The 72089-nt window shown below is 37.5% G+C and overlaps 1 pseudogene; it reads right to left on the reverse strand.

Annotated features, from left to right (window-relative positions):
- Nucleotides 1-10770: 10770 nt before the first annotated feature.
- LOC114649356 (uncharacterized) lies at nt 10771-40027 on the reverse strand (annotated as a pseudogene).
- Nucleotides 40028-72089: the final 32062 nt, after the last annotated feature.

Genomic DNA, 72089 nt, shown 5'->3' on the forward strand with positions numbered 1-72089 from the left:
CTTGTAATAGCATAAAATCCTGAAAAATGCTTAGTCTAAGATTCCCTTTAAGGTCCTTGTGAACACTGAAGTCATGGTTACTGCAAAATAACAAGACATCTTTAAAAAAATAAAACAAAAAACTATCCACCCATAAAATATTTTAATAGACTTTTCAGTGAAATTGGACTAGAGCATTCATGTAGGGGAACACCATAAATTAGAGAAGCACCATAAGCTATGTAACGAGATTCAAAGACTCTGAAAAACAGATTCTGAAATAACACCTATCATCATACAATATATACTGAATTTATCATTTCATTAATTCAGCAATGCATTGAAAGATGCTGCCTATCATTGTTATCAGCTACGCTATGTGTACAGCATACATTGTCAGTAAAGTCCTCTGCTATGTTAGTAGTAATTAATACAAGGTATATTATTTTGAGCTGGCCTTAACCAGCCATCCTTAAATGGAATTAGACCAAATTCCTTTGCCATCTCTCAAGCGGTTTCTTGAGCAGGTACTGTTACAGTATTAGCTGAAAAACTATGAAAATTAAAGGAGTGGAAAAAATAATATTCATAATAATGTACAAAGTATTTATTATAAACAAATAACAAACCAAACTACTAAAATCATTCATTATTCTTTGTCAGAATATCTGCATTAGTCATCTCCTACCATCTGTCATTTTGGGCTATGGCTGTCATTTGAATAGATTTAATGCTGCCGCTTGCATAAAGAATTTCATAATAATTATGTTTAGTGAAATTCTTTACTTCTTATTTATAATTAGTTATATAAACAAGTACAAAGTGCATTGTATTTTTGTATTTATTGCATAGTGTTTGATATTTTATTTTAACTGTAGCATAGTTGTTAATCTGTGTTTTGAGTTTTTTTCAGTTAAAGGAAGACATCCTGTCCTGGCAGCATCAGCTACAAATTAGGAATCAGTCATGGAAAAGGTGCCAATGCATCACATGGCAATTAATGTATATAACCACCCAGGCTCAGACAGTGCCATTTTAGAGGTGCCAGTCAACATAACATGCAACTTTTCCAGAAAGGTAAGTGAAGTACACTATCTGGAGAAGACTGAGAAGAAATATGCACACATACTATTCTGTCAGTGACTGGAATTACAGATTTGAGTGCAGTTTTATTTGAAATGTGAGGAAGTAACCCTAGCACTGTTCCACCATGCCTTATCTGCAGTGGAATGTGCAGTATATAAAGCAAATTGAATATAACGCATACATATAAATTAAATGTCAATTTTATTTTGGTGTAAAATAGCTTCCCTTAGTCATAAATGAATCACACACACAATTTCTACCAAACAGTAGCAGATTTTCACAGAGATGACTACACATTTTAGTTAATTCTACCACCAGAGGCTGTACATCTAAGCTAAAGAGTAACAACATGTTGCATGTTACTCGGGCATGCAAGTAAGCAAATTCCACAGTATGTTCCACTCATAATAATAAAGCTGAGCTTAGTTCTTTGCTCTTCACCCTTGCTTTCTAGAGGGGCCCTTCCAGTATTAACTGTTAAAAAAGGAACTACCATGTTAAATGCCCTATATTGTCTCTGAGTACAACTGATTTTTGAATCTCCAGTGTCATTTACTGTATCCTTAATATTAGGTCCTTCCCAGGCTTCTCATGATGTTTGCCAGCACTATATAGTTATTTTTTACTTGTGCTACTGCTTTTTTTATCTGTAAAATTTGTTCTATAAAGTACCTTATAATGGCGCATAATCTGAATGGTGCTTTTTAAATTAAGGGCTCATTGATTGTAATTAAAGGTTTATTATATGTGTTGCATTCACAACCACAACTTTATCATATATTTAGTTTATTTTCCAAGTGATCTCTGTTTAAATTCACAAGAGATATTGCTTTTACCTATTCATTTTAGAAGCTTAAGATGTTCTACACTGCAATAAAAAAGGAACAATATGAAACCTAAACAGTAATAATTTAACACTTGAATCTATAAGCTTTATTTAGATGATATAATCCATAAGTTGTTCACGATGAATGTTTCACATGTTCCATTCACTTTGAATAATCAGCCATGACGCAGTTTTAGTGATTAATGTTGCTATTAAATATGAGAACATAATGAGCCAGTAATTGTATATTTTTTGCTTCTTTCTTATAACAGTACAGAATGTCTTGATTCATAAATGGCCATCACTGGTATTAATGAATAAAACTTAAACTTAGATCCAAGTTTGCATTAAGCCATACTTGAGATTCAAGATGAAGGTACTGCATTTACACTCCTTAATATTCACTCACCTTCTCAATTGCCTTATATCTCGTATATCTCGAAGCTTTTCTTGCTCCTTTTGGAGCTTTCCAGGAAGCCAATCCTGACTTCAAGTTAAAAATCATTAAAATGCCAATAACATCCTTGGCATTAACCCTGAGCCTGTCTCAAGCTTAGAATTCCATGCAATTGGGGTTAATCGTGAGTCAGACTTGGGATGATGTGTAATAGTCAGCAGCCATACCATCTGCTCTTCAAAACAGGTCATCCACCTGAAGCTAAGCATGTTCAGGCCCAGCCAGTACTTGGATGGGAGACCATTTAGGAAAACCTTGGGTTAATGTTGGTGAGGCCAGCAGGGAGTATTTACTTGTAGTCCTTATGTGGATCCCAATACTCTTGTGCAGTGATGGGGACACTGTGCTGTAAATATGGCGCCATCCTTCAGATAAGACATAAAACCAAGGTCCTGACACTTTGTGGCCATTAAAGATCCCTGGGCAAAAAAGTACAGTTTATCCGAATGTTTTAGGTAAATTGCCCATCATGGCTCCATCTATTCCAGCTCTCTAATCATTCTGTCTTTAATTGGTTATCTCTCTCACCACTTCAACACCTAATAGCTATTATGTGGTGAGCGTACTGGCGCAATAATGGCTGCCATCATATCATCCAGGTGGGTGCTACACATTGGTGTTTGTTGAAGCGGTTCCTTTCTGTGAAAGTGCTTTGAGTAGCAAGAAAAGTTTTATAAAAATGTTATTATTATTATTTTATATTTTTAAGCCTAATTAACACCCGGAGCAGTATTCTGTTGCCATCTAATGTATAATATAACATTATGCTGCAAAAAACATGGATACCTTTATGTATTTTGTCAATTTAAGGTAACTCATCAAAAATCATGAGTAAGGTGAGCATCCAACTAAAAACACAATGACAAATGAACTGCTGCAAAGGCAGTTTTAGAACAAACTAAACACTACAATAGCCAAGCGGATTACCACATTTTAAGACAACAAAAAAGGAAAGGCAGTACTCCTTCCTTTCTCCTAGTAAGAAAATCAGGTAGAAGGAAACATTACACCTGTACAACTAAAATAAACAAATACTACTTAGAAAAAAAAAGAAAATTCTTCTTCCTTTTGTCCCACCCAAAGCAAAAACTATTCATGGGGAAGAAACATATATCAAAAGACTATTTACAATACTAAATAGAAAGAAAAAGAACACTGTCAAAGGCCCCTCTTCTCGGTTCTACGGCTTTGCTTCTTTGCTCACCTATCCTCTTCACTATAACTGCTGTTCTGAAGTTTGCCAGACACTGAACCCGGTGAAGAAGATGACCTCTAGTAACCACTCCCTGGTTTCATTTGTCAAGAAAGATTGTGGCACCCAATCCACTTCGATGACTCGTCATTCCTCCAGTCAGGGACCACGCAGCAACGCTGCTGACACCACACCTCCCCTTCTCCCAGCACTTCCTTCCTTTCTTAGTGCAACATCAGCCGGTGCACATCCTCTAAAGTGACTATGCTGTCTTGTGTGCACACTCTCTGGTAAGCACTTTAAACTTTTACAACTTTTTGCCTGGGACTTCATTAAACCATTATGGCCTCTTTTCTAAACTGGCAACTCATTGCATTCCCCTGCCTGTTCTCCTTTCGTACAGTAGAAAGGTGCAACAGTCAACTGGATTTGCCTGCCCAGGCAGTTAATTCAACTTTCCTAGTGCTTCTAAAATCAGACGTGTGTACCACAAGGTGCACCCACGCTGTAAATACAAGTCCATCCAAGTTAGTGAGCCACTTTGTTAAAAGCTATTTAAAAATAATAATCTGGCTACAAATAGCTTCAACTGAGACAGACTTCTATTTTCCTTGTAATGTGATGCACCTCATCCCATTACACTGCCCACATGCTTAAAAATTTTTAGGGCATTTTTTCCCAGTTTCAAAACTTTCTGATTAAGGAGCTTATTACTGACCTGACCTCTTGACAGTCCCTAGCATACTCAACTCCTCAACCAGAAGGTGGACTGAGAAGAGGTGCTCTATTGTTTGTCAACTTTTCATGGGAAAATGGTGCATTTTCAATATTGTGTGGTTTAACATCCTTTACCTAGTCATTGGGAGCTTTTGTACAAAGTGACACAACATTCCAGTCACTGCAACAACACTATTACTTGGAAAGTGTTACATTTCAAACTTTTAGATAGATAGATAGATAGATAGATAGATAGATAGATAGATAGATAGATAGATAGATAGATAGATAGATAGATAGATAGATAGATAGATAGATAGATAGATAGATAGATAGATAGATACTTTACTAATCCCAATATTAGAGTTTGCAAAGTCTAATTCATATGACTTTCATGTGTGTCAAATTCACTTGTATATTATGCATTGAAATATGGGCCACAGTATAAAACCACCAAAGAGTCCAGAGTACATCATGGTTCTTGCAATCTGAGACTGTCTAGATTTTTTGGAAAATGTATAGGTTTCTCTTAATCTTTTCATTTTTATGTGATCAATTTTTTATTTAACAAAGTCAGAAACAAATCAGCATGCCAGAATGAAAAGCATTTGTTATCTATATATATAAAGGAGAGTTGGGATCCGTGTGACTGTGTTTGTGTGTTTGTGGAGGGACGGAGAGTTAAGGCGAGTGTTGGAGTCACGTGATCATCTCCCCTCCCATTCACTTCATTTCATTCACTTCATTTCTCTCCGAGCTGAGCTCTGCAGCTGACGCGGTCTTGCCATCCTTTCTCCTTTACTGATTTACTGTTTAGTAGACGCAGTACGTACTGAATAGTATTTTTTCCTTTAGTGTTTCTACTTAGTGTTTTTTACTGTTTAGTAGACGCGGTGTGTGTTGCAGTTTAGTGTTACTTTCTACTTCATTTTTGTACTTTAAAGTTTAATAATAAATAATAATAACTCATTACATTTATATAGCGCTTTTCTCAGTACTCAAAGCGCTAAAATAGTGAGTTGTTGGAGCAAGTTACTATTCATCTTTCCACATTTTCTTATACTCATAGAACTTTCAGGCCTTGCTCTGTCAGTGCATCCACATAAATTCTTATGTCTGGGCACAGTAGCTGCCAAACTTCTCTTTAGCTCAAGAGTTAAGATCCCTGGTCTAATGACCCTGAAGAACTGGCTGTCTAACTTTTACAATATGATTCTGCATCACAAATTATTGGAGCATTCAGTGACTACATTCACAACTGGGATTCTGCTGCTTACAAAGTACACTTTTTTATGAGCAGGGACTTGTGAGGCAGTCGCTTCCTTGGTAAAGTGTAGTGGTGTGGTTGTTTAGCACTTATGTGGTTCCTGATCATATCACATAGGACATGGGACAGAGACAGGGAGGGTGGTTGAACGGAGCCATATTGTTTTATTTCACACTAGCAAAATACCCGCGCTTTGCAGCGGCGAAGTACTGCTTTAAAATTTTAAATAATAAACTGAGACAAAATGTACCAATAATTATTTGTTAAGGATCTCTTTGTATACCACGTTGTCAGTTCACCTCTCCGGTTGTAATATGACCAAGCTGTGCGCTGAGCTTCCTCTTGAGCATGCAACGTATAGTTGGCCATGTGAAAAGCAATCTTGCCTCAGATCAATGCCAACCTTTTGTAGGGTCTGTCCCTGAGACTTATTAATTGTCATTGTGAAGCAGAGCCTTACTGGAAATTGGAGGTGTTTGAATTGAAATGGGAGATCAGAGGGTATAACGGGGATGCGAGGAATAAAAACTCTCTCCCCTGAGCCACCGCCAGTAAAAATAGTTGCCTCAATTAGGTTCTTTTGCAAGCATGTTGTAACAATTCGTCTCGAGCACTAGCCTGAGAGTATTGCTACCACTATTCTGACCTAGCTAAAGGCAGATGTTACAAGGATAGGCCAATATCACACCTTAGTAAATTTCCCGTATAGCCTTTATTCTCATAAAAACAATCCCTTAATATCAATGCAGTCCATCAAATAAACAACAAATAGAAAAACAATCCCTTACACATGGATCGCCCCGCCCGAACCTAAGTAACCCTTAATTTGCAGCGCCACACACATATACATGTATCTACACATCAATAGTATTCAATCCCTCCAATTCCCGTTCCAGCGATAATAGATAGATCCGCAGAATAGTCCACTGTAATACTCCCATAACGGCCGTCAAGCTGATGCGGAGTCTTGAAAATAGCGGACTATATATCCAATCTCCTCTTCGTCTTAAAAGACGTACAGTCAGACTTGCGCCATGATTAAAGTAAAGTAAGTCCGTTTAGATAGCTCACCCAAGTCCGTAGGTAATAGCAGAATGATCGATTCCCAGGTACTAAAGAGATGACCATCCACCTTCCGACAGGACTGATAGGAGCTCCTAGGCTTTTCCCATGGCCAGAGCAGAAGCTGATCTGCCTTTTCTGTTATCCGATGCTCTTCTTCCTTCTCTCTTCTCTCTCCTCCCTTCTCTTTTTAAAACGGCGCACTTTGTGCAAATTACTCCTCGAACAAACCGGAAGTTCCACCTCTGGGGCACCGCTGTCAATCTCTGTTGGAAGACTGTCCCCCCCCCAACAACCGATCGACAGCAGAAAACATTATTCTTTATGTGGCAGCGCTACAATGTGACCTGAAGTCTCGTGCCATTACAAAGTTTCGCTGGCTGTAAGTTTCTCGGTAACATTATTGGTGCCCCAACCTTCAAAATTAGATTATGCTCAGGAGTGCCTGGAGGATTCAGAGTGTGGACCGAGCTGCAGGCTATGGACGTATATATGTACGTAAGTAGGATTCAGTTAGCGTTGAGAACCCGCGTACCAAATTTCTTGAAGATGGGCCCATTAAGTAACAAAGACCGTTGGAAAGTTCAATATGGCAGCCGACAGTGGTATCATACCACCGAAATAAGTGCGTACGTCGGTTTCGGTTAGCGCAGGGAAGCCGCCTACCAAATTTTGTGAAGATGGGGCCATAAATAAGAAAGTTTAACATGGCGGACATTGTCAACCGTTAAGTGTAGAATTTCGAAATGAAACCTGCGTAACTTTTGTAAGTAAGCTGTAAGGAATGAGCCTGACAAATTTCAGCCTTCTACCTACACAGGAAGTTGGAGAGTTAGTGATGAGTGAGTCAGTGAGGGTTTTGCCTTTTATTAGTATAGATGTATATGTGTATGTATATCCATCCATCCATTTTCCAACCTGCTGAATCCGAACACAGGGTCACGGGGGTCTGCTGGAACCAATCCCAGCCAACACAGGGCACAAGGCAGGAACCAATCCCGGGCAGGGTGCCAACCCACCGCAGATATATATATATATGTGTGTGTGTATATATATATATGTTTATCTATAATAATAAAAGGCAAAGCCCTCACTGACTGACTCACTCACTGACTGACTGACTGACTCATCACTAATTCTCCAACTTCCCGTGTAGGTGGAAGGCTGAAATTTGGCAGGCTCATTCCTTACAGCTTACTTACAAAAGTTAGGCAGGTTTCATTTCGAAATTCAAAGCGTAATGGTCATAACTGGAACATATTTTTTGTCCATACACTGTAATGGAGGAGGCGGAGTCACGTATCGCGTCATCACGCCTCCTACGTAATCACGTGAACTAAAAACAAGGAAGAGATTTACAGCACGAGTCACACGCGGGAACGAAGGTAAATGACGTTAATTTTTGACTGTCTTTTAATACTGTGTAAACATACATATTAACACATGTGCAATTAAACGTGTGCATTTACGGGGTGATTTCTCAGGCTTAAAAGCTCACCTTTTATCAAACGCGGGAACAAAGGTAACTGACGTTGTTCACTGTCTTTTAATACTGTGTAACCATACATATTAACACATGTGCAATTAAACGTGTGCATTTACGGGGTGATTTCTCAGGCTTAAAAGCTCGCCTTTTACTAAAAAGGTAAATGCAAAACTATTTTCAATCAGTTTATTGAAACGCTCCCGTTAAGGATTGCAATAACATATTCGCGAGATAAAAGAACGAAGTAGGGGGAAATGGAGGAACAGCCGGAAACAGCGAAGAGCAAAAAATTAATTAAACAATTGAGAACGGAGCGAGTGAAGCATACAAGCATGTTCATAAGGGAAACAAAGCACGGTGTAAAACGTAAGTTTAAATTAAGTTTATAGAAACGCTCCCGCTGCGGATTGCAATAACATATTCGCGAGATAAAAGTTGAATGAGAAGACACGAGGTATAAACGAATCACACGCCGTGGCGCAACGTTAAGGGCAACAGTTTCAACCATTCTATGATCTGCTTCTCGCAACTGAAAGACGGCACATGGCGGATGTTAGCCGACTTGCTGACCGCAACGTTAGGGGCTTCAACTGTGGCGCTGACGCCACATCTCAGTGCCAACACTTTGCAGACTGTACTTAAAAGACACGCCCTCCTCACTGGACAGTTAAAAAGACCAATCAAACTAACGATGACATCAAGTATTACCCAATCAAAAGTAGGAAAGGAGGCATCTTCATAAAATGCGTGTGGGATGATTTGCATGACACGCTGCTTTAAAAAATAAATTATAAAAAAAAATACGGGATAAATCCCGTCCAGTATTGATTCAAAACGGGACGCGCAATTTCATTCTCAAACGCGGCACGATTCCGTATTTTAAAGGACGGGTGGCAACCCTACAGTGCCAGGTAACCACCCATACAATCAGATTGTGATTCAGACTAGGAATGCAATGAATGTAATTACCCCGATCTACATACAAGGCGAAAGTCTTGCAACATTCAAAGATGATGGTTTGGGATAATTAGTACTTATTAAGTACACCATGGCACATAAAAGAGCTTATGAAGCCTTGAACCGAAAAAAGCAAGATCTGAGAGATCGTAAAAAAAAAAAAAGGAGGTAATGTCGTTTTACTCGCTGTACATTTTAGTCAAACATTACCAGTTATTCCACGAGGGAGACCAGCAGATGAACTCAACGCGTGTTTAAAATCCATGCTTCTCCCACGCTCGGTTATATGTCGCGTGTTCTCGGGTAGGTACACCAAAAAATGTATACATTTAAGCATGTAATGGGCAAACAAAAAATGAGGTATACCCGAAGGCACTGCAGTAGTACTCAATGTAACTTTACTTCTTAAATGTTAATGTTTTACTGTTTAATAATTTATACGCTTCTTATATATTGTTCAAATTCTTTTATCAAAATACCAGTGACAGCGCAATGCACGATAACATGGAGTGAATACACCATACGCATCTGCCCACGGCCGCCCTATTGTGCGCAGATAGGAGTTGATTCTAAAATAAAATAAACATAAAAAGAGTAATACAATCATCACCCATAAAGCGCATAGCAGACGTGACGTATTATATGTGTACCACATTTCAAGTCAATAGGTGAAACGGTTTGCAAGCTACAGGTCATTTAAAATCCTGGACAGACCAACGAAAAGCCACGGTAGCAAATTATAGAAGAAGATTTTACTGTTTAATAATTTATATTTATATGAAATGTGCTTCTTATATATTACTTCATATTCTCATATGATAATGATGTTTATGTTGTTTATATTGATTTCTATGTTATTGTAAATGCATCTATGTGTGTATATGTATGTATGTATGTATGTATGTATGTATGTGTATATATATATATATATATATATATATATATATATATATATACATATATATATATATAAAAATATATATATAAAAAATATATGTGTATATGTATATATAATATATCTGTATATGTGTATATGTGTGTGTATATGTGTATATGTATATATATATGACAGCAACACTCATAACAATAACACAATTACATTGACAATCATGTTACGTTATTTTTAAAATGTTTCCTTTCCTTTTTCATAACCTCTTTAACACACTACTTCTCCGCTGCGAAGCGCGGGTATTTTGCTAGTATATATATATATATATATGTGTGTATATATATATATATATATGTGTATATATATATGTGTATATGTATGTGTATATGTATATATATGTATATATGTGTATATGTATATACGAGGTAGTCGTGCCCGTCAAGGACGGGCTGCAGGCGACTTTTATCAGTGTTGCAGGGTAAAAGTCATTAAGTGCAAAATTATTTGTACCATGATTAAATTTAGTAATAAAATGTTTTTTGTTATTTGTGCCACACGATGAATCGGGATTCGAACCCAGGTGGACAGTAGGTGGTGTTAGGTCCTAACTTTGTTCCGGCATCCGGGATCGAACCACCGACCAAGGGTAGTGTGCACTCTACCACCTGAGCTGTATGGATCTTAGTTCCAAGGCAATAATAAACATAATGAAATTTGTTTCTAGTTTAAGTCATGTATGAAAGTGTTACATGCCATAAAATGAACGACTTATCTTTATCAAAATAAAATTATGAATCATTAACACAATCAATGCATACTTAACGAATACGTAAACTATGTTTATTCAAGTATTTAAGTGGATATCCCTGGGTACACTACATTATTGATGCAAAGACCATCTTGATCCTCGTGGCAATCTTTTCCAACTAAGAGCTTGATCTTCTTTCTTGAAGTTGCTCGAGATAAGACAACATACAATTGACCATGAGCAAATACTGGTTGGGGTAAGTAAACACCAAGCTCTTGAACTGTTTGACCTTGAGCCTTGTTAATGGTCATTGAAAAGGCCAATTGTACTGGAAATTGGCGTCGTCGAAGTTCAAATGGCAGTCCACAATCTTTCGTAACCAAAGGAATACGTGGAATGGCAATAAGTTTGCCTTTGTGGGCTCCAGTGAGGATCGAAGCCAGCAAGCAATTTCGCTTGAGTTGTCGGACTTGAAGTCGTGTGCCATTGCAAAGTCCTTCATGTCCATTGATATTAATCAGCAGAATAATTGGAGAGCCAACTTTGAGACGCAATTTATGAGGTGGCATCCCAGAAATAGCAAGTGTGTTGAGAAATTCAACAGGATATAGAGATGCATCCAAGCCTTCAGAATCTTCAACAGAATCAATCGATAAGTATTCTTGCTCTTCGCCAGGCAGGATATCCACAATCTTGTTGTTGATGTCATGGACATCAGCGTTGAGTGGAGTCAGGATGACTTTGTCCGAAAAGTAGCCATCATTAAGATAATGTTCTTCGGCATTATCGTACACTTCATGGATCAAAGTTTGAAGTGTATTTGTTCTTGGTTGCCACGGAACGACCATATCTTTGGGGATTTTGACAAATCCTTGACCACAATCTTCACAGTCATTTGATTTTCCTTCACCAACATGCAACAGAAAATTAGCAAAGTCTTCAATTTCAGTGGCACTTGCCGAGTCCACAGCATTTCGGACGCGCATATTAGTTTTATGTCGAAATGTAATAAAGTGTTTCCAAAGATATGAACGTTTGACGCACGAATCGACAATTTGGGCTGCAGTTGCCTTGGGAACCACTGGAAGAATTTGTCGGAAATCGCCAGCCAACACAACTGTCTTGCCACCAAAGACTTTGTCGTTGCCCATGATATCTTTGAGTGACTTGTCAAGAGCTTCAAAACCGTACTTGATCATCATAGGTGCTTCATCCCACACAATCAAGTCTGTGTTGCGTAACAATTCAGCTCGTTGTGATTGAGCTGGAATGTTGCATGTGGAAGTTGCATTGAGATCCAAACTGAGCTTGAATGTAGAGTGCGCAGTTCGACCTCCCATAAGCTGCAAAGCTGCAATGCCACTGGTTGCCACAGCTAATGCGATCTTCCCTTGTGATCGTACAGAAGTCAAAATGGTGTCGAGTAAAAAAGACTTTCCTGTTCCTCCAGGACCATCCACAAAGAAGAATTTTTGGTCGCTGTCTTGGTTGTTTACTGCTCCCAAAATTGCATTGAAGACTTGACTCTGGTCTTCATTTAACTTGTCCAATTGATTGACCATATTAGACAGGTCAGCGTGGTTATAGGATTTCTCAGCTTCGATCAATGGGTTGTTTCTTGTCGATTTGTCTGCCCATAAATCTTGGAATTGGTCCAGCTGAGGGAGTCCTGGAAAATCCTTCAGCGTCATTTGATGAGGTAAAAGGTGTTTGTTCAGTGCTTCCAGAGTGCGGAAAACAACTCTTCGATCTTCACACGTTGTCTTGAGTTGATGTTGGAAATCTTCAGACATCGCAGAGCTGAATGCTTCCCACAATTTTTCAGGCTGATGTGGATTGCACAGTGCCAATGTGATTGCAAACAATTGTCTAAGTTGTGCAGGCATTTGAAAGTCACAGGCTTCTTCCATGCACCGATACCATTCGTTGTCGTTTTCCAATAAGCCCAATGCCACTGCAGCTTCTTGAAAAGTGTCGTAGCAAACACCATTGACAGTGCGAAGGTCTTCAAATGATGTTGGACCTTTGACGTAGCACAAAAGCAATCGCAGGTAGTATCGATTGCTGTCTTTAATGGAGACTGAAACCATGCGGCCAATTGTCTTTTCTCCACCACGCTGGCGTTTCTTCCACTTCTTGGTATTTTTTTGCCATGTGTAATGCTTCGGAAAATCATAGTAGACCAAGTTCCTTGCTTCTTCGTCTTCAGCGCACTTCTCAAAGAATCTTGTTAGCATGGTGTTTTTCATGCTGTCGGTTGACTCTGCATTGGTCGTGTCTGGGTTATAAGTAACCATGTTTTGTTGAGGCAAATGTACAGGCAACTGAACAACAGTGTGTGAGTTTTCTTGGAGAGCAAAGGAGAAGATTCTCCAGCAAGCTTCAGACGCTGAAATGTACCTTGCACTTAAATACTGGACAATCTCGTTGATGTCAATTGTTGCAAGATCACCAACGGTTTCAATGTTTCCATCCACAGGCTGTCTTTCACATTGGTATGGCATTCGTACTTCTGGCTGAGGTATGGATTGTAAGGAACAACCCATCGGTTATCCAATTCGAAGCCACGTCGTTCTGTAGTTGTGCCATTGTCACGTCTTCTATACACAGGGTATCCACTGTGGTCGCAATGTGTGGTGTTAGAAAATGCCTTGGGGTACTGCTTGCTGCATTTTCCATCCTTCATGCATGGTGCTTTTGGATTTAGGCTTCCACATGGTTCGTGCATCATGGCTTTCGTCACAACTTCGTACAACTTTGGCTGCAGGTGTCAGTCGGGCAGTTCAGCACACACAAACTTGTCGTAGGCATCAGGAGTAGATGGACTGAACTCAGACTCCAACTTGATGAGCATGTGTGCATGTGGAAGGCCACGCTTTTGGAACTCAATGACATAAATGTCTGCCATCATCTTGCCAAAGATGTTTTTCTTGAAAATGTCTTCTCGAATAGCTTTAAGCTTTAGGCAAAAGGCTCTTGCAACAATGTCAGGTCGATCCTCTGGTTTTTGGCCTTCAAGCAGTGCTTCCTTGATTTCAGGCCACTCAGGGTTGCAAGTAACAGTAATAAATAAATCAGGCTTGCCAAATTCGCGCACAATAGCCATCAAGTCGTAGTACTGCTTTCTCATGTACCGTTCGCCTCCAGTGAATGACGCAGGTAGAACAACGAACTTCCCAATGGTTCCAAGGTCAGCGTCTCTTGCAATTGCATCCGCCACACCACGATATAACTCAGCACGCAGATTGCTTTGATTCTTCTTGATATAGCGTAATCGTTGGAGCTCGAATTTTACATATTGTTCAACGCACCATTGTTGAAACAATCTTGAGGATCAATGGAGCATTGACTCATCATTGATTCGAGTAAAAAGTCGGTAGGCATAGAATTCACGAATGTTCAAGCGAGTGTTATTGTAGCTTCGTTTCCCATCGACATATTCCACATTAGGCGACCATCCATCTTCACCAAATGCATACAAAAGTGGGAAATGTAAAGGATCGTACGCTGGGTGCAAATCGGATATTTTTCGAAAGCCACCGGACTTGCAATGCAGTACAACATCCATAGAGTTGATGGGCCTTCCATTGGGCTCACTTCCATCAATAATAATGGCAGCAACTTCATCTGCTGTCGGTCGATTGTGAGTTCGAAGATCGGTGTTTCTTGATTCTCGAATGACCAAACGATAATCCCGGCCTTCTCTTGCAAATTCACCAGCCGACATGAATTGAGTAACAAAAGGATTAATTTGTGCCAGTTGCTCTTGAATTGTAGTGACGATATTTTCATCCAAGTCGTCCATGATGCTCATGCGCATGGCAACTTGTTTATCCATGTCACTGTCGTGCACATAAATCTGTGCAAACTTTGGAGTGTTTCCTTCATTTGGCAGCAATCCCCCAATTCTGTGGCAAATGCTTCCTTGTACACGAAACGTGTAAACACCATCTCTTGCATTTGCATAACGTTCATCAATGGCAATGCTTTCGTGGACACTTGCACCCATGGATGTGAAGGCAAAGATGGTATTGTACGCACGAATTTTCTTCATAAAAGCCGGATTTGACCACAACAAAACCAATTGATCGGGCAAAGGGGTAATTGGAGCAAGTCGAATTTTTCCACCACCACAGCACATAGAAGATGTTTCGCCATTCCACTGAAGAGCACCACAATGTACACATTCATTGACCATAGGACCAATTGAATGCGCTGAAAAGTTGGTATCAAAGTCTTCAATTGTAGCCAGAGCACGACAAAGTTGATTGCTGGAAGCAGCTCTTGCAGAGGCTCTTCGACATGCGTCAGTGTTTCTTCGAAGTTGAGCTTGAATTTCAGACGCATTTGCTCGACTTTCTCGAGTTCGAATGCGATCTTGTTGACGCCTTGAATTTGCATCTTCCTCGTTTTCATGGAGTCTATTTTCTCGTAGTCTTTGTCGCTCTTGCTCTCTTCTTTCGACAATTTCACCTTCAGTTGCATTTAAACGATTCTCTCGTTGTCGTAAACGTTCTTGTTCTCTTCTCTCAACAATTTCAACTTGAGTTGCGTTTGACCGACTTTCTTGTTGTCATTGCCGTTCATGTTCACGTCTTTCAGCAACTTCAATTTCAGCGGCAGTAGAACGTTTTTGTTGCAATCGCAGACGCTCAATTTTGTGAACCAATTGTGTTTGTTCTTCCGTGCGGTTGCTTCTGTAAGCTGCAACTCGTTGGCGTTCATTTTGTTTCTGCTGCGAGATTTGAACACTCTTTGCTGCTTGTCGTACTGCACGACGCTGTTTATTCCACAGTTTTTGTTCTTCAGTAAAAATTCTTTTTGGTTTCTTCATTTTTGGCAATTCTTGAGGTGTAGTTTGAGCACTTGAAATATCCAAAATCTTATTTCTTTTTGCATTTTCGTCTTTTTCAGTCGAGTGACTTCCTTCAGCTTTTCTTTTAATCTGATTGGTCACTCGCTTCCCAGTGCTTCGTTTTTTATTTTGTTGTTGAGGCAAATGTGCAATATTCAAATTGTTTATGGTCTTTTCTTGGGCTTCTTCGTCATTAAAATGCAAGCTTGTTTCTTGTCAATCTCCAAAATTGATATTTTCCATTGTATCAAAATTGGGAGCCCTTGGATCTCTAGACTTGATATTTGGTTGCATCAGTTCGACAGAGGTTTGGTTTTCAAAATCGATATTCAATGGCATCGAATTCGCAGAGGTTTGGTTTTGAGACATTATATTTGGCAATATATGTTGTTCAGAGGTTTTGTCAATGATTACCTAATCATAAAGTGAATGAGACATTTGTCCACCAAAAACATTATTATTGGAAATAGTGTAAGCCCAAACAATAGCGTGTGACACGCAGGTCTCTTGGACAGCTGTTTAGGCTATCCAGCTTTTAGTTTGCCGCCACCAGTGCTCATAAGACTTCGCGACGGCAGCCAAAGCATGCCAACATAAAGTTAATACACTTAAAAGAGAAAAATCTTAAAGCATAATATGGGCTATTTCCAAATGTCAAAAGTACGCATCGTACCTTTTGTAAGGATAAGCTGCTTCTTTGACGGGGTAGTGGCATATGTAGCTACTCCCCAATTTGTCCATTAGGTAGAAATGCAGCATTTCTCATACACTATTTTGTAAGTAGAGTTGCTTGTTTTCTTTGCATAAATATACGACTGCTTTGGCGCAATGGTTAAGCCGGCACCTTGGCACTCAGGAGGTCGTGGGTTCGATTCCCACTTGGGCATTTTTAGTTGGTTGGTCCAAATTTTCAAAATTCGTAGAATATCAGCCAATCAAAACACTGATGTAAACGTACCAACCAACCAACCAACAGACAGACATGCTGAAATATATATATAGATATGTGTATATATGGTTTTGGCAGCCAAGCGCTTTTTTTCCAACCTAGAAGACCTCTCTTGAGATCCGTTTAATCGCCTCGTCGATTGCATGTCTTCCAAGGTAGGTTCAATACCCATTTCCTGCACCGAGTCATCTCCCCTTTTATGAGTGACTGTGTTAGTGGCCGTACTTCGTACAGGTCTTTGAACGCACTGAATACTTGTAACTGGTGTCGCCCGTCGGCTACTTTCGACAGGGAATGGAAGCAATTGTCGAGTAACACAAAATTATTTGTAAGTGATTTCGCATTGAAGAAATAGTAAAAACTTGATCACTTGGGTCAATACCTAAACAAATACACACAGCAAATGCAATTGAGAATACACCAGAATCTGTATGATTTAATTGTTGCTGTGCGTCTTCATAAACTATGGGAGGTTTGTAAGGAAACAAAGCATGAAGGAAACGAAGCTGCTCTTCGGTGAGGTTGAATTTTTTATCAGCGTTTAAACTGTCATAGACATGAATTACAGCACCATCATAATAGGTACACACCCAGTGAGTCACTCGTTCAGTAGCTGTAGAAGGTAGTACTTGAATATGTTTTGCATTTTGTGGAATGGGCATTATAGGTATGTCAGGAGTCCACATTAGCAAAACCTCTTCAGGTTGGAAAATTGTATGTGCAGCTAAAATTTCGTTGAATTTGCTCATGTGATCTGTTGATAAATAATCATTATTTACCAACTCATTCATTGCAAAATCTGACAGTGGTAAGATCACTCCTTCCTTAACACTAAACACAAACACTAAGTAGACACTAACACTAAAAACGGCAACACCGCCGGGAAGAACACTAAATGAGATAAAGTAAAAGTCTATTATACCTGCTTTATTATAGCAGGTGAGGGGACGCTGGCGCACACTTGTTGTTGCCGCTCCTCCCTGTTAACAACACTTTTCGCAAAATTCGCTTTAATTCTGCACTTTCTTACGCTTGTTTTATTTCGTTTATTGTACGTATAGTTCGTGGATACAGCTGACTTGAATTGCATGGATTTGGCTTAATATTTACAGATTTTATGGACTCCACTTTACTGGGAACAGCTGAGTCTGTGGATCACGGGACGAGACCTACGAACATTTCTTTGTACATGGCGATCTAGCACCTTGGGATGATCTGTCTCCGTGATTATATTCGCTATGCTGATCTGCTCCCGTTTCATCTTACAGTACTCTACGACCGGGAACTGATCTGATGTTCATACTAACCTGGTTTATGGCTTATGGCTCTGGGGCGATCACGCCTGAAATTACCAAGCATTACTGTTTATGGTTGTGTATTGGAACAGCATTGAAGAGAGGGAGCAAGAGATTACAGACTAGAAAGATAGAGCAGGAGGACAAAACCAATACATGTGCATAAATGTGGACAAAAGTGATTGAGCTGACTAAGCAGAACAAATTAAGAATAGCTTACAAAGGGTAAGATTCAACCTATGCAAAAATGTAAGTGTGTAAATTGGTGGTTAGGGTTTTTGATGAAAATCTGATACATTTGAACATGAGTTGTCATCTGAACATGTTTTTTTCGATCTTGCCTGACAGCGTTTTCAAATAGTGATGTTTTCATGTATGAATGTATGTGTGTGCGTGCACAAGAGAGGTGGAGACAGATATGATCTCATTCAAGTGGTTACTGGAATATAAAATAAACACTTTCGCAAAGGTACAACAAAACAAGTGTGCTTTTATTCAAGAATAAAACTGAAAAACAATAAATTCAAGTGACAACAGGATACCCAGAAGACATGATTCACCAGCGTTTGTGTATCTACTTATATTCCTTCAACGATGTCTTTTACAGGTAGCAAAACTTTCACCAGCTATTACAGACTGAAATCAAAGGCTTCTTCGTTTTGGGCGTGTACAGTGTCAGCATGACACTGCCAGATCTAAACACTACCGTGGTGAATTGCTTGCATACTAAAGTGACTATAGCTGCAGGTCCCATTTAACTTTATGGTGCCAAGCAGAGTTGCGTTGCGGTGCAGCAAGTCTATTAGCCAGAGAAAGCGCTGTGAAGAAGCTTTCTGTTATTACATGCCTGCCTTTTTCCAGTCTGATAGCGGTCATGGCACATCGTAGCTTTGATTGCCAGTACAACAAAAAGTTCTGAGCAGGTATCTATCACAGCACTCACTGTGGTCATTGCTGCTCTTGTAAAAGGAATGGAAATAAATGCCATCAACTCAGAGAGGGAGAGGCAAGTTCGTTGTACCACATGAATGTCACTGAGAGAATAAAACTGAATAATAAAAAAAGAAGCGTTAACTTTAACAAGTAGCCAAAATTTACACTGGGTGTTACAGACTCAAATCCAATGTATGTTTTTATTATATTATAGTAATAATAATAATAATAGCAGCGCAATATTCAAAACATGGAGTGCCCCTTCTTGACCCGGGGATCTTTGGGTTAAAAGGCAGCAGTTCTTACCTCTGCACCATTAAAGAACACGTATAAACTCCCTGTCGATTGACATTTGAGCTTGGGTTTTTAACTCATCAGCAACATGTAAATCAAATGCTTTTTTTTTTCTTTGGTTAAATTCTTGAATAAAAGTGCACATATTTATTTGATATTTGGACTAAAGTCTTCACACATTATACATTTCATGTCATTATTAGTATAACATGGAAAAAGCTTCTGCTTTAGGTATGTGTTCAGCAATTCTTGCCTTGCATTTCCTTTCATCCTACACTTACCCAGACCTTTGTAAACACAGAACACACATGAAGTATATGTATTCCAAATAACGATATACTGTATTACAGTATTTACCCTATACAACTCCAGGAACCTCACACACAGATAAGGGGCATTGGCTTGAACTGGGAGAACTTTTTGCCCGAGTTAAGCTCCGTCAAAGCGGGAGATGGGACAGCAGGCTGCTTGTGCTGATCAATACATTTACAAAAAATTTTTTCATAGGCTTCAGGGATTCTATTGTTAAAAGAGTGGCACGACCATCACGAAGTCCTGGTCATGGCTATAGTGGTCCCCCAGACTGAGGTCGCTATTGGAGATGATTTAACTGACACCCAGAAACCAGAATTGCTATCGCTGATTGAGGGGAACTCGGACATCTTTTCAGCAAGACCTGGCCGGATGATGATTGCAGAACATAAGATGGTCACTCCACCTACACGAGGAAGTCCAACAGATGCTCCAATTAGGTGTTATTCTGCCAAGTAAAAGTGAATGGCGAGGTCCAATTGTACTTGTCTTAAATTCCGACGGTTCAGTTCTGTATTGATTTTAGGCATTTGAATAAGATTTCCAAGTTTGATGGATACACGATGCCGCGTGTGGAAGAGCTGTTGGAAAAACTTGTGTAGGGTTCATATATGTCCACAATTGAACTTACAGGGGGTTATTGGAAGGTCCCCTTGGAGGAGTCTAGTTGTGAGAAGACTGTGCTCACCACTCCAGATGGGTTGTTTGAATTTATGGCACTCCCGTTTGGTCTCCATGGTGCACCGCTGACCTTTCAGCAAATGATGGATCAGATTCTGCATCCCCTATCTTGATGATGTGGTCATTTTCTGTAATTACTGGGAATCTCATCTTGTCTGCCTTCATGCAGTGTTTGACAGTTTACTTGTGGCAGGGTTGAAGGCCAACCCTAAGAAGTGCAAGCTGGGTATGTCAGAAACCCATTATCTGGGATATTCCATGGGGAAAGGTTTGCTCAAGCCTCAAATGAACAAGTTGGGGGAGGTGCTTGCATATTCTGTCCAGAAACACAGAGACAGGTTTGTGCCTTCCTTGGGCTCACGAGGTATTACAGGTGGTTCATTCCCAATTTTGCACCCCCCTTACTGACTTAACAAACGGCAGAAAGAATTGTAGTGTTGTCTGGACCAATGCCAGTGAAAGTGCTTTCATGGACCTAAAAGCTGCTTTATCATCCTTCCCAGTTCTGTGCAATCCTGACTTTTCGAAGAAATGTATTCTGCAAACGGATGCTAGCACTTTGGTTTAGGAGCAGTGCTCTCACAATGTTTTGAGGGGGAAGAGCACGTTTCTCAGCAGAAATCTGCTACCCAGGGAGCGTAATTCGACTATTGAAAAGAGTGCTTGGTGATTAAGTGGGCCATGGAGGTCCTCCGTTACTATCTCTGGGGACATTGGCTGTACAAACAGAAGGATACAAACACCCGGTTCACTTGTGGTCTATTAGCTTGCAATCTTTTGGTTTTGATGTACACCAATGTTTCGGGGCTGCACAAACCAATGCTGACTTTCTTGCCAGCCTAGTCGAGCCCGGCTTGGACAGTCACTTTGCCCACACCAGTGTGGACAAAGCTGAGGGGGGAGATGTAAGGTTTCTAATCTCTTTTGGGACTCCCCCCAACAGGACGATATGCCGAAGAGCGTCCCAAAGTGCAATCACTGCGTCTATAGTGGCTTGCAGCAAAAGCAAATCTGAGTTGATCGCATTCGCGATAAGTGCCTGTCGTCAATGAGTGATGAAAGGAACATTATAAATGCAAGGAACAGTATTACTTGGCCACGACCCTGCCTGATTTCTGTGTCTGTGTATAGGAGAGTGATAGATCCCGCTACAATAAATAACTGTGCTGTTCCTGTTTTCAAGCTGAATAAACTTGGTTTTGCTAAAGTGCTGAGCCTCAGCCTAGTGTTTTGGGGTGCAAGACAGGGACTCACACATCACAATATGTGTGTGTGTCTGCGTGCATATCTATCTATCTATCTATCTATCTATCTATCTATCTATCTATCTATCTATCTATCTATCTATCTATCTATCTATCTATCTATCTATCTATCTATCTATCTATCTATCTATCTATCTATCTATCTATCTATCTATCTATCTAAAACCATAAAACAAACCTCAGTAATAGTGCAAACTAAGCACATCTAATACTGAATTACATCACTGCTATTACACATTTTAATATTCATTACATAGCATATTATTTCAATGTGTGGGTAATAGTTCGTAGCACAATAACATCTGCTAAGTGCATTCAGAACTACTTAAAGGTACATTAAATTTTAGCTCCACCATTAATATGCAAATAGTTGTTCCTTATTAAAATGTGTATAAATGTTTTGGGACACGCTATATTTATTTCTGTACAGATATTTTCACTGATTTCACTGTAAATGTAAAAAATGTTAATTGTTTTTTAAAGCACCTTCTAACAGTGTTCAGTAAGAAATGCAGTATATAGATATTCACTGAATGAAAAAATGAAGGAGGAAAACAATAATAAAATATCATAAATAAGATTCTAGAATAGTAAATTTTGGCAGTTCTTGTCCCTGGCTAGGCTATCAAAAATGGTCATATTCTCTTCCACCCCATACATAAGGAAGCTCATCAAAAGCCACTGAAGTCTTACAATAAAAGGATCCCACTGTGCTATAAATGATACCAGACACATCTATGTGCAAATAAAAGAGTTCCACCCTAATGTCTGCTGTAAACTACAGATAACTAAACCAGCTGAAATCAGTCCGCAATGTACAGTTTTATACTTCACAAGCTATAGGACACTTTTTTTTTTGATAAATAAACTGATGGTGAACAAAGTTTATATTTTTGGAGTTAAGTAAATTTAATTCAGAGTTACATAAAGTATTTACATTTTATATTATACTATATTTTAATATAATAATTGCAATTTAATTCTTCCTATGCATTTTACAAAAGCATAGGCAAAGTAATACAAAAATAGATAACACTATTCTTTTTTTAAATCTGTCAGACTGAATGATAAAATATTGTGTTTTAAAACACTCTTATTATACGCTACTGTGAACAAATAAATCATCTGAAATAAAGTGTGTGTTGCCAAAAACTAAAATGACGACCACTGGGTAGACACAATAAACTGATTTAACACTTCACAGGACTTTTGCCTTAGGTAGAGTCCCATCTGCCTTGCACAAATTCAACTAATATTTAATGAAAGCCACTGCAAGCTTTTTCTATCAAGAGCTTTAGTCATGTTCAGTGCTCTTGAGAAAAAGATATTTTGGATATTCTAAAATAAAAGAGGATATTGGAAATGTGTTTTTCTTCTTTTTTGAAAGTGCAGGGAATTTAAAATGTAAATAATTGCTTCTGTTAAAAAATATTTAAACTGTCACTTTGACACTTTATTTTATTGAGTGGAGTTATTTTAATGTGGAAATTATTACACAAAATACTGTAATTTCAAGTACTAGTTCTGTTCTCTCTTTCAATGTTAAAGATTGATACATTATTAAATTACCTCATATATAAAATCAACAGTAGAACAATATTATCATGTATGGTAAAAAAAAATAGTAAGTAGTGTTTCAAAAAGACATTTTGCTAAAGATAAAAAAAATTTTTATTACTACTTCATCAGATTTAACTGACAAAATAGTTTATTAACAGGAACTAAAATAAAGAATCAAAAACAATGAAAATAGACTGGACTTTATTAAAGCACTAATAAAAAAGTATTTCCAATCAAATGTAGGCAGCCTGGGCTCTTCATTTAAATTAAAAAAAAAAAGACCTAATAGACAAAGAAGTGTGGCGCTATATGTTAGTGGTCCATGGCAGTGCAGAGCTATTAATAAAAGCAGTGTGTCTCAGTCTCTATGCATTGGCTGCAATATATTTGGTGTGGAGTTAAACTAATTGCTTGTTAACATGAGACAGGATCAGCTCAGCTATTCCACATTGGCACTCTGTGGGTCATAATTAGGGAACCACACCCATAGTTGTATAAAGAGCCTGGGAGAGATCTAAAGGAAAGGGAAAGGATGAGAAAGACAAAATTGGAAGTGAAATCTAAGAAGGAAAAAAAAAAAACACAAGGCAGAGGAGGAGGCAGCTTGGCAGCTGGGGACAAAGCCCCAGATGGGGCAGTGTGCTCTGGGGGTAGGACTGCTCCTGTAGAACACTGCAGAGGAACAGAACTGACTAACCACTCTGAGAGGTCTCATGGATGACGAGGTACAGTAGTGGTAGAAAGGAGCCAGCCTCACGGTTCAACCCGCAGAGGCGGAAGGACAGTGGTGTGGACATGAGCCAGTAAATTTACATTTACTTCTATTCTTTGTAAGTGGGGTGTGGGGGGGGGGGGGAGGTATTCGGTGGGCTGACAGTTAATAAACCAAAATTTTTTATTAAAGTATCCATTCCCAAAGTAAATATTCAAGAAATGTTTTTTTTTTCCTACCATAAGCTGTTGGCAGTTAATAGACATGCCTCTTCTGTAGAAAAATAAGTTAATAATTTTGTGCTTAAAAGTGTTCGGACTGCCTTCAGGTATTAAATGTATAGTCATCATAACTAGTTTCTACGAATAGTGTCCATCTTCTGTCATATCGCTCTTTGTTCTGATGGTAAGCTCCTTCTCTGGGGCTTATAGAAAATGAAATCCCTTTTCTGATATGGTCCCTTCTTATAGCATCCCAGTAACACATGAATGTAAGTGGCAGCTCTTCAGCTTCTAACCTTATTGTGCATATAAAAGTCTTCCTTGAAAATTCTGTGATCTTCTATAGTTTGTTCTTTTCTTCTCAAAAGAGGAAAGATCTGCTTTCAGAGATCCAGACGTCCATATGTGTAATAAGTATAAAAGTTTAATATGTTACTGTGCTCTGTACAAAAAATATTTTATAAATCTACTCGCATGTACAGCTAACAGAAGGTCAGATTTAGTACACAGGGGCTCATCATTTAGAACTGCTAGGCAAGCATTAGAAGACAAGAAAGGGACAACTGCGAAATGGGCATTGTACTATTTTTGTGTTTGTCAGAGTCCGCATGACATTGAATCTTCTTTTCCTTGTTTGGAATGGCATGATTTACCTAAGTGGAGGCCTGCACATGGAGAAAGAGTATAAAGCCTTAGAACATTGCCCGGCATACCTTTGAAGCCGACGGACAGATGGGAGATAACGTCATACGATCCTGAAAATCCTTCTAGCGCAGCGACAAAAATGGCAGACTGTATACATCAAGCTCCCACTTCGGTAATGGTCTTGTCATGGCTTCCACATAACCATCATTTAAGAAAGCTGTTTTTTCTGCTATGTGATTTCTTACCGCTGTATCACTAAGGGAGGGGTATTGCCTTTTAATATCATATCTATATAGTTTCGGGTTATGTAACATGCCGCAATTACAAAAGAACTTATTCCAACCAGTTCCCTCCCCCTGCTGGATAGAATATGCCTCCCCCAGGGTTTTCTTTGTGTTCTCAACTCCATACGCCTCGCAGGAAGATCAAGTGTGCTCTGATATAAAATACAAATGTTTTTGGAAAATCTTATGGCATCATTTACATCCGATCATTTGCAAGATAATGCCACAACCTGTACTAGCAGAAGCGGAAATAAAGCCGGAAAAAAAAGCTAGAGTGAAATACATCCATCTCAGAATTCATTCATTCGCACCAAGTGTATTCAAAGTCATCAGTCAACAAAAACACTGCATCTTGATGAGCTTGAGATAACCTGAAAATGTTCAAACTCCATATTGACAGTGAGCTGGTCATTCTCTTAAAAATACCGCCCTAATGTTTTGTTTTGCAAACTATAAAGATTACAATAAATTTATTTTAAAGGTTAAAACTGTAGGAAAACAATCCCATAACTTTAGTCATGATGAGAAATGCTATATTAAGTGGAGTATTAACTTCTAATGAACTAACTCTATTTCTGTAGATGTGCTCTTTACTCACTCCTCTATATATCACTTCAAAAGTCTCCTACTGTACATTCCTCTTGGAAGCCAAACTCGCTGCAAGTTTCCACTGTGAGTAATAATTTAACCCAAAAGCAGGTTCATGCTAATAACTGATTTTCCTTTTTAATTAGGTCATCAAGCACAGTGGATTTAATAGCACTGAAATAAACTGAGATGTTTCTACAGTATATATGGAGGCTTAGAGCCTCCAGACTTTGCTTCTTGCAGGTTCTTTTTTTTTTGTCTGTACAGAATCTTATTAATTGTGTAAACTAAGAATTTCACTATACAACTGTTCTAAAAGCTAAGAAAATATAGGCTAATGAAAGAAAAGTGGCATTTATTCAAATAAAGCTCAGTGAATCTTAGGTGGGTTGTCACTGGCTACTAATGAGTGGTAAGATATAAGATATGGGAGGGGCTGCGAAATTGTGTGCCCTGGTGAGTGCATAGGTCGCTGGGTATTGTTTTGTTGAACAAAGGCCTGGTTACAATAGCATTCTGTGGAGAAAATATTCCATGATTTAAGCAATAGAACAAAATTGACTACCCTTCATACACATAATTATTTAATCACTTATTGAAGAGAATAACTAATGGTTGATACAAAATATAACTGATGGAATGTTATTGAAATTGTTTTTGTTGAAGCATTTTTTTATCTTTTGAACCCCTAGAAGTGGATTTGGATTACATAAAAAAGATAGCTGTTGAAATCAATCAAGTAAGAGTAATGTATTGATGGTGTTTTTCATTTATGCATCTGTAGTTATAGACATTGTAATTTGTAAATAATCCTATTTTGTGTAGGGCTGAACGATTGATTTCAAATTGAAATCACGATTTGAAACAATGCAATTTAGAATATATGTTATGCAGAATGTCTGACCAATAGGGCTGTTAGATGTTAGTTTGTTGATCTGATCTCATTACCATTTTGTGTACATATTTTTCATGACCATCATTTTATTTATTTTCTGGGTGCTGCTATTATGAACCTTCAGAAGCTGTGCATTAATATTCAAGGGATTCAGGCATTACATGATACTGTATGTGATGTCCAGGCTGCCGTGATATAATGGATGGCTGAACACATTATACTGCATCCTAACTTTAAGGAGTTAAAAGAAAGACTGTGAGAGACACGTGCTTGAGCAAACTAAACATTTGAATAGATTCTGGTTCTTGACATTTTAGGGTAGCCCTTTACATTCTGAGCCACTGTACGTCTAGTGAACTGACCTTGCATTCTGATCTGGACCATTCGTCTAATTTGACCTGTTAGAAAGATTGTTATGATCTTTTCCCTAATAAATCTAAACTATTTCAGTGAATCTGTTTCTTAATATCAGTAATGTTTTATTTTACATAAGTTCATTTTTTCTCAATTTTGAATTTACCACAGCTGTAGTTTCATCATTGAATTATTTTAGCACTATTTTTATGACATCATCATATATATTAGTTTCACTGTCTGTTTTTGATTCCTGCATTTCATATGATTATTCTTGATTGTTCGATTTCATGACCTTTTGACCCTGTTTCTTGTTTGAAAGTATTGTTTTTGATAAGTGATTGCCGCACTTGAAAAATTTTAGATGGATAGACTACCTCTTTCCTGTATACAGCATTTGAGTGTGCCGTAGACACTTGAAACTTTTACACCTGTTTACCTGTCTAGCTCTACTCTGTTTGCAAAACAAGCATGTTGAATACCCAAAAGTGAAATACTTAATAAGGTAATTTTACTTTGTAAAACATAGACTTGCCTCTTTGAAATTCATGTTTAAGTTTAACCATTCAGCAGTACTCAACAACTTCAGCACTTTGACTTTGTTTTGTTGTTCTGTTGTTATTTTTTTTTAAACAAACAGCAAGCATACAATTCTGCATATATGGATTACTCAAGGGACTCTCCCAATCCCTGCATAGAACAACATCTAAGCAACTGCATTTTCAACAACTGCGGCATAAATAATCTCATTTCAGCTAAAATACATCAAACATCAAAGTGAAAATACCTACTGCATATCTGGAAAGCTTAAATTTAAAACTGAAGAAAAGGTTATTTTTGAATAAATTGTGTAATATCTCATTTTTGGTAACAATAGGGATTCAGGGAGGTGGTACATAATACAACTTTTTATCTCTTGTCATTGCTAGCATTTTTTTGTTTATTTGTTGTTAAGACATACCTTTCTGTAATAACAAAATGTCCAAAATGAACACAACACATGAAAGGTATATATCTAGGTAGGAAAGATACAAATAAAAACAAGATGACTCTGATGTCAATTACTTTCATGGCCTTTCCATATTTTTCATATTAAATAATCACAAATTAACCTTGAATGTATTACCATGAAAAGGATATTATTATGGGTGTATGCATTAAATGCATATTCTCACAACTTAACACATTATGTTTGGCATGAATACATTATTCATGTATGACCTTTGCTGGACTAAATTCTTCACAGCATGTTGATTCCTAATACTGCTTTCAATGCAGGCCAAATTGTGTTTAAAACCAATATTCTGTATCAGAACAAGAGATCATATCTACAATGCCATGAGTCAAGTACAGGCTTGTCCTCTCAGCTTTGCACTAATATTAAAAACACTGTTGTCTCCATTTTCCATTTGCAACACTGGCTAAAACGTATTATATGATCAGATTCATGAGATCAAACAGATTACAACTCTCTTACATTCATAAATGAATGTTACCACAACTTGTAGAAATACAGTAGAGCATTAGTTAAGGTAAGGTGCTTGAAACAGTAGAAAGGGTTAGACAAGGAAGAACAAATGAGATTGACAAGGACCCTCAAGGTTGACGATTTAATTACCAAAAAAAAGAGTCATATTTCTTAGTCTATATTAATAAGCGTTGTGAAGGACAGTCGGGTCCCATGCCTGGCTGGGACGCCCCTACTGCATCTGTTCCGGTGGAGCTACCATAGACAGCTCAATACCTCCCCTGGGACGCTTGGTGGCAGCCTCCCTGGCAGACGATGATTCCCCAACCGGGCACATGGCTCCATGGGAGATGGAGTCCTCCACAGCCTGGTTGGGGGCTCGGATGGCCGCCAGGGGGAGCTGCATGGACTTTGCAGCCCGGCTAGTCAATTCCTCAGCCCCACCCGGAAATGCAATTAGGCCCAGGTGATCAAGCACCTGGAATACTTCCGGGTGGGGTATAAAAAAGGCCAGCCACCACCATTCGAGAGAGCCAGAGTCGGGAGAAGGAGGACTAAGCCTGAGGAGGAGTGGTGGTGCTGCCAGAAGGATTGTTGCTGTGGTGAACTGTGCTTGTGTGGGACTGTGTATTGCCTGTGGGTCACGGGGAAGACGTGCGCCCATGGGTGAAGAAAATTAAACGTGTGTGTTTAAGACATACGGTGTCTGTCTGTCTGTGCCTGGGGCCTGGTCTTTTACAGCGTACAGAATAATATAGGCAGTATTTGAATATAAAAACTGGACTATGCTGAGAAATACCATAGACTTTATTTTCCATCCATCCATTTTCCAACCCGCTATATTCCTAACTACAGGGTCACGGGGGTCCGCTGGAGCCAATCCCAGCCAACACAGGGCACAAGGCAGGAACCAATCCTGGGCAGGGTGCCAACCCACCGCAGGACACACACACAAACACACCCACACACCAAGCACGCACTAGGGCCAATTTAGAATCACCAAATAGACTTTATTTTAAATCCTTTAAATTGAAAATAATCCCTTTACTTTAGATGTACATGTAATCATCTTGAAAATACTCAGTATTTTATATAGCCTATTCATAGTACTCATGGCTGGAAACTGCCACTCCCAGCTCCATTTATATTTAAATAAATGTAGTAAAAAAAATTAAATGAAATATGAAATATTGTTGAATATAGAAGATTATAGAAGAGAAAGACTAGACAAAAAGAATCCATAAAGGTACTGCAGATTTTCTATAGCAGTTTCAAAGTGGAGCACCATAAACAAAGTGTGTACAGTATAATATGCAATTGCACATTTAAACACAGTATTGTTCATGTCACAAAAGCAGAACATGTGATTTTTTTTTTTTTGCAATGGTTCATGCAGCATTGTTTACTGAACTCCTTGAAGCTGTCTGGCAGTTAAAGCGTTTAATGTACATTAAACTTCATAAAAAAGGCTTGCCATACACTGTAGTCAATTGTTGGTGCTGTTTACCATTACCATTACTTAAAAATTCAGACTTAGACCCACATATACTTAATAATTATAGACACATTTCAAATTTACTTTTTCTGTCTAAAATACTTGAAAAAGTAGTAACCAATCAGCTTCAGTCACACCTTACGCATCACGATTTCCTTGAGAAATTCCAGTCTGATTTCCACACTGGTCATAGTACAGAATTGGCACTAACACGTATTGTTAACAACATTCTGATATCCTCTGATGAAGGAAACTCTACTGTAATTACAGTATGTTGTTAGAATCAAGTGCAGCATTTAACACCATTGACCATTCTATTTTACTGTACAGGCACCGTCCTTGCATGGTTTAGCTCTTATTTATCAAATAGATTCAAGTACGTACAGAAATGTGCAGACAGTACTCCATCATTATACACAGTACTGAGATATGGTGTCCCACTGGGCTCAGTACTGGGATCTTTACTGTTTCTCACTTTACATCCTTCCACTGGGATCTATCATTAGAAAACATAATGTTCATTTTCACTCGCACGCAGATGACACCCAGTTAAACCTTGCTTTAAGACAAAATGAAGTTTGTCCAATGTTGTCCTTAATTAGTTGTGTTAGTGAATTAAAGGAATGGACAGATGAGAACTACTTGTCTCTAAACACTGATAAAACAGAGTTGTTTATTATTGGAGGAAATGATGCTGATCGCAATAGTATTTTGTCATTATTTAACTCTCTTAGTTGTCTAAATCATGTTTCTTCCATCTTAAAAATGTTGAGAAATGAATGCTTTTTTCTAAATAAGCAGGATTCTGAGAAATTAATTCATGCATTTATTTCTAGTAGGATTGACTACTGCAATGCGGTGTTCACTGGATGTTCAAACTGTTCTTTATACAGCTTCCAGTTAATCCAAAATGTGGCTGCAAGAATTATTACAAGAACAAGAAAATATGAACACATCACTCCAGTTCTTAAATCCTTATACTGGCTCCCGGTTAAGTTTAGGGCAGATTTCAAAATCCTCCTTTTAACATATAAAGCATTAAATGGCCAAGGTCTGGCTTACTTGTCTGAACTTATCATGACTTACAAACCAGAACGAACATTAAGATCTCAAGATGGCAGTCTGCTTGTGATTCCAATGATTAATAAAAAAACAATGGAAGGTCAAGCTTTTAGTTTCAGGGCTCCTAAACTGTGAAATGGTCTGCCTGCTACTATAAGAGATGTCCCTTCGGTCTCAGGTTTCAAATCCTGGCTGAAGACTCACTACTTCAGTTTAGTATATCCTGACTAGAGCTGCTGATTAACTGTACAGACTGCATACAGGTATCTGTTACTAGTTATTAGCACTAAAACATAAGTAACATAACCCTTACCTATTTTGTTTCTCTTCTCGTTACTCAAATGTGGCACTTGGTGCCACTGCCCAACTGCCAGGTTGTTTTGCCTGCCTAAGGTAGTCATCTCTGATGGTGGATCGCAGGAATCGTCAGGTAGAGAGGTCCTTTCTTCAGGCCCAGTGCTGACTCAGCTATGGAATAGCCAATAGTGGAAGGCAGCTTGATGGCCAAAGTCTCTAGGACTCTGAACAAATCCAGATCATATTATGTGATATCGTTTACTATTGAATTCTGCTCTGTACTTGTAATATTTCTATTGCACTGTTATATTGTATTGAGGATAACGTGTTCTGTTCTGTGTATTGTATTGTATTTACCCCTTTTTTTTGACACCCACTGCACGTCCAACCTACCTGGAAAGGGGTCTCTCTTTAAACTGCCTTGCCCAAGGTTTCTTCCATTTTTTCCCTGCAAGGGTTTTTTTGGGAGTTTTTCCCTTGTTTTCTTAGATAGTCAAGGCTGGAGGTCTGTCAAAAGGCAGGGCCTGTTAAAGCCCATTGCGGCAGTTCTTGTGTGATTTTGGGCTATTCAAAAATAAATTGTATTGTATTGTTTCCTAATGTTTCCCCTCCTTCCTCCTCAACAGATCTGATGACCAGCAATAACATCACTTCAGGGTTCCATCCTCTTGAGCCTGCCTGCTCCCTCTGGCTTCCTCTTAAGGAGTTCCACCACAATCTGCTCTAAACCATGACTAAAAAGACATCCTTCTTATGTTGTTCATTTTTTTCCACATCAAATATATGTTGTTTGCCTTATCGTGCCCCAACACTTTATGATCTCCTTCTCGTTTTTTTTCTACAGTATATATAGTATAGTCAAATTATTATTTGACACTTTGAACTGCGTTAGACCCATAATAGTGTTCATCATGACCAAGCACTTTACAAATAAAAAAAAAGCCACAGGAGTGTAATGTTTTAATGGGTCAGATTACCATTGTCATTTTGTCTAAATGAAAGCATCCACTTTGTTCATTTACGCCATTTAACAGGTCTTAGTACTTTAGTACTTAGTCTTTTACTTGGTCTAAGTAAAAGTGCCTCTTCCTTTTTATAAAACAACTCTGATCCCGGTTGCCTTCCTGGTCTCTTTTCCTCTAATCTCATCTCCTTCTAGAATGCATCTGAGCCCTAGGTTATTTATTTATTTTTTTATTTTTTGCATAATGTACTCATTGGTTTTATAACCATGCATCTTTATTTTTTCTTCTGCTGACATTTCAAATACTGTTGCTGTGTTTTTTTCTCCCTTTATGATTGATCATGTCCCAGAACTTTAAAATGCTGTGGACCAGAATTTAATTATCTTCATGTTAAATTTCATATACTTTATTAATAAACTTTCATTTTTTTCTGACTAAATATTTTGCAAATGCCATTCTGTGTTTAATCATGTTATTGTACCTTCCATTGTCTGAAATACACCAACCTAAATAATGAAAGCTATTACAAACCTGATTTCCTATTAATATTATGGAGTCAAGGTGTTCAATATTTGATCACAATTTAAAGTCAATACTTCAAGTGAACCTATCTCTGAAAACAAAATTTATTCTGAAAATTCCATTCTACAACTCAGACAGCTATTGAAACAATAAAAGGTGAGTCAATTTCCTCATCCATCACTACTAACAATGTGCTACAATTATATCTCTATGGAAACCAATCTGATCATATCTTTGAAGATGCTGGCCGAGAAGAGAAATTGATTTAATTCGGCTGCAGGGTGTGCAGGAATGCTCCTTTTGACAATCTGTTGATAAGCAGGAAGGAAATATATGTATGGTATATCTTAAAATTTGACTAAATCTTTTAAATGCATTTTGAGTATCTTAAGCTTTTAAGCTATCCATGTAACAGATAAGAACATATAAAGGTTTTGGAAATTACTTTAAGTTGTGATTTCTTATAATGCATTTGGGGCAGAGTAATTTGTTACCAAAGACATTGTAATTCATTTAATATATCCGAATAAATTTTAAACTAATGTGGTTTGGTAAGTTTGCCAGTTTTTTATTTCACCACATAGAACACAGCCCCGTAAGGCTGAATTTAAATTCTGGCCTATTTATTGGGTGTAGAGTTTAAACAATCTCCTCGGATTCAGTAGATTTTCTTCTATATTTTCTTTCATCCTGCACTGTAGCTAATTACTGTATGTTTTGGATGTGAATGTGTGTGGCCTGTGAATGATGAGCAACCTAATTCATGAAAAGTTCATACTTGCATCCTATTGTTCCAAAGAAACATTGCAATCTACTTCCTCCCTGCAACTAGGTCTGGAAAATTAGTATAAACATATTGCATATTAAGTGAAGCTTTCTAGCAAATGATATTCATGAGCTCAGGATTCATATTAACAAAACATTTTGTGAGCTGCGAAGCTAATCGTACCCCCAAAAAGACACAGACGCCCCTGGGAAAAACCCTAGGAAACATAGACAGACTACCTTCACATTTCTCCTTTCCCTTCTGGCCGGCTCTGTCGCGTAATCTGCCTCCCGCGCGGTACTCCGCCTTCTCAAAAAGCCAGTACGGGCTTCTCTCAGTTGCTTAAAACTGATTTCTTGCTTCTCCTTACCCCTCTCCCAGACATTCTCTCCTCCTGGGAAAACTGTCATCTCTGAATTGTCATGGAAGAGCATGTTTAAACTTTTGAAAAGAGACAAATGTTTGTTTGCAGTGTTTTGAATAAAGTTCCTTTCTTTTCTACAACCTCCTGTGTCTCTGTGCAAATCTGTGACCCAAGTGTGACAATTTTTTTTCTTTGTTGTTCATGTCACTTTAACACATTGTTATACATTAATTTCTATGTATTTTATTGTTTGTGTTTTTTACCCAAGGATTCCATTGCTATGGTTTTATTTTATTTTGTATTTTGATTTGACAAAGTTTATTTTTTCTTATGGAATTCTTTTTCAACCAATTCAACCATCATGGTGATAAAATTATGGATCAGACATATGGCCTCTATATGCTTTATCCCTTGGTGAATTCGCATCAAAGAAATCAATTCTCTTTAGAAGTAGTTAGTTTCAGTTTCAAGCAGGCCCTAGTGCTAGGTTCTGGTGGTTCCAACTTTGTTTTACCCCCAGCTTCTATTTCTTGTCTTGTCAATGGGTTTCTGTTTCCAGTTTTTGATCTCCCAGTTTTAACTTCTTGCTTTATTTCAACTACATCTCTGTTTTTTTAAGCATCACAAGGTCCCGTTTTCATTCTCACAATAATCCTCAGATATGTCTAGTGTTTCATTGGTACAACACTTGATTTAAAATCTCTGAATTCCTATTAACTACAGAAAGAAAACATAATGGACCTTTGTTGCTAAGGATCAAATAATACTATGCTTAATCAATGCTTAATTACAACACACTCTAAAAACAAGTAAGGAATGAGTAGGAAGGACTAATACCCCAAATGAAAAAAAGATGTTGATACAGTATTCCCATTAATAGAGATAAGGGAAAGAATCAAGACAATAAAGGATTTAGGATTGAGTATCCACCACCTTGACCAGAAAGACTTGGTAAAAGACTTGGATGTATGACAAAACAGAATAAGAAGTACATGAAAATGACCTTTATAAAAGGTAAGCAGCAAGAGAAATAGCAAACAATGAAATACTAGCAGAGATGAAGAAAAAAAAATGGAGCTTTGAATAGATCACACAAATTACATGATGGGTTGTAAATCTATACACAAGATTAGGCCAAATTTGGTCATTGTAACAGGTGCACTAATTTCTGAAATGAATATTTTCATTGTCTCTGTTGTCCCAGTGGCAAGCAGAGGTTGCTGTGTGTTGCTGCCTATTGTTTCATTGTAATTTATTAGTAGTGTAAAATGTCAGATGTGGGAGCCATGCTGGAGGTGAGCACTAGAGGCAACAAGATGCTGTGCTGCATGATTCACTCTGTAAATGGAAAAACAAACAAATGTGTTAAGGAGCAGAGAAGGAACCACAGGTGAGAATGGGAATCCTGTGAGACAAGGGCAGATCTAAAGCAATGCTTGTTAGTATTTTTTACAATATAAATAGTATGGGGAGTCAAGAAGAGGGAAGCCAGACATTTTCTCCTTATATTTCATTAAAATTGCCTTCCTAATGCTCTGAAAATATAATAATAATAATTTAAAAAACTATGCTGGTCTGCAAATTAGAGTTTAATTTTCTTACTACAATGCAGATTCCCTTTTCTGCCATGTAACATTTAGAATATTGCTTCTGACTTTACAGATTTTGTTATAAAATTAAACATTCTGTTTCAGATTTTATAAAAAGATGTCTGATTTTTAAGCATGCCTCTAGATCTATAAAACATAAATTTAGAATCAATCTCGCCCTTATTTTAGGTACTCTATATTTTAGTGATTTGATTATCAAATGTCTCTTATGTGGCTCCAGTATATTGACTCCCTGTTATTTTAAAAATAATTTGTTAGATATTTGCAATTACTCAGTAAGTTAAATAAAATCATTTACAGTTAGAGAGAGAGGAAAGAGGTTGGGAGCATGAACTGATAAAACGTGTTGCCGTACCCACCACGTGACAAACCACCTCAGGATCCCAGATTAGGACCAGATCACAGCCGTGGAATGGATAACACTTCAGCACCACACTAGTTCAAATACAACAGAACAGTGAGAGGTTTTTTACAGTAGCTGGAGTGCCAATGCTGCCACCACCAGCTTCCCTGGCATTTAGTTAGTATAAATGTGTATAAAAATGAGATGCTCTCAGGACAGCCTTTCCCTTATTTAAAGTCTGTTTTTTTCATCAACCACACTGTATTTTATAGTGATTACCATCCAATGAAGCTTTATAAGTATACAACAGTTATCCACATGAAAAAGTTGGTATGGAAAACAGTTGCATGAACAAGGCAGGGCCCAGCTCTGGATGGGATAGTAAACCATTGTTAACCATACTCATTGAAGCAGGCCAATCTGGAAGCACCAGATGAATCAGTAAAATAAAACACCCATCAACAACTCATGTGCATATGGGTGAAAAAAGAAAACTGTTACTGTGAAGAAAATGCATTAATCACTTTGGCTATTCATGTGAAAAGACAATTTCCCCTTGGGGATTAATGCAGTGTTCCAAATATTACCATTGACTCATAACATACTGTATATTCTGCAACCTACTTAAATCAATTAGGGATTCACAGAGGGCTGTAGCCCATCCAGGCAGCATCAGAGTGAAAGCAGGAGCCAAACCTAGATGGAGCAGCATTTCATCAAAGGACCCACTGTTGAACACTCACAAATTTTTGAATGATCAGTGATCTTAACATGAATGTTTTTAGAAAGAAAACCAGAGCACACAGCCAAAGGAGAATGACCTAATGCCACACAGACCGCAGCCGCATATGGGTTTTGAACTCTGACTGCTGCATCTGTGATGAAGTAATATATTAACTACTGTACACGTATGACATCCTTGTTTGCATAAATATTTTTGAATTCTTAGCACTGGAATACTAACTATTTCTGTGATTTGCTTAGATTCACATAGTGATACAAAGTTAGGAAATAAACTTTGCAGTATTTTGTACCTTAATTTTTAATGCTTTAGCATTCAGACCACACTGCTGCTCTGACTTTTGCAGTTATTTTTTCTCTCAGTTATTCTCTCACAATCCCAGCATTCAGATACAGGCTGAAAACCCAAAACAATAACTAGCTAACTTAGAATCCCAGGTAAGAATTTAAAATTCTACACCAATTTTTTTTTTATAGACACTACTATACAAAACAGTAATATCCACCAGTCCATCCATTCATTTTCTGAACCATGCAATAGGATAGCAGAGGGCTGGAGCTGTTTCTAGGAAAATGGGATACAAGGCTAGAATAAGTCCTGGATAGATCTCCAGTTAGTGGTACATATACAGTATAAATAACAATAAGCAAGAATAATATCATACAAATTAAAATAATAAATAAGTGCATTTAAATATAAAGTCAATCCTCAACATTTCCATATTTAACTTTTGCAACTTTAAGCATTTGCTTGTTTTATAGTGACCTCATCTTTGTGGCTATACAAAATAGAGAAAAAATAATAGGCATGATGCATGCAAATTTGGCGAGTGGCTAGTTACCTACTAAGGTGCTTCATCAATTTTTGTTCACTCTATCACTGTAAAGAACCCCCTGTGAATATGTTAGATGTTTTCCTTGTTTTGGCTAAAAATCTATATTGTGTTGTAATTATCCACCTAAATTGTATTGCAAGTCTTCCAGACTCTAAGCTCAAACGTGCAAAGTCAGTGACGCTGCTTAGTAAGAAAACAAAGATGTTAGATACACTTCATGCCAGAATGTCGGCAGCCATTGCTGGCCGTGACCAGCTGGCTGGAGATATCAAGGCTGCTGATCCCATCATCGAAAGCAGCCTCAAGGTTAAACGTCAGCTCGTCTCTGCCATGCTTCCATACTCCGAGACATTTAAAGATCTCAAGCGGCACACAAAATAGTTGTGACTGACAGATTATTTCAAACAGGCGCATTCTTCATGATCTCCAATGCCATCCGCCAGCAATGAAGAACAGAGTGTCGGAGGTGGTGTTGAGATCTCACCAGTCTCTGTGTCTTATGACAGCAGCAACTAAATGTTTTTTTTATTAAGGAGTTAGCATAAAACATCACAGAATTTCAGTGAATAACTTGTGAGAAAAGTGTTTCCATGTTACCAGTTTTGATTTGTGCACTGCATTTTATAGATAGGTAGATAGACAGACCTTTATTTGTCTCCATGGGGAAATGTGGCTTTTTTCAAAAGCTATTTAAATAAATAAATGCATAAATAGGCGGATTAGTAAAAAAAATAAATATACACACACATTTTGGTCTGAACATAAACCAGAATGACTACAAAGCAAGAACATTAAAAAGAAAGAAAAGTTCTGACTTGGCTGTCATAGTCACAGTGAGGCATTATGTAGACATATTGCTGTTGGTATAAAGGAGCCCCAGTGGCATTTCTTGACACACTTCTGCTGAATAATTTGTTGACTGAAAGTACTCAATGTTAGTGTGTCACACAGAGGATGTGCAGCATTGTTCATAATGGCACTCAGTTTTGTTTAAATTCTCTCCTCCACTATTACCACAAGGCAGCCCAGAGTGCATCCTATAACTGAGCTTGCCCTTTTAATTAGCTTGTTGATCCAGTGGGCTTCTCCTGAAGTGATGCTACCAGTCCAGCACACCATTAATCCATCCATCCATTATCCAACCCTCTATATCCTAACTACAGGGTCACGGGGGTCCGCTGGAGCCAATCCCAGCCAGTACAGGGCGCAAGGCAGGAAACAAACCCCGGGAAGAGCGCCGGCCCACCGCAGGACACACACACCCTCAGACCAAGCACACACTAGGGACAAGTTAGGATCACCAATACACCTAACCTGTATGTCTTTGGACTGTGGGAGGAAACCGGAGCACCCGGAGGAAACCCACGTGGACACGGGGAGAACATGCAAACTCCACGCAAGGAGGACCTGGGAAACGAACCTGGATCTCCTTACTGCAAGGCAGCAGCGCTACCACTGTGCCACTGTGCCACCAACTCCAGCACACCACAGCGTAGAAAATCATGTTGGCCATCACAAAGTTATAGAAGATGTGAAAGATGTCACTTTCCACATTAAAGGAACACAGTCTTCTAAGAAAAAAGAGCCTCCTCTGCCGTTTCTTATACAGTATATAGTTTCTCTGTGTCCTGAGACCAGTCCAACCTCTCATTTATGTGGACCCTCAAGTACTTGTAGGAGTGGACTACCTCTACATTCACTCTTTGAATAATCATCAAACAAAGTGGCTCTTTGGTGCAGCAAAAGTCAATAATCCGTTCCTTGGTTTTGTTGATGTTAAGATGCTGATTCCTATACTGTATCACATTCCCTTTATCAATACACACCATAAGTGCAGAATCATCAGAGACTTTCTGAAAGTGACATAACATGGTGTTATAGTTGTAATTGGCAGAGTACAGAGTGGTTCTCCAGTGCTGCTCACATCCGTACCTGAAAGACAGTCCTTGAGTCTCACAAACTACAATGTGCCCGACAGATGGTTCATTATCCAGGACAGCAGAAGGTCATCCACCTACATATCTGAGTTTACCCTTAAACAGGGATGGCTGGATGGTATAGAAGGCACTGGAGAAATCAAAAAAAACAATCTTCATAGTAGCTGCCTGCTTTGTCAAGATGATAATAAACTTTGTGGAGCAGGTACATAATTGCATCCTCTACTCTAATCTTTGTGCGATTGGCAAGCTGAAGTGGGTCCAGGTGATCTACCACAAGAGGACTCATATAGTCTAGGACCAGTCTCTCATGATGTGAGATGTAAGTGCCACTGGTCTGTAGTCATTAGGTGAAGAAGCACCTGCCTTCTTCGGAACAGGAACATTGCACAGGTGTTTTCCAAAGCATTGGCACTTACTGAAGCCTTAGGACAGACTGCACAGAAACAGAGGATGCCACAAAGTTGATCGGCACAGGCCCATAAAGATCAAGGACTGACTTCATATCATTTCACAGCTTTTCCAGTGTTTAGCTTTCTCAGTTGTCTTCTTAATTGATCTTCAGTTATGATTAGTCCACACTGACAGTCAGAGGTGGGCTTGTCACTGGCCATTCCAGTTGACATGGTAGGAGTTGTTCAGGTAGTACAGATTGTGTGGGGAGACTGGTCATTGGAAGAAGGTGGTAGTGGAAAATCTATTAAAAAATTGGTACTGAGTGTTAACTCTGTCCACATCCCCTTCTAGCACCTAAGCCCTGGATTTCTTGAGTCCTGTAATTATATCCAGTCCATTTCAGACATCCTTCAAGTTTTTCTGAGTAAGTTTGTTTTCTGTTTTAGTTTTGTAAGCACTCTTTCCTTCACTCTGCTTTTTCTTTACCTCATGCTCTACATCCTTTAGAGCCTCTTTGCCACCAGATTTGAACGCCTACTTTTCTCATTCAGGTCACCTTTTAGCTCCTTAGAGGTGTTGATGCAGAAGATAATATAGTCTGTGATGAAGTGACAGAGTCCCTCAATATTGTCACCATGTGACTTGCACATCATTTCCCAGTCTGTCATCTGGAAGAAGTCATTCAGAGCTATATCAGCCACCAGGCTCCACGTCATTATTCTGGTGGTTATAGGTTGCTGTCTAATAACAGACTCATAGCTAGGAATATGATGAATTAGACTGTGGTCAGATTTGCCTAAAGCAGCCAGCAGATTACACTGAAAGACATCTTTAGCATTTGAATACAGCAGGTCCAGCTTGTTAACTTGTTATTTCTTTGAGTGGAACTGGTCACAAACTGATAGAAAATTGTCATTCCAAACTCACATGGTTGTAGTCAACACATATTATAACAGTAGGGTTGGAGTGAGTTATCATTAAAAGTGTTGGTGGCAGAATGAATCATTTCTTTTGTTAGGTCCCCATTTGCAGAGAGAGGAAAATAGACACTACTAAGGATGATGTCATTTTTCTTCTTGGGCAAATAACATTTTGATAGTCAGAATTACAATGTCTGAATGACAAACTGTAGTATTAACTGTAATATGCTCCCTTTTACAACATTCCTCATTCTCATAGGTGACCAGTCTCCCTCCTGTCTTTTTTCCACACCTCCCTGGGTCTCTGTCTGCTCAAATAAGACAAAATCAGTTCAGCATTAAAACAGTGTCCGGCACATCTGGTTTAAACTAGCTCTCTGTAAAACACAACATACCACTGTATTTGTATGCTCTATGACCCGCTGTGAGCACATACAGTTCATTCATCTTATTTGACAGTGATCAAACATTTTTCATTACAATAGATGGTAGACCAGTTCTAAAACCATTTTGCCTTGCTATTGTTCTGGCGCTAGCACGTCGCCCTCTCCAACTGCGGACAAACAGCTCCTATGGTAAAGTGTAACTGATGATCACAGTGCAAGTAACTGATTACGGGAGTATTGAATACACTCCACATTTATTTTCTCAGTGTCTGTTACTGTTTCAGGTGTTGCAGACTTGAGGTAGTTGAAGTCTAGTCAGGACAAGCTGGCACCTGGGTTTGCATGCATTGCAGTTTGTAGGTAAATATAAAATCCATTTAAAATTCATCTATATGATTTCTTGTGGCTACTATCATTGACAAGCCAGAAGCCAGATTAATTCTAATTTTAAATAAGACTAGTATGTTCAATAAAATAAAAAAGAAAAACAGTGAGAAATGTGGAGCTTCTGTAAAAAGGCTGTTGTTTGCGCAGTACCTGCAGGTTCTATGAGTCATTTCATGGTGTGTTATAAAAAAAGAATACTGTATTAACAAAAATAATGTTTTCCATGATCAAAGTTTTATTGATAAAATGAAAAAGAAATCCAGGAAGAGAAAACCAACAATAAAAACTAATTGTTGTACTATATATGAACAAACACAAAACACACCCCAACTGGTACAGACCCAGCCAATCTCAGATGGCTGTTTAACTAGAAACACAATAAGAGTGGAGAAAAAAAGCTGATGCATGAACTGGTACACAGACCACGCAGGAGCGCAAGGTAAAGTTAACAAAATAAAAGAAATAAAAATGTGGACAGGAAAAACTACCTCATGGAGCAATCCCTAACCAGCTATTTACTAACTGAACAGCATGAAGTCAGTTGTGGATTGTAGAGCCAGAAGAGATGTTGATCCAGGATACAGAAAGTTCAAGAAGAATAACATTGTAAAATGAAGAGTTCCAGAGTGCAGGAGAGACAAGGGCAGAAGATTTCCAGTGAGAGGATAAAAGCAATTTATAAAGAAATGGAGTCTCTTACACCTTTCAGAACACAGTAAAAGTTGGCAGCTGCAAGCACTTGGACACCGGCTTCGATGTCTAATCCCAAGTATCTGAAAGACGCTGTCCAGGGAATGAATGAGGGAAATTTAGAGAGATGTCAGGAAGAATTTAGTGGGAAAAAAAAAACTTAGACCAGTTAATCTTATACTGGACAGGGCATCAATAAACACATCAAGAACATGGATAGATCAGCAGGGGCATTACCATGGTAGAGAAGAATATCATTAACATGCAATGAAACTTTTTGGGGTGTATCTTTAATTAATATGGGGCTGATATTGTCAGAGTTGTGGACAGCAACTGCCAGAGGCTCTAATGAAAGAATAAAGAGAAGTGGGAAAAGAGGACACCCCTTTCTGGCTCCTTGAAACATTGCAAAAAGGGGGGTTAATATTGGTAACTGCCATCGTAATGCACACTTATGATTAGAGATGCAGGATGAGAGGAGACTAGCATTAGTAAGAGCAGAAGCTGGAGACTGAGAAACAAAAATGTAATCGATGTGAGACTGAGACTTAAAGTGGTGAGAAAAAGGAGTACTCTTTAACAAAGTGGTTAATTAAACAATATGAATCAAACAGAGTAAGATCAGCAACAAATTTACACAAACTGACAGTTGAAGGAGGGAGCCGATGTCCCAGGAAAGATTTATCTAAGACTGGGTCAAGCACAACATTGGCATCTGTGCAAATAACAAATTCATAGTCACGATACAGTATGTAAGAATGTGATTAGTCAAGTCCTGGAAGAAGGTGTGAAGAAAGGGAGTGGGAACGTACACGACAATAAATCCAATCATCCTACCACCAAGCTTGGATAGTAGATAACAGTACCTACCATTATAATCGCATCCAGACCACAGAATCTTAAGCTGAAGGGATTGCCGGACAAGTATGTCAACTCCACACTTGCAGGAGGGGTAGATGATGATCAGACAATTATATAATGTTTAGAGGCAGCCTGTATCACATCTCGCTTTAACAAATGAGTCAATTATGAAAGTGAGATCAAGGAAATATTTATATAAAAAGTCAGTCACACAGGATCTTCTTTTAGGTGTTGACAACGTTCCATGAAGCTATATTCAAATTAGCCATGGTCTGAAATAAATTGAACAGTAAAGGCAGAAAGAAAAAACAAAAACGAAAGATATGTCAAAAGAGACATGCGCATCCCCATAGCAAGATGCATGCACAGCTCACCTGTGAACTCAAAAAGCACACTTCAGTAACATCCACCCAATTCCAAAAAATGCCATAATACCCATAACCCTGTGCTCTGGATAACCATTGTCTCAGTCATTCAGAAAGCCTGTCGTAAAACTTAAAACCATGCACAATGGATCTTGTAGCACTCACTCTCCCCACACCTTTGACCTTACATGAGTGAAGCAAATTTTTTGTGAATTTCCCCTTGGGATTAATAAAGTATCTATCTATCTATCTATCTATCTATCTATCTATCTATCTATCTATCTATCTATCTATCTATCTATCTATCTATCTATCTATCTATCTATCTATCTATCTATCTATCTATCTATCTATCTATCTATCTATCTATCTATCTATCTATCTATCTATCTATATGTCTGCGCTAGAAAACCTGAGAGATGTAGTGCAAAAGCTTATAAGCAAACACATGTACAACCCAGGGATGCAAGGCAATGGAGTTAACACACATATGATGCCCGTTACCACACCTTGAGCAGCTGTATGTGTCCAACCTACCCCCACCCCCTCCACCCCCCCACTCAATAAAAGAATAAAGAAATTTGTATGAAACAAAAATGAAATCCCCCACCATCAGGATTATGAAAAATATAAACTAAATACCTAGACCCCAAAGATCACTACACAGTATTACCCTCTCAGGTTAAATCGTAATAGCAGTAATTAAAGGAAAATAAAATAAAGTCACCAAAACATTGAGGGATAATCAGTCCTCATAAAATTCAATGACAAAGTAAAAGCAATTAACAGCAGAACCATAGCCATGTCAGAGGGGAACATCTTTTGTATGAGGGGTGGGTTTGTTTTTCTCTTAGGCAAAAAAACATGTAAATAATAAATGTAAAGGCCAATAGAAGAAGGGGTAATAGCCCCTCTTTGTTGAGACTGGAGTAAAAAGTGAAAAGACAAATTCCTTGAATAATTCTGTTAAAGGTTATTGTTGATGGCTGTCTACAGGACATAGATATTTACCTGTCTTGCAAAAGAGTCACCTGCTTTGAAGATCAGAATGCTTTGATTAGTATCTCACCAACATACAATATTGTGATACAGAACTGTCTGCTTCCTTTGAAAATGAACATGTTCTGGGGACACTGGTTTCTAATCAGCATATAGTATCAAAGTTTAATGTAACCTTTTTTCCTTTTGCTCTTTAATGGAATAAATATTTGAATTTGGACAATGAATGTATGTTTTCCACAAGCATCAACAGTTGTTAGCAATCAGGCAGACATTTGTAGATCAACATCAGATAATGTTCCGCTAGATTATACAAATTCATGGATTTACTAAGGGAGACCTAAGCTACCTGCAGATGAGGCATACAATGCTCATTCAATGCAAAGATAAAAAATAATGCTTATCACATGTAATTAAACTCACTGCTGCATCTTGAAAACTAACAGTATTTATTCTAACAACCTAATCAAGCCACAAGGTATTACATTTAAAGTTTGATTTGGTATCAAACATTGTTTTTATATATATTCAGTTTTTGTTTAGTAGTTATTTTAAATACAGTGGTATGGTATTTATAGATTATTGTTCAGTTTAGAAGCTTAAATGAAGATGGCATTGCTCAAAGACATGTTGAGAAAATGAAAGTGAGTAATCCATCTATGGAAGAGACCTCTATTTACAGAAGGGTGACAAAGAAGTGTACATTCCTATGGGAATCACACAGGGCCAAACATATTAACATATGGTGTGGGCAATCACAAAACAAGAAGCAATCAATCACAACACAGGCTGCAAGTAATGTGGCAAATTTAAAAAGTATAACTTAATAAATATGTAGTGTGTAGAATTGTTTTATTTAGTCAAATTAAATGAAATGTAACAAAGTACTAAATTATGCAATGGCTGTAGCTATTTTACTACAGCAAATAAAATTAACTACCTGCATAAGAACCATTCAGGATGCCAAACATGCAGCATTCAGCAGTTGTATTTTATAGGAGAGCTTATTTTGCTTTATGATGAACCCTTCATTGCTGTGAGAAAATTAATTTTAAATACATTAAGGAAGGACCCCTCTTTTTCTATATTTTGATGCAAATGGAGTAACAAGTAAGATGGATATCTAAGTGTATGATATTCCTGGTTTTTAAAGACATTTTGGGAAAATTGCAATGTAGCAGTCCTGTGGATAAATGATTATGTTAAGTGGAATAAATACATATTACAACTTTATCTGTTCAGTTTATTTGGTTCTGTTCAACTGCTGAAGGTATTCTAGCATAATTGCATTTTCTCTAGTGCGTGATAAACTAGAAACAATTTTGTTGTACAAATAACAACCATCCTTTCTCAAAATATTCATTACTTGTTCTTAGATTGTTTATGATGTTCAAACTGTTGTTCCATATTGTCAGGATCATATTAAAATCTTGTGTCTTTCATTAGTTTGTATATTTTTTTAAATTTATATTATTATTTTTTGTGGTAACACTTTAGTTTAGGTACTGCAAAAACGCATCTATTACTCACTTACTCTTATGTAATAAGACCATAACAAAGACTTCTTTTGGTCTTCATGGCACTGGCAGAATATCAGTAGATCAGTTGTTCACCTCTGTGCTGTGTAGCATATTGACATGATAGTAAAATTACTTGTTAATATTAAAGGCTCACAGGTCTTATGCTGAAGATGTAATATCATGAGAAATGTATCTCAGTTAAGCCCCTCAGACCACTTCAATGTGAGGTTTTGTTAGTAGGTCACATTGCAGAGATGAATAAACACTTTACTGATGCTTTAGAAGTGTTATGAAGACCCAAAGATGCCTTTGTTAAGGTCTTGAAAGTAAATGAGAAATAGATTCATTTTTGTATTACCTAAACTAAAGTGTTACGATTTCTGTAATAATTCTGTATTATTTTTATGATGTTATATCATTTCCATGTTTCTCTATGGCATAGTCATTTTGCTGATAGAAACATTGCTTGTTGCTAGTCACATGGATCAATGGTAACATGGCATATGACACAATCCTACTGTCATGACAAAAGATGGTGTTACACATGGATTGCTATCTCTTTGACTCTTCGTCTGGTTTTCTTACAGAAAGACCTTAAATTCCTGTTTGCCTAAGTTTTTAAGTCAGTCTGAACTTGTCTGTTTTCCAAACAAACCATTATAATAGATATTTTAAAAACAATTAAGAAGAGAAAGTTTTGACACAAAAGACTATCGTTGAAATAAAGTGAAACTTATTCACTGAGTAATCTGAGTCACATGCACACACATAACTGGATTAAGGTGAAAAACTTGGAAAGGAAACCTGGTTTCTTAAAAATCTGTGTTTACATGGGCAAGTAATCTTCTGGAGTTCTCCTTTGTTAAAATGCTCCAACGTCATTAAACTGAGCATAAAAGAGTTAAACATCATTATCAGCCACCATCAATCTGAAAATAAGCATGACGCTTGGGTAGTTTTCTTGTATTGTTGTTGTGTTCAGTTGTAGTTTCTGCCAGAATGCTAGGGGGAGTTTTAAAAAGTATGTTACCTGATGAAAGGATAGAAAATGAATCTTACGGAAAAGAATGTCATTGTTTATTTCTAATATCAGTGTGTGCTGGTCATAAAATAAAAAAGTGAATATTTTGAGTTACTCATGGCTGGCTAATTATTATACTCTGCTCTGATCACAACAATTGTATAAATATCTTTATAGTCAAACTGACACTTTATTTATAGTTTTCTTTTATGGGATTGCATATAGCAAACTCTTTTCTGCTTGACTGAGCCCTGTAATGGACCCAGCACTTGTGCTTCTTGTCTTACACCCAATGCTGCTGGAATAATAATAACACAGGTATTTTTACTTCAGTAAGATGAGTATTGCATTAGGTTCTTTGGTACTCTAAAATGTTACTGGAATATGCAACGCACATTACTTTTAACATGTTACCCTACTTCCCTAAATACTAGAAGCAGCAATGGAGTGACCCTATAGAGGCACTGGAAGGGTAATGGATGCAGAAACAACAGAGCCTATGTAGGAGCTCAACCCCAGTGCTCTTAGAGCATATAGAGTGCCACAAATCTTTCTGGGACACAGCCACCTACAGAAATTGTAAAAAGCTGCTTCCCAGTGGGAGGAAAGAATTGAACTTGGGGGTGGAAGGCCAGATAAAAGAATAAGAGGTATAAAAGGTATGATAAAAGGAGAGTTTAATTTTAATTATTATATAGATAAGCATCTGCATTAGACATTTGAAACATTTATTAATTAGGCCCAATGTGGCAGCTAGGGTCTTGTTTCTGTTTGTTTGCTTGATACTTTGTACCTTTCTGATTTTTTTCTTCATAGGACCCTGTTTCTTTTAATGATGTGTTTGAATTTAGAGCCACTCTACAAAACTCATCTTGACCATTTCTATTTTAATCTATGATGACACAAAAACAGCTCTGATTCCCAAAAAGAGTACAAAGAATGGAAAAGCAGACAATGTGGAACTGTAAAAATATACAGAATAAAGTAATGCAAGTATGAACTCAAGCAGTTGTAAAACTTCAATGCTGAGATAAGCAGGACACAGAGTACAGCAGCAGTCAAAAGTCACATGAAATTGTAGCAGGTTTTACAGATGTTTGCTAAGTACAAACTAAAGCCTTCACTTACTGTATGTCAAAATTTTCCCTCCTGCATGAATATAATTCTTTCACTGACAATTTGCTGCATTATTCCTTCTTCTTTGTCTTATAAGGAGTATTTTTAAACAACTTAATGCCCTATTCAGAATTTAGCCACCAGTAATGACCTGAATTGGCATAACATATTCCAAAGGCTAACCAAAGTATGTAACTTTCTGGCATGGTACCTGTTCAGTCTGGGACTGAAAAGTACTGTAGAAGGTGGTTAAGCTGTTACGGAATATTATGGCACATACTGTAGTTGCCTTAGAATGGTAGGCTGTATTTTCAATTCTCCATCCTGGCAAACATTGCACAGGTATTGGCACTCGTACCAGTAGATTCAGTAACTCATACTGTCAATGCACAGTTAAACTGCACTCAGTTTATGATGTTTTCTATGTAATCATATTTTTATTAAAAAAAATAAAAAAGGAATACAGTAAGAGGAAACCACAGTTTATGATGTTTTCATTGTCTTTTTTTGGCTATTGCTGGCTTTGTACTATACTCACTCTTCACTGTATTTTTTATGTAAAGATTAGCTGATTATACTAAACAAATCTGACCATGCAATTGTCAGAGGGGGACATTTTTTGTACACTGGGTGGTTCCATTAGGCACCCATTGTTGGGACTGGGGGTGAGAAGTTAAAAGGCTGTCTGCAGGATGTAGGTATTTGCCGTATTGCAAAGGAGTCACTTTGGCTGGTTGAGATTACAAACAATACCAAGTTGTGATAACAGATCTGCTCCTTCCTTGGAAGATGTCTGTATTTACCTGAAATTAACATGTTTGACAATATTGGTTTCTAATCAGCAGATCTGTACTCATTAATGGTTCGTAACAATACATTTTGTTAACTTGTGTTTTCATTAATTGTTAAACCCAGGAAATTTAGATGTGCCATTGATTAAACTGATTGTCCAGACCTATACAATGGCAGGGACTAAAGGAGATTTAAACTCCTGGGCAGGAGAAGGCAGGAGGGACGGTCCACTGAGAACACTGCCAAGACACTTGGACAGAGCACAAGGGCTCGTAGGCAGACGAGGAGTGCCTAGGTCACAGCAACACAAGGAGACCAGAGTGGAAAAAAAAGGAAAGACGAAGAGACGCTGACAGGGATTCAACAATTTGACACAACTTCTGTTGGGAAACGAGTGTCTGGTGAACAGAGTGCATCCGTGGACAGTTGAACAATTAAGTGTTGGGGTAACACAGTGCGCACCACTAAAGGTTGTATCCTCCACTTTTAGAGTGTGGACTGTGTGTTATCCTTTTAAAAAAAGGAAATTCGTTCCTGATATGTTTAGATTTTGTTATGTTCGTTTATCTTTTTAATTTACTTTATTGTCTTGTGTAATAGAACTTACTGATGCTTTTTTCTGAAATTACTGTTGTGTCTTTCATTGTGTGTTTACTTACCGCCCAATTTAAAGAAACCTGTGTGCTATTATCAGTAAATTTCAAGAGTTCCCAGTCTCTTTATAAAACTGGGTGGCGTAGTCGGATATTTTAATGGTGACTAAGTTAGATTACGTGTAAGTGTGACCAGACACCTGTCACTCAATCATTGTTTCCTTTTATGAATTATTTTGTAATCCAATGATGAAAGCATTATACTGTTTTTTAGCACTATGTTTACTGTTCATGTTGTTTTATAAATGGTATATTTGTAAGTAGTGGTAATTGCATTAGGTTGCTAAGTGAAAGTGTGCTTAGCAAGAATAAACTGAATTGAATTGTAAGTGCTACAAAAGACACTGACTAGTAATAGACATTGAATGTAAAGTGATGTGTGATACCTCTCCAATATGAAAGGTATTACATAAACAATGGACTAGTATTTGGTCCAGGTGAAATACTTTGTATTCAAGTATACAGTATTTTACAAAAAGAAAGCAAAGTAAATTATTCCAAGAAAAATGGTGATGCAATGTGCTTAGAAAGAGTAATTCAGGAGTTGAAAGCATCTTGGAGAGAGAGGTATGGTGGGAAATGTCAAGCTATTTGAAAAGCAAGCTTTCATCATCATTATTTTGAAATACTGCACACTATAAAATGCATAAAACATCAGTACGCCAGGTAAAAAGCAAAAACATTAAACTAAATGCTGTTGGAATATCATAAGGATTTTTTTGATAAAACTAAAGCTAAATGCAATAATTCCTCTCTTCTTGTTTTGTATGCCCACATAAATTAAAACTTTACAGTGAATTATCCATTTGCCCTGATTTGCATGTTTTCTTTTCCAGACTAGAATATCAGAAGTATTTTCTTTATATCCTATCTCTTGATTACAGTTCTCCACTGCTGTTCAGTATAAGTTAATAAAATAATTTGCTGAACAATCTAATTTTTTTAATTACATTAACATCTGAAGTGTCAAATAAAAGTATATGCATCTACACCAGAGACAAGGTGTGGGATAATATCACAATCTGTTCAACCTTGACATACAGTATAAGATAGAAGAAGATAATTTTTTCTAGTTTTGAATGCTGGCAGTAGCTGCAATTTCAGAAAACATGGAAACAGAAGTATGATTTAATGGTGTGACATTATATATACATATATTGTCACACATGTGCGCATGGGAGGCAGCTAAAGGGCTTGAGTAAGGGCAATTCCAAGACATACTGGGATGTGGCAGAGTGCACTGACTCCTTTTCTCCCTTTCCTGTAGACCATTCACAGGAGATTCCACCTGGCCCTCTTGACATCACTTACGGGACCGAGCCTATGGAAGGAGACCTTGCCGGCTCCGGCCCCTGTGATGTCACGTTCAGGCTCGAACAAATGGCTGAAGACCTTCATGAGCCCAACCCCTTGGATCTCACTTCCTGTCTTCTCCTTTAAAAGCCTCCACATTTTCCCTATTCCTTCCGTTCAGTTTTGGACTCGGTCTTGTGCACATCAGTGCTGTTATAAACATTGCAACTTTGTAGCCAGGATACCAATATATGGGTGGCTGCCCATAACCTTTTTATGGCTCTTATGTCTGGTTTTTGCAACAATATATATATATATATATATATACAGTATATATATATATATATATATATATATATATATATATATATATATATATATATATATATATATATATATATATATATATACTAGGGGGCTTACCCCCTGCTTGCTTTGCTCACTAACCCCCCTTGCCTACGCTACACACCAACCACTTCGCATCTCTGCCGCTCATGTTGTGAAGAGGGGGGCTGAACGCGCCCCAAGGAGATACAGTCACTCCTCCGAAACCCCCTCTTAAACGGTGATACAATGGGAAACAAACTTGCTGCTGCTTCCGTGCCACGTGATCTGCATCTCGTGTGGTGCTTCAAACATTTAAAAGCCTGTACTCTTTGTCTTTTATTTCCGACCCAGGGTGTGGTTAAAGTCTTGTCTCGCGGGATGTGAGTTCTTGATAGTTCATAATTTAAAAACAGAATAAGAATCTGAAAATCTAACAACATCACATTAAAGTTCAACAAATTCTGAAAAGAATGATACCAAACTTATATATGTAGGTTTTAAAATAAGCCCGATTTAAAGCGTGACACAAAAGTGACATAAAAAGTCACATAAAATCGCTGCACAAAATCATTGCACTTTTAGGCTTAGGATTTTATATATATAGAGTAGATATTTATATTTAATATATTATTGCTTTTAATTTAATTTAGTTTAATTTTGTTTTTGAATACTTTCTACTTTTTGAATGTCATGTGATAATATCATGTATGATGGTCAGTATGATGCTGCATGTTGCTTTGGGGCTGGGCATCTGATATCATAGCATCCATGTTGTTCAAAACCATACCACATACTCATTTCAAAATTTATCTATTAGAAAAAGCCTTTTGTTATTTTGATAAAAGTAGTTTCTCTGGTAGTTTCATTTAATGGCTTTCTGATTTTCTTTACCTTTTATTGCCTGATGACATCTAGGCATTACTGTATTTTCCCTGGGCTTGGTATGACAAGAAATCCACCATTTATGTTGCCTTTTTGCCTCCTGGGTGTTTGCCTGGGTGCATAAGGTTGCCAATAGGGTCATTTTCTGCCATAATACAAAATTACAAAGAAGAAGAGCTCTTAACATATCAAAAGAATCAATGTGTTTACCAACACAAGAGAAGACTAGGTAGAAGAAACTGAACTTGTTCTACCTGAAGATACCAAGAACATTCACTATTGTAACACACAACTTCAGGCACTTGCAGAATCCACACAAGATAATCAGAGGACACCAATATGATAAATTATTCTGTTGTTTTCCTTCTGGAAACCTGGGTTCTATCTAAGATGGAAGTAAATGACCATGGAACAACAGGTACAAACTGTAGACCATCATTCCATTGGCCAGCTCGTGGAAGGGAGACCCCAAGTAGGAAGAAACTTTGGCTAGTAAGCCAGTTTATTGCACAGCAATCTACTCACTAACATCAAGACAGTTGTGAGATGTCATTCAATCAAACTTGTCATGCAATCAAACAATCAAACATGGCTTAAGGCTGTGGAAGATAACTAGGATGCCCGAATGAAACACATCGGAACAGTGGAAGAAAATCGAAACTCCTCACACACAATGGACAAGCTGATAATCTATCTTGGGTTCTTAGAACTGTAAGGCAGCAACACAAATCAGTATACCACCAATTTGTGCCTGTTGTGGAAGGTGATTTTTAAAATTTTATTTATAGTATTTATTTGCATAGTTTGATGAAATTGCCATGAAAACAATTAAAAAGCCCAAGGAGACTAGCTGACCCTATAATAAAAGTATATTAGACCCTAGGTAATGTGCTTATTGTTATTCTAAAATGTTTTTCAAAATTATGAACAGCTAGGGGTAGTCAGTAATCTTTTCATTTGTATATAAATGAGAAACACCTGCACAGTAAAGCAAGTGCACCCTCCCTAATACAGTTATGTGTTATCATTAATATGCGCAAAGTGGATATATTAATTTAGCTTCTCTGGATTTTAAAAAGTAAATGTAAACAAAAATATATAAAATGTGAATAGTTAAATGTAGAGACTGGATGCAAATATTATTGTGAATGTCCTAATGTCACACTGATAGTCTCCATGCTTGCCATTGTTTCAGAAAGACAATAATGAGAGTGAACAGCAGGCGCTTTCAAAGCCTAGCATTTTATTGTACACGGCAATAGCAGCACTGAAAATGCACAATTTACTAGTGGTAAAGAAAAATGAGAAAGGCCACTAGCCCCTGGAGATTTATTGGCCTTTTATAGCAAGTGGGCTCCTCTGAGTCTAGACATAAGTCAAGTGCAGACCTATTTAACTAGACAGTTTCTAGCATCAACACAGCATTTGGGAAGGAAGATTTGAAAAATTAACTTTTTTTTTTCTTCCTTAGACATTGTTTTTTATTTACAGAATGTTGTATATTATACTGGATTTCCAATATTATACAGATATGATGATGATTATGATTTAACAAATAATAAATTACATGGGCATATTGGTCCATAACTGAAACCTGAATTGGGGTGTGTGAATGCCACGTCATGTTGTGTTACACTGAAATCAGTCTGTCATATTTCAGAAAAGCTGCAAACTCTTACGTCTTAGTCTGATGTGAATCATTGAATGTCATGCAAAATACTCACAGATTAACAAGAAGTAAAAACACACTTTGTTTTTATCAAAGTATGCTTTTATCAACCTAGGTGAATATAGAGGTATATTTTCTTGACATGTTCGAGTCTGAGCATTCCAGAAATAGCATGAAATATTTTGCATACTACAAGATGAAGCACAAGAGAAAATCTACGATTTAGTGAACCAAGAAACATTTTTAGGGTAGTACAGTGGTTTAAAAAAAGTCCTAAATTCAACTCTGGGCATTTTCTGTGAGTAATTGACATCTTCTCCAAAAGTTTCTTTCTTTGGGAAAAGAGATGTTACTTTCTCTACCCAAAACTATGAAAATTAAATTAATTGGTGGCTTTTAATGGACTGTGTATGAGTCAAAGTGCCTTGTGATGGACCATCTGCATACATCCTCTCTTTGTGTCCGATGTGGCCAGTTTATTCTCCAGCTACTCTTTACCCTGTAACGGAAGAAATGGTTTCAAAAAATGGGGGAATATATAGGTTAATATCAATGAAGGCTGGCTGCAGAATGTTACATTAGAGATTGAGAAAACTAGCATTTACAGTATTGTTTCTTTCAAGAAAGACAGGCATAATTTCAAAGAAATTACGCATTCATTTTTAACATTAAAAAAATATACATTCAATGGCCATTTTGTTAGGCACTACCCAGCCCTTGCCTACAGAATTATCTGAGGCATGGATTCAAGAAGGTTCTGGAAACATTCCTTAGTGCTCCATTATGATTCAGTAGCATCACATAGCTACTGCTGATTTTTCAGCCACACATTCATGTTTTGAAACTGAAATCACTGGTTCGTAAAACCATCTTGAGTTAATTTATGCTTTGTCACTTGTCCCATTATCCTGCTGGAGGTATATTTTTGAAAAAGAGTAGAATGTGACCATAAAAAGACGCATGGTTAGTGACAATGTTTAGGCATTTTGTGGCATTCAGATGACATTCAGTTTGCATTAAAAGGTTAATGTAGGCTAAGAAAACATTCACTACACCCATTAAAGTTACCAGCCCCTGCCTGTACCTTTTACATAACATGAATCAATGCTGTATACATCAAATTCTGACTTGAATATTTGCATATTCCAGAAGAAATTAAAATTCTTCAGATAGGTGACAGTTTTAAACTCTCCAATTGCCTAGATATGAAGATTTTGTGTCCAATGAGGCATCACCATCCTATTCTTATCTGATTGGATTAAAACTTACAGAAATCTTCTACCATATTTAATTCAGTGTTTGATGAGTTCGAAGATGCCCTTCTGCACTCCACTGCTGTAAACAGCTGTTATTAGAGTAATTATAGCCTTTCTGTTAGCTTAAACAGGTTTGACCTCTCTCATTAACAAGGTGTTTTAACCTACAGTTTTGCTTATATCACCCTTCTCTGTAAATTATACAGACAGCATTTTGTGAAAATCCCAAAATGGCATTTGTTTCTGAAATAATGGAGCAGACATGTCTGGCACTGACACTTTAATTGTGTGTTGAGAACATTGAAAGTTTGGTTGAACAAAAACTAAACCACTTCACAATGCTATACATATCAAGTGGCACGTGTATAATGGATTGTATGGAGGAGAAGGCTATTCGTGCCTGTCCAGAGTTGGTTGTTGCCTTGTACCAAATGTAGACAGGCATTATATCCATGAGACCATGCACATGAAAAGTGGGTTTGAAAATGAAATGATAGCCAATGGCTTGTCTGTGAAGCTATATCAGCCTTCATAATCAGATGGAGTTTAAAATTCACTGTTACAAGTATATTTTGTGATTTGAATTTTCTGTACTATATAGTATTACTATGTCATAGTTAAGTTTACTGCCCTGTTATTTATAGTAAGTTTGTAATAGTGTAATTTATTGTGTATCACTTCTTGCCATTTTTATTTGTTTTTTTTTTTGCTTTATAGAACTGCATAATGCCCATGTGATAGCACAGTGAAAGCAGAAATCCCTTTCAACATTTTCTCCTTCATTTACAAGGAAATGTTATATCTTCTTCTGCTTTCGGCTGCTCCTGTTAGGGGTTGCTACTGCAGATCATCTTTTTCCATATCTTTCTGTTTTCTGCATCTTGTTCTGTTATACCCATCACCTGCATGTCCTTTCTCACCTCATCCATAAACCTTCGCTTAGGCCTTCCCCTTTTTCTCTTGCCTGGCAGCTTTATCCTTAGTTTCCTTCTCCCAATATACTCAGCATCTCTCCTCTGCACATGTCCAAACCAACGCAATCTCGCCTCTCTGACTTTGTCTCCCAACCGTCCAACTTGAGCTGACCCTCTAATGTAATCATTTCTAATCTTATCCATCCTTGTCACACCAAGTGCAAATCTTAGCATCTTTAACTCTGCTACCTCCAGCTCTGTCTCCTGCTTTCTGGTCAGTGCCACCGTCTCAACCCATATAACGTAGCTGGTCTCACTACCGTCCTGTAGACCTTCCCTTTCACTCTTGCTGATACCCATCTGTCACAAATTACTCCTGACACTCTTCTCCACCCATTCCACCCTGCCTGCACTCAATTCTTTATCCTCTCTTCCACAATCCCCATTACTCTGTACTGTTGATCCCAAGTATTTAAATTCATCCCCCTTCGCCAACTCTACTCCATGCATCCTCACCATTCCACTGACCTCCCTCTCATTTACACACATGTATTCTGTCTTGTTCCTACTGACCTTCATTCCTCTCCTCTCTAGAGCATATCTTCACCTCTCCAGGGTCTCCTCAACTTGCTCCCTACTATCGCTACAGATCACAATGTCATCAGAAAAACATCATAGTCCATGGGGACTCCTGTCTAATCTCATCTGTCAACCTGTCCATCACCATTGCAAATAAGAAAGGGCTCAGAGCCGATCCCTAATGTAATCCCACCTCCACCTTGAATGCATCCGTCACTCCTACCGCAGACCTCACTGTCACACTTCCCTCATACATATCCTGTACAACTCTTACATACTTCTCTGCCACTCCCGACTTCCTCATACAATACCACAGCTCCTCTCGAGGCACCCTGTCATATGCTTTCTCCAGGTCCACAAAGACGCAATGCAACTCCTTCTGGCCTTCTCTATCAACATCCTCAGAGCAAACATTGCATCTGTGGTGCTCTTTCTCGGCATGAAACCATACTGCTGCTCACTAATCATAACCTCACTTCTTAACCTAGCTTCCACTACTCCTTCCCATAACTTCATGCTGTGGTTCATCAATTTTATTCCCCTGTAGTTACTGCAGTCCTGCACATCCCCCTTATTCTCAAATATTGGCACCAATACACTTCTTCTCCACTCCTCAGACATCCTCTCACTTTCCAAGTTTCCATTAAACAATCTGGTTAAAAAATCCACTGCCATCTCTCCTAAACACCTCCATGCTTCCATAGGTATGTCATCTGGACCAACAGCCTTTCCATTTTTCATCCTCTTCATAGCTGTCCTTACTTCCTCCTTGCTAATCTGTCGCACTTCATGATTCACTGTCTCCACATCATCCAACCTCTTCTCTCTCTCGTTCTCTTCATTTATCAGCCTCTCAAAGTACTCTTTCCATCTGCTCAACACACTCTCCTCGTTTGTGAGTTCATTTCCATCTTTATCCTTTATCACCCTAACCTGCTGCACATCTTTCCCAGCTCGGTCCCTCTGTCTAGCCAATCGGTACAGGTCCTTTTCTCCCTCCTTAGTGTCCAACCTCTCATACAACTCATCATACACCTTTTCTTTAGCCTTCACCACCTCTCTCTTCACCTTGCGCCTTATTTCCTTGTACTTTTGTCTACTTTCTGAATCTCTCTGATTATCCTACTTCTTCTTTGCCATCCTCTTCCTCTGTATACTCTCCTGTATTTCCTCATTCCACCACCAGGTTTCCTTTTCCTCCTTCCTCTTTCCAGATGTCACGCCAAGCACCCTTCTTGCTGTCACCCTTACTACATCTGCTGTAGTTTCCCAGCTGTCTGGTAGCTAAACAGTTGCTTTTTATTAAAAGTTCCTCCATTAATCAAGTAAACAACACTGTGATTTTATTCCGTATATACAGTATGTAAATGCCAACAGTAACATCAGCTTTAAAATGGTGGTGAAGTCTTGAAGTGTCAAACTATAATTTAAGTAAACTAATATTAATACTCGTGAATATGAAATTACAATGAACTTTCTATTGCACGACTTTCCACACGTAACCCTAAATAAATAAATAAATAAATAACTGATCATGTTAACCACCAAAAACATACTGTGTACTAACACTACTTCATTAATGTGAACACATCACAATAAAATACATTAGAACCTTAAACATAAGTTTCTCAGTTTTTAATATTGGGATAATGTAGATTTTAATATAATATAACTTGAGTTCAGAGTATTTTAAAAAAAGAAATATGACACTGTTAGGAAGGTTGTAACATTAAATTTTTATCATAGGAAATCCCTTTAATTTTTGAAAGAGCTGTTGCCTCTGTCCATAACATTACTAAATTCACAGTAGCAATCAACAAAATATGGAGGAAATGAAAATAAACATATTATGTGGTAGAGCTAAGCCACTATGAAACAGAAGAAAGCAACATAAACTAATTGCCAATTTACTTTTATAAATATATGCCAAGTCCGTGTCCTTGATAATATGGTAGAAGAAGAATGGCAGAGGATGGATTTTTAGTGAGTAACAGAAACTAGCAATTGTTAACCATTTGTTGTTGACAGAGATTCAAACAAGTCCATAATACGATGAGGTAACACTGATTTTAGGCTTTGTTGCCAATATATAGTTGTGATTTGTAGCAAGTTTATGCCAACTTTGAATGATGTTTAATCATCTTAATAACATTACCATATAACATTTTTTGTTCTGCAGTCCATACTTCTGGGTTTTCTTTTCGTCAAGTGTTGTTTTACAGTGCTGTAGCTATAGCATTACTACTGCTAGTTGTTTTCATATATCATTTTTCCTAATGTTTTCTTATCAAGGTGGTGGAGTGATTCCTTTTCTTGCAGGTGGTACCAATACAGTAATAAAACTAGAAACATTTTGTTTTTCTGAATTTTGGTATGAATTTGGTAACAAACTATTATGTTTTGTGACATTCATAGTAACTAATATGTTTCAAGCTTCCAGAAGCAATGACTGTTAAGATTACACACAAAAGGTCAAAGCATGTGGTCTTATACCTGCCATACTTAAAATGGCAGCTAATGGCAATTAATTGCTTCAACTTCATCAGTAACCACCAAATATGAAAGCCGTAAACAAACCTTTGAATATAAACATAAAATGTATGATACCATAATCCATAAATTATATCAAACCCTGACCTTCCATCCATTCAGGAATGCCTTTTATTGTGAGTACAATGCAGAATAAACTCAAACACATCTCTGGTCAATTATAGTGTCAACATTTAACCTAGCCAAACTTATAGTATCCTAACATAACTTTGGTATGTGTCCGTAAAAACAAACCTGGAGATAAATGCTTGCAGGCAGACAAGAGGACAACATGCATACTCTACTCAGACTGCCCAAATCAAGTTCTGAGTCTTAGGGGTGATAATCACACAAAAACAATTTGTTCCCCAGTATCAGGCAGAACACACTCCTGTGATTACATGAGCAACGCAAATGATCATTAATGTATCTAAGAAGACCTAAATCTCACACTACATCTTGTTAATTTGGAGTTTGCACATTCTCTTCACATTCATATTGTTCTGTGTATTCGTTTCACCCAAGTAGGTGTCTATAGATGTGTGTGTGTGTGTGTGTGTGTGTGTGGGTGCACTGCTATGGAGAAACATCCTGGTGAAATAAATACAAATTCACTAAAGCCAGCTTGTACCCTAAATCCAACTGCACCATATTCAGCTTTGCATCTTATTGATGTGTCTTGATGATTGATTCCCCTTTAGATAGCAGCAACAGTAGCACGAAGAATACAAAAGAAAGGAATCTGAAAAACTATACTGTGTCATAAAAGGTAAGTGTGGCATTGTCAAATGTTGCTTGTAAAATCACGTAGTCTAGTAAGTGGAACCTACTGTATACAGTGTCACACTTGCATGTCCAGAGGCCACCTTCCGGGCTCTGAAGTGGTAAGCTGTACCACCACAGGACAAGAGAGGGTACTGACTCTAATGGTATTTTTCCTCTCTTTGCAGGGGTGTGCCTAGCCACACTCACAAAGACCTGAGAAAGCTCTGCCCAGAAGGTGGCATCGCATTCTGACCAGATGAACAAAAAGGACAGATCTCCAACATGATCACTTTCCTAAGGTGAAAAAATACTTATTTACATTTGTTGTTTGGGTCCTAACAGCCATCTTTTTGGTTTACTAAGCAGAGTAACCCAGGTGGTACCCCTGCTCTTTCCCAGAGTGTGTCAATTTCCCAGCTGCAGTACAACAGCAACTATATAAACACATGTTCAAAAGCCAGTAAAATTCTTTTTGCCCAGTTTAATACAATTGTGAGTAGGTCCTACTTAAAAAAGACTGCTAATAAAAAAGCAGGGGTTGATCTTTCATTGTCTGTCTACTATGATTGAGCAACATGTGAATGATTACATTATAAGCATAATGAAGATACTGCAGCTCTCTTGAGAATATTGAGAATGCCTTAGCATTTTTTTATAAAAGGTATACTTCAGGACAACCCACTGCTTCCTTCTATTGAGCATTAAAAAAGCCAAAACATCAAATTCATTGAACCTAATAATAATGAAAGCACTGACAGGCTGGCAGAGGCAAAAATGCTTTTTTTTAAGAAGTATTCAAAAATCAAGGTGAAGTGCCACATTATTATAATTCTCCACGGTACAAAGAAGCAACTGACACATTATGACCCCTGTCTTATTGCAGACACAGTTCTGGCCAGTTAATATGAAAACAGGAAAATTCAATTAAGCTGCAAGAATGAAAACTCATAGTTGAAAGAAAAACCTTTATTAATGTTTCGATGTTTTGTATTCCTACCAAAAAACTAAATTGAAAGTTTTTTTTAACTAATGGGAAAAAAGCAATACTGAAAGTGCAAAAATTCATTTTATTTGTGTATTTACTTCAGGTGCAACTACATACTATTATATAAACAGCAAATTTTTAACTCGTCATAGTCACTTGAGCAAATGACACAGCATAACATGCATATATGTCAACATGATGTAAGGGACAGTGAAAGGAATATTCTTAAAGAGATAAAAAGCGCACAATTAGCAGGAGGACATGAGCCACTAGAGAATGAAAGACGCCTTGTGAATTGTGCCCTGAAGGGAAATGTGCTGAGGTTACCACACACACTCTAGGAAAAGGGCTAAGGAAAGCCACCAAATTGCTAGAAGAAGAAAAATCTATCTGCATGGGGCAGGCTTTTTTAGATTAGGCATCATGGCTTGGGGGTGGGTGGGTTTATGATCTTCACATGATTGACAGGCAAGAATAAGTCTAGATTAATTGATGACAGAAAATCTGGAACAGTGCTTTCCTTAGATGAGACAAAGTAGGATTGTTGAGACTTTAGAGTGCTTTTGGTGGAACCTGAAACTTGGTCAAGCTGGTGAGCCACCTTACCTGACAGATGAATGTATAACAGCCTGGTCCAGAGAACTACATATGATTTTTATTTTCCATTGTTAATTTCTGTTCTGACTTTCTTTTTTATCCTTGTTTTAGTTTATTTTATAAAATAATCTGATAAAGCTTTGATATACTGTACCATTGACTGCTAGTTTATATTCTAGGTATAGGTACTGTATATACCAGAAGAGAACTCTGCTTGTTACAGTATTCATATTGTCATAGTACACTCTGCTTTCTCATGTTGAATATCCAGACAGCAGTGTGAAACACTGCCTGGAAACGTCTGTTGATTTAGATTTTATCTTTCATTCTCTCTTTTCAGGACCAGATGTTCGTGACCCAAGGCCAGGAGGCAAAAAGGCAAAGAGAAAAAAAATCTCAGACAACTGGGGAAAAGGACACTTGGGCCTCATAGCTAAGACTGTTGCCCCCACAACCTGGCTTCAGATAAGCGGTGGAAAATGAATGGAATGAATAATCAAATACTGCACAGGAATGCTTTGGAGAAAAGTAAAGGAGAGGAGGGAGCCACCTCGTCTTGTCATGTCCCATCTGAAGCATTTCACAGGAGAGGAGACAAGGAGAAATACAGTTCACTTGTCTTAAAAAGAATAAGAACATTGTGTGAGAACTGCTCCAGGCATTCCTGAGGACAACATACCTTGTAGGGAATTTGTCTAAAAAAAGGACAATAACAAGTTTTTCTCTACGTATATACTGTATAGGCTGGAATTGGCAAATTAGTGCCACTAAAATTCAGATTCATTTCTTTGCACCTCTGCATTTTATTCTTCTTTAATGAGTATTTATTGATTTTTTGCAGTAGTTATGTATTACAAGCTTGTTTAATCTGTTTTTTACATGTCTTTTTTATGTTAAGTTTAAGAGGGCAGGGCTACCCTGATGTTGCAGATGATGGACTGCCCAAAAATAACATAGTTCTAGCCCAGAGGCCTTAGTGAAAATGCCATTTCTCTGTCCCTCTTTTGAATTTTGGTGTCTGCATCTTTTTTTGTTTTTCAAGTTTTTGATTTATTGCTCTGATTTTGGAAAATAACTGCTGGATCATAGACTGGATTTGCTTGCCCTTTGGGTTTGTTATTTATTTCGCTTCTTGTTAATGTTTTTGTTTTTGCATTATAATAATTAAAATGTCAAATAACATTGTTTTTATTTTTTTTGGGCCTTTTGGTTTCCATGATTCCCCTTTCCTTTTGTTTCATTGATTTTTAAGCCTCAGTCTATTGTGGCCTCGGTAGGCTGTGAAACCAGCTTCTTCAGGTTGAGGCCAGGATGGTTTTTGGAGGCATGACCTCATTTAAAGTTCTGTGTGCCAGGCAGATATATATTTCTTAACTAGTTGTTTCCTAGATATACTGTATGATGATATGGCTCTGTAACTTGACTTCTTTCCAAATACCTCCAAAAGTATCCCCCTATGTAACCATCTATCTTTTTCTCAACATGACATGGACAGCAATCTGAAACTCCCTTTAGTAGCTTCTGATACATCTATGATCCCTTAGGACATTCTTTTACATGTACTGTAGTATTTGTACAACAAAATATAACAAATAATAAAAATATATAAAGAGTATAAGAGAATATAGATACGGAGCAATGACACAGTCAAAACAGTTAATTCCGAACCACAAGTTTTCAGATGTACAATAAATGATAAAGAAATTCTGAGAACATTAAATGAACCTCATCTGAATAAGGCATTAAGAAAAATAAACTGTGCAACCATTACGAGCACACACAGCAGCTGATTCTCAATTCCAACCTCTCTGCCTTACAGTAAAGAAGTCTGAAAAACTTTAATGCAAACATCCACTGAAATGCATATCCAGTGAGTCACTAAATGAAATGAGGAAATTTTATATAAATATAATTTAACAAGGATTTTATTAATGAAGTTACAAAACTGCTTCCTATTTTCCTCCTTGAATTTGATTTTTGTCATAGGTCAGGCTGCTTAAATGATAATATATAAGCTCTAAAGCAGTGAAAAATTATTTCTTATTATTTCTTTTTCTTTAATTTCTTAACCAAGTATATATAAATATATATATATTAATTAATTACATTTATATAGCGCTTTTCTCCGTACTCAAAGCGCTATCCACACAGGGAGGAACCGGGAAGCGAACCAACAATCTTCCACAGTCTCCTTACTGCAAAGCAGCAGCACTACCACTGCGCCTTAAAGCAGTACAAAATTATTTGTATGCTTATAATTTCTTTATCCAAATCTAATTATTCCAGTACAGTGTTATGGGGAGTAAGAAGACCATCTTAGCAGCAAAGGTACAAGGTGGACACCAGTGCTGGAGGTGGTGGCAGTCAAATGCAGGGCACTCTAACTGGAACACTTCCTTTCATTCATTTCTGGAGAATTAGGGTCACAGAACGATCTAACCTGCATGTCTTTAAGATAGAGGAGTAAGCCAACACTGACAACCTAGTTGAAGAAATCGTGTTACTTTTATGAAAACTGGCAAATATATAAATAATATATAAAATGGAGTATATTTAGTGTTCACTTAAAAAGACAGCCTTCTATTAGTAACCAAAGCTCAAAACCAATAATTAAACTCTCACTATTTTTTAATAAGCAATCCTATTGCATTTCCTATTTGAGTTAATGTGATATTCTCTATCTGCTCTGTGAACAATTACATAATGTCCAACCAATGCATGCATTTGCTTTTGAGTACTGTCATACTGTAAATCAAACCCAGTACAATACCTGTTAAGTCATGGCTAATATCATGGTGATGAACCTTTCCTATGTAAAAAAAACAAATCCTGAATTCATGTTTAGTTGAGTAATGCACCTTTTCCTCAGCAATCATGCTTACAAGATACAGATGATAACTGGATGAACAGTTGTCACACTTTCAGAAGGGAAAGATCAATAGCATGGATTATAATGCCTCCATTTTGTAATCTGTGTGTCACCAGTTTGGAGTTCAGGTGTAATAGTTGTCTTCTGGAAGTTTAGTCATTATATGTTTGTACCTTTCAATGTTTCTGTGAAATGTTAAAAGTTACTCTGTCCAATTAAAGAGAGGCCTGTGGACTGCAGGTCACATGTCTCAGAAGACCAATTAGGAACAGAAGGATCACATGTCTCAGAGGGACAATTAGGAACAGAAGAAGGAGTGACAAGGCAGGAAAGAAAGAGTTAAAGGCTAGGGTATGCGGATGAGCTGCAAAAGAGGAAAATTTCCATCCATTAAGATCTATTTTGCCCTCACATTAGATGTCAAAAAGACCATTGTCAGGCATCTGCAGAATCATATTCTTATCTACTGAGTTCCAGTGCAATGTTTCCTTCAGATACTTTAGTATAGACTCTCCAGGTGATAAGGAACACTGACTGGATATCACAGTCCTCAGTGATGAATCTCACTTTCCTTTTGGAAGTATGGTGGGTAATGACAGGTCTGCCGAATACTAGAAATCACTCCAGAGAGACATATCACATACACTTTGTGTCATGTATTGGGAAGCTGTAGATAGATAGATAGATAGATAGATAGATAGATAGATAGATAGATAGATAGATAGATAGATAGATAGATAGATAGATAGATAGATAGATAGATAGATAGATAGATAGATAGATAGATAGATAGATAGATAGATAGATAGATAGATAGATAGATAGATAGATACTTTATTAATCCCAAGGGGAAGTTCACATACTCCAGCAGCAGCATACCGATAAAGAAAATATTAAATTAAAGAGTGATAAAAATGCATGTATACAGACAGACAATATCTTTGTATAATGTTAACGTTTACCCCCCTGGGTGGAATTGAAGAGTCGCATAGTGTGGGGGAGGAACGATCTCCTCAGTCTGTCAGTGGAGCAGGAAAGTGACAGCAGTCTGTCGCTGAAGCTGCTCCTCTATCTGGAGATGATACTGTTCAGTGGATGCAGTGGATTCAGCGTCCGTCACTCTGCCACAGATGTCAAACTGTCCAGCTCCATGCCTACAATAGATGCTGCCTTCCTCACCAGTTTGTCCAGGCGTGAGGCGTCTCTCTTCTTTATGCTGCCTCTCCAGCACACCACCGCGTATGAAGAGGGCACTCGCCACAACCGTCTGGTAGAACATCTGCAGCATCTTATTGTAGATGGTGAAGGACGCCAGCCTTCTAAGGAAGTATAGTCGGCTCTGTCCTTTCTTATACAGAGCATCAGTATTGGCAGTCCAGTCCAATTTATCATCCAGCTGCACTCCCAGGTATTTATAGGTCTGCACCCTCTGCACAGTCACATCTGGGGCCTGGGCCTCCTAAAATCCACCACCAGCTCCTTGGTTTTGCTGGTGTTCAGTTGTAGGTGGTTTGAGTCGCAACATTTAACAAAGTCCTTGATTAGGTTCCTATACTCCTCCTCCTGCCCACTCCTGATGCAGCCTTGTACAGATGTAGATGTAGATAGAACTTAATTAATTTGTCCCAAGAAGGAAATTTGTTTTTAACAGATGTTCATTATATTAAAATTGATAGATATACAGTACACACACACTACGGTCAGAACCCATATCAGAATTACTAAAAGGAAGAAAATTAAAAAGAAAGAAAACTTGATTTGCCAGTTACAGTCAAAGTAAAGCATTATAAAAGCTTACTACTGTTGGTATAAAGGAGCCCCAGTATCGTTTCTTGTCACACTTCTGCTGAATAATTCATTGATGAAAGTACTCAGCGTTAGAGAGAAGATGTGTACCATTGTTCACAATGGCACTCAGTTTTGTTTTAATTCTCTCCTTCGCTACTACTTTCTGCAAGACAAGACTGTTCTCTGTGGTACTCCAGTGTTGCTCACATGTATTTTAGAGACACAGATCTTGAGTCATCAGAAACTGTGGTCTACCAGACAGATAAGTCCATTATCTAGGACCCCATAGGCTCATCCACCTGCTTATCTCTGAGATTACCCCTTAACTTACTCAGTGTTAGACCTGAGCGTCATTCGAGCTGTAAAAATAATGCTAAAAGTGTTAGTCCTGAGTGTCACAGGTTGTAAAAGTGCCAACAACGTCAGTGCTGAATGTTACTCGGACAATATTATAGGCATGTCTTGAGTAAGTGTTAGGCCCAAATGTTATCCAGACAACAGGGTAGACACATCTTCTCCTAGCCTCAAAATTTCATAAGGAATGCCTCATATCAGCAATGATGACGAGGTGAATCTGTCTTCAGGCACTGAAACTGAATCTGTATCAGCTTACTACTCAAAACAGGGAAATCCAGGGCTCAAACCCACAACCTCTTGATTACGAGGCAGCAGCTCTTACCTCTGTAGCAGAAGGCAGACATGTTTGAATCGACTGTCGATTGATATTTGGGCTTGGGTTTTTACTCATTGACAGCAACCTATAAATTGAGTAATTTCTCTTTCTTTGGTTATATTTTTGAATAAAAGTGCACTTGTTTTGTTATACCTTTTCTGAAAGTGTTTATTTGATATTTGGACTTTAGTCTTCACACATTATACACTTCATGTCAGCATTTTGTCATTATTACTATAATATTAAAAAAGTTTCTGTTTTAGTCATGTGTTCAAAATTTCTTGCCTACATTTCCTGTCATCCAATATTTACCCAGATTGTTGTAGACAAGGAACATACATGAAATGTACAGTACATATTCCAAATAACTATATATTATTTACCAACAACCACTCTACAATTCCAGGCACCTCACTCCCAGATAAAGAAACCTGAGCTCTGAGAACTTTGTGATGGACTCAGCTCTGGTGGTTGGGGATGGACGGGGGTGGGGGGTGTTGTGTAAAAGCAGGCTGCTTGTTGCTTGTGCTGATTAACACATCTGCTAAACAAAGATGCTGATGAAGAAGTGCAAAGGAATTTAAGTTTTTTTCGTAGGCTTCAGGGATTCTAGTGTTAAGGCATTTGCTGCCTTAGCTACTTTACTGTGGCATTAGCTCTTATAGTAGTGTTGTTCAGTTCCATTTTGTGTTTTCCCTTCTTTTTAAGTTTTTTGGTCCTTTTGACCATTTCATTTTGGTTCTTGGTTTCAGGATTTTTAGTAATTAATTGGCTTGTAATTAACTTCATTGCACTTATGTTAATTAATTTCTGTTCTTTTCTGCATATCTTTTGTGGGTGGTGTCATATTTAAAAAAATATTTTGATATTTCTGATGCATCCTGTGACATTTCTGCAACCTGTGGAGAAATGCCAGAAGAGCATTAAACTTCATTCTTTCTTTAATGCATTTTAAATCTCAAAAATTTGAGTGTCTGCCTAAATCAAATGATTCTCATGCAATATTTTCACATCTCCTTTTTTCTTCCCATTATTCTTCAAAAATGCCTCCAAACAAACCTCTTTAAGGGACCAAATCTTTGGTGGCTAAAATACGTTAATTCAACAGTTTCTTTTAAAACACTTTGAATGTCATTTATCCATTCACTTCTGATCAGATAGATCATTTAATTCATGCCAGTGCTACCCACAAAAAAGTAAACAAAGTATGATTCTGTATTTTCATTTTGATACATTTACTTAAGTAGAAATGAGGTATGCTCAGGGCAGATTTTTACCTCTTACCTTTTAGCTAATATGTCTGATATATGATTTATGTACACTGCTTGCATGTATTTCTTTTTCACATCATTGAAAAACAAAACAACTGAACACTGAAATTCGAGCCTTGGTTATGGTTTTCTCCATTGTCACACATAAAGGCCTTGTTGTGAGCCTGTTGAGGGCCAATTTATCTACATCATTGATAGATATTAAAGTGACATTTGTTCTCTTTCTCTATAGGCAAGAGACTCGCTACCTGAAAAAAATTCCATGATCCAATGTTGCAGCAACAGCACCCCTTCCAGTCTCCAGGGTATTTAGCTCTGTATATCTTACAAGATGGTGTCAGTGAAGACCAGAAAGTGTCAAAATCAAACCAGTATAACTGAAGTATGAGCTATTCTTTATGTGTTTTTCTCAATACCATTAGTCAAAAGGCAATATACTGGATGGTCTGAGAACTCCGGTCCTTTATCACATCTGTGTTTCATTGTCTCCATCAATGGCATGCTCTCTCTCATACCAATATTTTAGTTAATAACTCACATTTTATTCCTGTCAATTACATGCATATATGCTACTAAAAATATTGTTAACATGTTAATCTGTTGACACAATGGACATTTGTTCATCATTAGGCAGACTCATTCAGAGAGGCCCTGATTACTGCTTCTCATTGGTTTATCCTATGCTTAGTCTGTGGGTGGAATCAGAAGTATCAAAAAAATTCATGCAGTCATTATGAACAATGTGTAGACTTCACAGACTGTGATAAGGCAGAATTCAAGTCCAGGACTTTGGATGTGAGAGGCATCAGAACTAGCCAGTGAACCAGCACTATGCCTCGTGTTTAATGCCACTTGAAGCACTGTATGAATGACCCATTTTGAAATTTGACATGTCAGTATAATATGTTTATTAAAATACAAAAAAATTTTGGTGTTTTTCAAATCAAAGTTATTTCTTCACAATTGTGGTATCTATTAATTTGTTACATAAAAATTATGCTCTAAAGGGAAGCATTTTTTCATTAATTTAAAAAATTCCTTGTCTCTTCTTAAGGCTATACAAAAATCATACACGAATGAAAAAGCCTTAAAACTAACCAAATAGGTCAACTTTGAACCAGCAAATTTTTTGATTTAATAAAACATGCCTTCTGTGTTTTCGAGGCATCCTTCTGGTAATGAAAGGAAATTAGAGATAATTATTTTTATCATGGATTCTTAGAACAATTTTTCTTGAGGTATGAAAACACATTTTTTCGCTTGTCTGCTCACAGCCTCTGTTGTAGAAGGAGTTATGACAACCAAAACAAGCTCTCAGCACCAAGCTACATTCTACTTATAATCTTAATTTTTCCTTTGCAATTCTATTTTTTCAACAGTTATATTCAGCCAGGGCTTGGAATGAAAGAGAGATTCAGTGTCACATCATGAGATTGTTTTTTCTAAAACCATTCTTATTTTTCACCCACTATATTCTGGGTTGTTATTTTACACAGCCTACAGAGCAAGATTTACACCAAATGGAAGTATCCTACAAAAAGCACCCATAAAAGTTTCATTGTATTTTGTACAAATAATAATAAATCTGAAGTGAACTGTTTACTCTGCATTATGTTTTTTATAAAAACCTTAGAATTTTGAAAGAGCCAAGTCACCTGCACATTGCAGATCCCGTGGTGAATTCTACATACAAACAATAAAAACAATGAAAAAAGAAGAGTGTATGATAGTGACACAAACCTGTTATTGACTTTTTTAATGTATGATGAGTCGCTCTACAAGAATAGAATTAATTAATTAATAATAATAATTATAACAATAATAATAAAAGAACAAGTCTCCAGTCAAGAAGTCTCCTTTCTGCCTCTGCCTGCTGACTTTTCCTCATCCTGCCAGACGTGTCAAGACTGGACAATGTTTCTGTTATGTCTCCAAAGCTGTGAAATAATCTCCCTTTATTTGTACTGCACCCAGTTACTTGGTTTAGACGTCTGTTAAAAACACATCTCTTCATTAAATATTTTGGATCCGCTTAGCTTCTCTCCTACAGGGTAGCTGCTGTTGTACTGACAAAGAGTCATTTGTCTAGTTAAACATATAATTGTGTAGTAGTTCTACTTCCTTGTGCTCGCTTTTTTATCTTGTTCTCTATTGCACTGATTCTTGCACCTTCATTCTGTATGTATTATAACTTGTTTTGCACGTCACCTTGGATAAAGGCATCTGCTAAATAAATAATAATAATAACGATAATAATAAAAAGAACTTAGGACAACATGTTTGATTGAGTAAACTGACATTCACTGATAGCAATCAATCCATAAGTAAACAGGTAGAATTGTAAATCTCATGAAGACCCTGGTAAGTTGAGGCAGGAATGACAGCTCTGTTCTTCCTGAAGAAGCTGACATAAAAGGAGCTTCACAAGAGCGGCAGCAGCAGCAGCACTTGCTGAGCTTGATAACTATCACCTTGTTTGTAGGCTCTATTTGATGCACTGCTGTTGGCGAGAATCTGAGGGAAAGAGTGGCATACAGGTTACTGAAGCGAGGTAGTAGCACACATTGCCGTGTGGTGTAAATATAGTGAAAGAATCATAAGCAATTGTAAGTGTACCCTTTTTGGTTAATAATAATAATACATTTAATTATATAGCGCCTTTCCCATGCTCAAGGCACTTACAGAATATAATAAAGAATGGCAGCGTATACAGTATATAGCATTGTACAAACCAGATAAATAAATAAAGAAGATTAAGACAGTGAATTCTGAAAAAAAAAACAGACAACATAATTGATGGTCTAGCACACACACACACACAGGTTACATTAGCATCTTGACAGAGAAATAAACTGAGAGAAGGGTAATAAAGTCAAGTAGAGCTAAAAGCCTTCCTGAACAGATGAGTTTTGAGTTTTTTTTTTAAACAATTCATGGAGTCAGCTGACCTGATTAATTTCAGTAGGTCATTCCAGAGTCTGGGCGCTATACAGCTGAAGGCCCTGTCACCCATGGAGTATAGATTAGTGTGGGTTACTATTAGTATGGTTACTATTGCCTAGTTGCCTACAGAACAGAGACAGCAATTCACATCTGTACATCAATATTCAGTGTCAATACAAGCATTCGATGGTGATTTTCTGAGGTGAATCAATGCCCCTAGGGCTGAAAGAGCTATGGAGGAAAGATGAGCAATGGAGTAAAATGCACACTATCCCATTAAAATGGATGAATGTTACAACATTGTTTTGCTATTTTGATTTTTTTCCTTCTTAAAACAACAATGATACACTGTTTTGTAATATGAATGTAATCTCAAGATGCAAATTGATACTTAATAACATTTTGGCTTGAAAAATGAATGTACCTGGTACGTTTTAAGGCTTTTTCAATCACCAATGGACTTGTGTACCCACTATCCCCATTTTAAGTTGCAAGAACAAACAAGAAATTAATAAGAAATGCTTCAATTTAGAACACAATTTCATGTTGCATATTAATATATACTATAAATGTGAAGTAAACTGAATTTCCCCTTGGGATTAATAAAGTATCTATCTATCTATCTATCTATCTATCTATCTATCTATCTATCTATCTATCTATCTATCTATCTATCTATCTATCTATCTATCTATCTATCTATCTATCTATCTATCTATCTATCTATCTATCTAAATAACTTTGACTTATACCAAAACGTATTCTTTAACACCACTTTACATTTTTGAGCTTAATGTGAATAGGAGGAGGAGAAGAAGAAGAAGAAGCAGCTGTGGTGTATCTCAACATATTAATTAAGGAGGTAACATGCATTCTTGCTTTATTCTTTGGATACAAACACAATTAGACACAATTTAAGGGTATTACTTGATATTATATATCTAGTATCTTTCTTATCATTTTTAATGCAACTGTGGCCAAAAAGCACACACATCTTTAGAGTTGTATAGGGTAAAACCAATATATTCTATAAAAATGTAGGAAAATCTGTGTAGGAAAATCTATATTAAACATATGGGAAATTCGGCACTTGGGCCATGCTGGATGTCTTACAGCAGCAGTTCTTACAACTATTAAATTATATTATTTTAGTGGTGGAGAGGGAATTTTATCAGGGCTTGACCCTGCCCATCAAGATAAGATTCACAGCTTTGGGACAAACTGAAAAACATGAACATAAGAAGAATATGCAAATTCCACTAATAAAATATCAATGCTGCAATTTGATCCTAGGTCCAAGGAGGCAGCACATGTCCACCCAATTAGATTACATCAATTACATTAGCAAAATATCCATCAATGCTTGTATCCATTTAAAAATAATAAATTTCTCTTAGCAATGAGGAAAACACACATTTAAAATGTATCACATTTCATAATTGGAAAATGTATATTTATTAGATCATAGTGCAAAATTTACTTGTAAACAATGTTCGTTGGAACATAAAAATAATATATTTTATTTCCCTCATATTGGCGCAAGGCATGTGTTTTTCTTTGATATCTGTTCCAAGTGCACTTAATGTTTGAACTTTAAATAAAAGATCATTGCAAAGCTTCATTTAATTGGAAATTGCAGCCTTTTAAGCCTGAATGGCAAGTCTGCTAATGTGATAGGTTACAGGAGACTGACATCATATAATATTTATATATTAGACTTTTTCATAA

This window comes from Erpetoichthys calabaricus, chromosome 3 (assembly GCF_900747795.2).
Source record: "Erpetoichthys calabaricus chromosome 3, fErpCal1.3, whole genome shotgun sequence".
Lineage (NCBI taxonomy): Eukaryota > Metazoa > Chordata > Cladistia > Polypteriformes > Polypteridae > Erpetoichthys > Erpetoichthys calabaricus.